A 61,494-nucleotide genomic window follows, 5' to 3' on the forward strand; every position below is an offset into this window, starting at 1 on the left:
ATAAGGACCCCCACACAACACCTACCTGTGTGGGTGTAGAATGGAATCTAGTCCCTTCCAGTCCCAGCTATGGGTGGCTGCCTCAGCTCTGGGACCCTTGCCATACCAGGCCAAGAGGGCAGGGGAAAGCAGGGCTCCAGGACTCGGTGAGAGCCAGAGAACTACGTGTGTGGCTCTTAGTGTCTGGTGTGACTTTGAGAGGTGCTGCTGCCTAGCTCCTGGAACAGCAGTAGAAAAGTCAAGACTATTCCACACACACACACACACACACACACACACACACGCAGGAGCTCACAAGTATCATCTTCACGTGTATCACCTCTGCGGGCTCAGAACAGCTCCCATCCACTAAGGCTCTGGTCAGGGGTGAGTGGGTCTGGGTCCTGGTGGAGGGTGGGAGTGGGTCAGCAGCAAGGGCTGCTTCAGGGGCTGGAGGAAAAGGGTTCCCAGGGGTATGAGGGCAGATGGGGCCAGACTATGCTTCTATGCAACTATGCTTCTTATCTGGAGGTGGAAAGAGGAGAAGGAGAGGAGGGAGGGAGCATGTGGGCGCCTGTAAATATGTACCTGTGTCTCTGACACCCCCACCCCCCAGGACGCTCCAGCCCAAGGTTGACCAGTGGGGCCCAGGAATGTCCAGCAATGCCACAGTGCCCAGATACTTTCCGAACCTAAATGTCCCCTTCTGTAAGCGAGGCAAGGAGCTGGCCGCCTTGGTGTCCGGACTCAGCAAGGCTGCCAGGGAAAGATGCCCGCATCAGAAGATGCCGCCCGGAAAATGTTCATCGGCAGCCTCCGAGTCAGGGCTGCCCCCTCCTCTCTCACTCCCCTTCCCCTCCTCCTCCCCAGCTCCGCCGCTGGGCCCCCGCCCCCGCCCCGCCTCCAGTATGCGATGGGGGGCGGGCAGCGGGCAGAGCCGTGAGCCGAGAAGCCCAGCGGACGCCGCCACCTGATCCCATCCAGGCGCGGAGCGACGGGTGCTCGGTGCGCAGGGCCCGGCGCCCTCGGACCCGCAGCGGATTTCAGGAAAAGGGTTGGGAGGCGGCGACCACCCGCCACCGGGGACGGAGGCAGAGCCCGCGCGTGAGTCCTGCGGTCGCCAACCTGGGCGGGGAGGAGGGGTGGACCAGTCCCGGACGGGGGGCGACGGATGGGCGGGAGCGTGTCCTAGGGGCGCAGTGCCTGGAGAGCATGAGGAGGGGCGCGTGTCTGGGGAGCGGGAGAGGACTGGGTGAGAGGGCGAATCTGGCCTATCCCCTAAGAGCAGATGCCGGTGACAGATCCCTGGGGGAGGTTGGGATGAAACTGAGGGAATGGAGGTGGGGGAGGTAGATGGTGATGGAGAGAGCAGGGGAGGGGAATTCGGATACACGGATGACGTTGGGGACAGGGAAAGGGGGCTGGAGGGACCTGGTGCAGGCGGAGGAAAAAGGAAGGAAAGGAGGGAGGTGGAAAGATACTTGATCTCCTGGGACACTCATTTGCAGCCTCCTTAGCCTTTGGCCCTTCTCTCTAGGGAGAAACTGTTTACCGGACTGTGCCATCCTCAAGTGAGGATGGAGTCTCCAGGTCAGCCAAAGGTCAGGTCCTCAGGTCTGGGTGGTCCAGGCCAGGGCGCCCTCCTCCTCTAAATGCACCACTGTTGGCCCTAGAGCTTGGAGGACAGAGGAGGGCTCGCTTGGGGGTGGGTGGGCACCCAGGCCAGTTTGCAGAGCTCTGGCTAGCTGTTCCATTTCTTCTTTGGCTCCCTGGAGAAGGGAAAGCAATTTGCAGCAGCCTGAGGTAGGTTGTGCTGACTAAAATTAGCCCTGATATTCTGATGAGGTTGGGCACCCTGGCCTGTCTGGGGTGGCTCAGGGAAACTCTCCATGGAGGAGACAGAAGGGAAGCCGGGAAGTAGTTTGAAGCCTATGAGGGGCCTGGCCCCAGCAGACCCTCCCCTCACCAGCCTGGAGACCACAGAAGCGGACAGCCCCTCCCGGGTGTCCGGACCCTGACTCCATCTCCAGCAGAGGCACCAAGGATTGAACTTGCCACGGGAAGGGAGGCTGCCTCCAATGTGCGAGCAGCACTCTCTTGGGACCTGGAATGTTTATCCTGGCTGAGTGCCCACCCCAAGGAGACAGGGGTACAGATTTCAAACACCTGCAGGTATCATGGTCTGTGTGGTCTAGGAGGGCAGCACTGGCCACATGCAGAGCGGAAGGTGGAAGGGGACAAGTGAGGATCCTAGCTATCCCAGAGAGAACTTCTGAACAGCCAGCGCTGCTCAGAAATGGACCAGGCTGTATCTGAAGGTGATGAGCATTCTGTCATCGATGGTGGCCAAGCAGAAACTCGTGCCTGGGGAATTCTTGTGCTCATGATGGCTGGTTCCAAGTGAGCCTCACATAGGGTCTGGCTGGCTGGCTCCCCGGGGCTAAGGGGAATGGCACGGAGGGAGCCACCAAGCAGCCCATCGCCCTCTCATCGCCTGTGTGACCTGGTTGAAGCATCTCCCAGAGAAAATTCCACCATAGCTCCCTCCAGGCTTGACATGTTTGGCTGACCCAGAGTCCTCTGAAAAATACGGTGGTTTCAAGGAGTTTAGCAAAGATGGGAATAGGCTGGGCCCTCACTTTGCCCCTTTGGGGAACTCCTGCCTGGCCCCCAAGTCCTCTAGGCAGGATAAATGACAAAGGGAAGGCCTCCATCCTGCAAGGGCCACTGGCTCTGACTTCCTCCTGAAGGTTGCCCACCGACAGAGCCAGCCCTCCTCTGCCCCAGCAGGGGTGGGGGTGGACTTGCTCCTTGGTTGTCCTCTGTGGCCGGACCCTTCACCGCCCTTGGCTCCAGGTGGATCAAGTCTGTCTGCAAGCTGATGGAGGAAACAAGGTGCTGGGGCCCGGAAGGGAAAGACATAACCAGACATCTTTCCACCCCATCAGGTTGCAGTGTAATCCAGGATTAATTGTGTGCGGGGAAGAAGAGGGACTGGAAGCCAAGCCCAGGGCCCCCAGGAAAGGTGATGGTCAAAAGAGTTTTCACATTACCTCACCCCTCCTGGGACTCAGGTGTCCTAGTTCCACACATGCACATGCCCGTAAGGTTCCAGGCTCCCCCTCCCTTTTGGAGAGGAGGGTATATGAGGCTGAAGCTGAACCAGAACCTGGAGACGAGGCCGCTGGGGCAGAGACCCCACCCTACCTGACAGGCACTGCTACTGAAGCCGACTTTCCACTGGAGTTGCCAAGGGCTGTGCTGCCCGTGAGCCAAAGCATTCATGTGTGGGTGAGTGGCCGGAAACCAGGCTCCTCTGGCTCTCACACCTGTCACTCACCTGGAATGCAGGCCCACCTCCAGATTCTCAGCAGGGCAATGAGCAGGAGCCCCTCTGCATCCCCACACCCTGCCCCACGCCCAAGCTGCCATCCACTGCCTCTCACTGTAGAGGAAGCTGATGGGGTGGCCAGGGTTTCAGGTGTCTGGGGATGGAATCCAGGTAGGGTTCCAGGATTTCAAGTCCCTCATGGATTTATTGGTCTTGAACCCTCAGAGCAAGAGCCCAGATGGGAGGGCTCAGGGCTCAGAAGCGGGCAGAAGTGCCAGAGTTCAGGGCAGGCTGGGGAAACCAGTTCTTTTTGGAAGCAGCACACCTATCGAAGGGTACGGACTCTGGAGCCAGAAAGAGCAGGTCTGATCCCGGATTCTGCTAATACCAGCTCTGTGGCCCGGCCAAGGGGCTTCATTTTTAGAGCCTCAGTTTCCTTGTCTATATAGTGGAAATAATATGTTAGGGTTGAGGTGATTAAACAGGATTAAGTATATAATAGCATAGTACAAACAGTAAGTCTCTGTGTCAGAGACTTGAGAAGGTGAAGGTTTGGTCAGTATTTCTGAGGAGCTCAGTTTCTGGGAGGTCAAGACCAACCCTTGGCCGAAGCCATCAGGGAAGGAGGGGAAACCTTGAGTTGAGACTTCTGTGACTTGAGCCAAGCCTCGGTGCCAAGGCAAGTCTACTGGGGAGACAGATACAAACGGCCACGAGACAAAGAGGAATTGGGGGCACAGAGAGAAGCAGAGACAGGGCTTAAGGGAGTGGCTATAGCCTGAAGGGCTGGCCACACCCCAGAGCCTGTAATTCCACCCAAGGCTAAGTTATCTGGAGCCGTGTGGAGATAGGGTCTTGGTGACGGGAGGCAGGAATCTGATCTTCCCTGGCCTCTCTGCTCACCCCACTCTTGGGAGCTCTCCTTTGCAGCAGTCCGCGGGGGCTGAGAGCCCATCTCCTCTGCCCACTACAAACCTGTTTGCCTTCTTCCCCTGCCAGGCCTCTCCGGAACACTGGCCCTGCTACCAGAGCCTCAGGAGCCCCCATGAGTGCCAGCAGCGGGTGTCCTGGATAGCAAGACCCTGGCTAGTCCAGGGGCGGGTACGCCATCATGCCACCCATCCTCCAGCGCCTGCAGCAGGCCACCAAGATGATGAGCCGCAGGAGAATCCTGCTGCTGGTGCTAGGGTGCAGCACCTTGAGCCTCCTCATCCACCAGGGTGCACAACTCAGCTGGTAAGGGGCGGGGCCTCGGTGAGGGGCGGGGCCCAGGGCAGTTTGGCATTCAGGGGGCCAGCTGCCTGGTTAACACCAGAACCCAGAGCCCTTCTTCCCATTCCTTGCACCTGCCAGAAGTCTGTCTTCTGCTGGGCTTCGTTCCTTCCCTCTATCCCAGTGATGGCGAACCTTTTGAGCGCGGCGTGTCAGCATTTCAAAAAACCCTAACTTAACTTTGGTGCCGTGTCACATAGAGAAATTTTTTGATATTTGCAACCATAGTAAAACAAAGATTTATATTTTTGATATTTATTTTATATATTTAAATGCCATTTAACAAAGAAAAATCAACCAAAAAAATGAGTTCGCATGTCACCTCTGACACACATGTCATAGGTTCGCCATCACTGCTCTATCCTGAAGTGCTTTCCATACATCTCTTTATTTTTTTTAAAAAATATATTTACATTGATTTCAGAGCTGAAGGGAGAGGGAGAGAGATATAGAAACATCAATGATGAGAGAGAATCATTGATCAGCTGCCTCCCACATGCCACACTGGGGATCAAGCCCACTCCTGGGCATGTGCCCTGATCAGGAATTGAACCATAACCTCCTGGTTCATAGGTCGATGCTCAATGAGCCACGCTGGCAGGGCACCATACATCTCTTTATTTTTATTTTTTTTTAAATATATTTTATTGATTTTTTTACAGAGAGGAAGGGAGAGGGATAGAGAGTTAGAAACATCAATGAGAGAGAAACATCAATCAGCTGCCTCCTGCACATCTCCTACTGGGGATGTGCCCGCAACCCAGGTACATGCCCTTGACCGGAATCGAACCTGGGACCTTTCAGTCCGCAGGCCGACGCTCTATCCACTGAGCCAAACCGGTTTCGGCACCATACATCTCTTTAGATCCACACACCCTCCCGGGGCATGGATTGATCTTCACTGAAATGGGAGTGACTTGCTCAAAGTCAGAGTGAGTCAGTGACTAAACTGGGACTCTAATCCAGTCCAAATCCAGTGCCTCCCCAAAGGACTGCAAACAACTTCTCACTACTTCTGTTGTGCTGGGCAAGTCCTCTCACTTCTCTGAGCCCGTTCCCTCATCTGTAAAATAGAAATGATGGTATGTGTGACCCAGCTAGTCACCCTGACACAGGATACCATGTGACTAATAGGAGCCCCGACCCTACTCCTGGCTCACGTGTGAACCCACCAAATACCTGCACCCCTCAGAGCCTCAACTTCCCCATTTTCTGCATGGTCTGCCCAGGAGAATGACGTGAGTGGGCCCGATCCCCGTGATTTGCTGGTCTTTAAAAGGGCGTCTGTGTAGACATTATCCTGAACCCAAATCAGCCACGGATAGGAAATCTCAATGGTGTTCTCAAAGCTGCTTAGCATTTCCTCATTCCATTATGACTAGGGTGGTAGAAAAGAAACAGGAGAGTGACTCAAAGTCTGAAAAGATCTCACCGGTTTACCTGTAAGCCCAAACATCCTTTCAGGATCAGGGAAACAAATGAAAGCTTCATGAAGGCTAGGATTGTTATCTGTTCTCTATATGATCATATTTCTTGAGCCTAGAACAGTGCCTGGCACATAGGAGATGATTAAAAAAAATATTGGCCAAATGAATGAATAAAGCTCCAGAGGTCTTAATAGAATCACATGACAAATGGTTTGCCTCAAAGCCCTTGCCTCTGATCCACAAGGTGAGGAGCCAGTAAAAAAGTAAAAGTGAAAAACAAGAGAGAGCAAGAGGACTTGGCGACTTTATCTGGGTTGCCAGACTTATGTAAATGACTTTTTTCTTCTAAACCTCCGTTTCTACATCTTTAGAGTGGAATTCTTCAAGGATCTCCAAGGGCCATTCTCCCTCTATTAGTTATCTATTTCTGTGTAACCAAATTACCTCAAAACTTAGCAGCTGAGCACATCAAACATTTATTATCTCACTTCTGTGGGTCAGGAACCCAGGTGGGGCTTAGCTGGGTACCTCGGCGTAAGCTCTCTCATGGGGCTGCAGTCTCATCTGAAGGTCTGATTGGAAGGGCTCCCCTGCCAAGCTCACTCATGTGGTTGTGGGCAGACTTCAGTTCCTCGAGCAGGGTGATGGACTGAAGGCCCAGTTCCTTGGTAACTGCTGCCATGGGATGCCTCCCCATGGGGTGGCTCACCACCTACAGGAGTTGTCCTAGATAAGACACCGAGATAGAAGCCATAGTCTTTTTAGAGTGCAATCTCACAAGTGACATCCATCATTTCTGCCCTATTCTATTCCTTAGAGACATCAATAAGTCCCGCCCACACTCAAGGGGAAGGAAATACACAACAGCATGAATACCAGGAGGCCAGCAGGGATCACGTGGGTCATCTTAGAGGCCGCCTACCATACCCCTCTACTGCTCTGTGGGTAAAGCCCAAAACGGGCTGCTCTGTAGCCCACCCCAACCATCCTCGGGCAGGGGCAGGGCTCACAGCCTCTCACACCCTCCTCCCTGCACCCCTCCCTGGACCCTGCAGGTACCCCAAGCTGTTCCCTCTGAGCTGCCCGCCTCTGCAGGACTCCCCACCGCGCCCCAAGCACATGACCGTGGCCTTCCTGAAGACGCACAAGACGGCGGGCACCACGGTGCAGAACATCCTGTTCCGCTTCGCCGAGCGCCACAACCTGACGGTGGCCTTGCCGCACCCGCGGTGCGAGCACCAGTTCTGCTACCCGCGCAACTTCTCGGCGCACTTCGTGCACCCGGCCACGCGCCCGCCGCACGTGCTGGCCAGCCACCTGCGCTTCGACCGCGCGGAGCTCGAGGGCCTCATGCCGCCGGGCACCGTCTACGTCACCATCCTGCGGGAGCCCGCGGCCATGTTCGAGTCCCTCTTCACCTACTACAACCAGTACTGCCCGGCCTTCCGGCGCGTGCCCAACGCGTCCCTCGAGGCCTTCCTGCGCGCGCCCCAGGCCTACTACCGCGCGGGCGAGCACTTCGCCATGTTCGCGCACAACACGCTGGCCTACGACCTGGGCGGCGACCACGAGCGCAGCCCGCGCGACGACCCGGCCTACCTGGCGGGCCTCATCCGCCAGGTGGAGGAGGTCTTCTCGCTCGTCATGATCGCCGAGTACTTCGACGAGTCGCTCGTGCTGCTGCGGCGCCTGCTGGCCTGGGACCTGGACGACGTGCTCTACGCCAAGCTCAACGCGCGCGCCGCCGGCTCGCGCCTGGCCGCCATCCCCGAGGCGCTGGCGCGGGCCGCGCGCGCCTGGAACGCGCTGGACGCCGGCCTCTACGACCACTTCAACGCCACCTTCTGGCGCCGCGTGGCGCGGGCCGGCCGCGCGTGCGTGGAGCGCGAGGCGCGCGAGCTGCGCGAGGCCCGGGAGCGCCTGCTGCGGCGCTGCTTCGGCGACGAGCCGGTGCTGCGGCCGGCGGCGCAGATCCGCACGAAGCAGCTGCAGCCCTGGCAGCCCAGCCGCAAGGTGGATATCATGGGCTACGACCTGCCCGGCGGGGGCGCTGGCGCGGCCACCGAGGCCTGCCTCAAGCTGGCCATGCCCGAGGTCCAGTACTCCAGCTACCTGCTGCGCAAGCAGAAGCGCCGGCTGGGCGTGCGGACCCGGCCCGAGCCCGTCCTGGACAATCCCCCGCCACCTCGGCCCATCCGGGCGCTGCCCCGCGGCCCCCAAGGCCACTGAGCTCCGGGAGTCAGGCCTTGGGGCTGGGGGCTACCTCCAGGTCCTGCCGCATCAGGACCCCCTCTTCCGAGGGGCTTAAGCCCCATGCTGTACGGGGGGGCAGGGGAGCCTGTCTGAGCCCGCCTCCCTGGGCTGGGCTGAACCCCCTCCCCCGGGAGGGAGCTGATAGGCCCGGTGGAGCCCAGGGCATCCTCTCCTCCTTCCGGGCTGGGGGTCTGAGACCTCCCCATGGCTGGGCTGAGCCCTCCGCCAGTTTCCAAGCGGGTGGGCCGGGCCTCCCGGAGCCCCTGCTTTTCCTCACAGGGGCCAGGGGTCCCCACACCATCTGTCTTCCAGGTTCCACTCTCACCACAGACCTAAGCTGCTCCCAGATTCCCAGAACCAAGAGTTCTTGGGTTGGGCTTTTTGTTTTGTTTTGTTTTGTTTTTTAATAAAAATATCTCTCAAATGTGCAGGTTAGATGGCAGTCATTGAAAGCCAGATTCCCCACATTGGCTGAGGCAGGTGCCCAAGGGTAGCTGTGGTCACCAGGAGGATCAGCACCCCGCCTCGGGCTTCCCCTGCTCTTCCCGGAGGCTCACCCTTGATTGACTGAGCCACCTCAGCCCACTCATTTCCTTTGAGAAAATGTAAATCATTTTCATTCAATTCAGCGACATTTATTGAGCATCATCTCTAACAGGGACGCAGGTGAACAAGGCAGCTAGAGCCCTTCTCCTTATGGGGCTCATGGGGAGACGCTGAAACTGGAGCAGTTACCTAAGAGGAAGGACTGTGGGGAGGAGGGGGGCGGGGGGGGGGGTCCAGGGGGTGGGGGGTAGTGCCGAACAGCAGCTCCTTGGGCAGAATGGAGGCCAGAGGAGGGTCTGTCCAGGTAGGGAGGTGCTGAACTCAGAATTTCACCTCCTCTTTTTGAGTCGCTGACTTTACCACCGGCCTTCCTTCCCACAAGGAGAGACAATCCTGACGTAAATGAGGACCATTCCCTGCCCCTGATGTCCTTTAGTAGGGCAAGGCGTTCAGCACCTTCAAATGACACCTCTCTTTTTTTTTTTAATATATTTTATTGATTTTTTACAGAGAGGAAGGGAAATAGAGAGTTAGAAACATCGATGAGAGAGAAACATCGATCAGTTGCCTCCTGCACATCTCCCACTGGGGATGTGCATGCAACCCAGGTACATGCCCTTGACCGGAATCGAACCCGGGACCTTTCAGTCTGCAGGCCGACGCTCTATCCACTGAGCCAAACCGGTTTCGGCGACACCTCTCTTAAAACTAGCAGAGAATCAGGACTTTTTCTGTTCCTTTCTTTTCTACTTTACAATGGACAGCTACATTGACGTATCTGGACAAGTAAGCATAGCTAACATGGTCTATGTGCCAGCCACTGTTTAAAGGATTTATATATATATTACTAGAGGCCCAATGCATGAAATTCGTGCACTGGCAGGGGTCCCTCAGCCTGGCCTGTGCCCTCTCACAGTCCAAGAGCCCTCAGCAGATGTCCGACTGCTGGCCTAGGCCTGCTTCCCGTGGGTAGCGGGCCTAAGCCGGCAGTCGGACATCCGTAGCACTGCTGCAGAGGCCAGAGAGAGGCTACCACCACTGCCGCTGCGCTTGCCAGCCGTGAGCCCACCGATGCATGATTGGGACTGGGGAGGGATGTGGGAGGTTGGCCAGCCAGGGAAGGACCATAGGAGGGCTCCAGGGCATGTCCAACCCATCTCACTCAGTTCAGATTGGCTGGACCCCAGTAGCAAGCTAACCTACTGGTCAGAGCATCTGCTCCCTGGTGGTCAGTGTATGTCATAGCAAGCAGTTGAGCAGCCTTAGCATATTATTAGCATATTACACTTTGATTGGTTGAATGGCCAACTGGACGAATGGACACTTAGCATATTAGGCTTTTATTATATAGGATGAGATAGGTGCCATTTCATGGGTGAGGGAACTGAGACTTGGAAAGGTTATGTGACACTCAGGGATAGAGCGTCAGCCTGTGGACCGAAGGGTCCCGGGTTCAATTCCAGTCAAGGGCACGTACCTCAGTTGCAGGCTCCTCCCTGACCCTCCGGCACGTGGGCTCCTTTATAAACCTGCCCCCTTTCAGCAGAGAGCACGACTCTGGACTCAGAAAAATCTGGATGCAGGGACTAACTGGGAACAGCAGGCACTGGGAGACGGTTTCTCCTTTGACGTAGGAGCAAGGACAGACCCTAAGTAAGCGCCGAATTGAATGTTAGCCTTCAGTGGCTGAGCAAGGGGCCCCTGGGACACGTTGGTCCAAACATCTCCAGCTTCAGCCACATCCCGGGGGAAGAGGCCCTAGCCCCTGGGACCCCAGTGCTCTGCAAAGAGGCTCCTTCCATCGACACACGTGATGCTGCTCACTCCGTGCCCACCCCACAGGGCTCCAGAGCTTTGGCAGCAGGTGAAATGCGGTCCCTGCCTGGAGGAGCTCACGCTAGCCTCTGGGCAGATGTACAAGTAGCAGCCGGGGTGAGGGTCCGATGGAGGCCGTTGCTTCCATAGGTGCTTTGGAGCTCAAACTCTGGCTCTGCCACGTACTGGTTACATGACTTTGGTCTTAGTTTTTGAGCCTCACCTTGCGCGCCTTTCAAAGGAACCATTTCCCTGGTGGGGAATGAACAGTGTTTGACGTGAGGCGCCCAGCACAGTGCCTGGCACATGGCAATGCTCCCACAGCTCTGCTGTTGTCAGGGTTCCTCCAGGACTGACACCCTCCACATTGTAGATGCTACTGGCGGGCACATCAGTTCTTCTAGTAAAAGTTTCCCAGCAGGTGGAAGAAAGCATTTTGAAGTAAGGGTGTCTTTTCTCACTTTGCCCAAAGGCATTGTGCGGGCAAGCAGCAGTCTTGATGCTGATGGTCACGGAAGGGTGTGCAGAGTGAGGTGGGAGCAGAGAGGAGGATGGGGTGTCTGGAGAGGCTCCCTGGAGGAAGGATATCCGAGCTGAGAACAGGACGGGGAGGGTACTCCAGACAGAAGCACTGACATCAGGTTGTGAACGGCCTTGAATGTCACGCTTAGAAGTTCGGGTTGTTCGGCATGGGACACTGGAGTAAACGGAATGGCCAGAGATGACCAGCAGGGACAGAGATGCCCGGCTGTCCCCAGAGCAGAGGGGGTCACCATCAGCCCATCTGTAGCCCATCCGTGACCCAGCAGCACCCGAGGTAGGGACCTCGGTTGGAGACGATGGGAAGTCCCTGAGTTTGCAGGAGAAAGGCCTTTAAATAAGTGCAAATGCTGCGGGGAGAAGGCACATGGACAAGAGCAATGGCACCAGCTAATGTTTACTGAGCACTGCTATGTGCTAGCTGCTTTTCTATGTGCTTTATATAGTTTAACTTCATTCTTACAACTGGTGAGATCAGTGTTATTCTTGTACCTCTTTCACAGAAGGGGAAACTGAGGTACAAAATAGGTGAAGTGCCCAGGCTTACCCAGCTGGGAGAAGCCGCGCTAGGACAGAGGCAGAGCAGGGCGCTGGGGCTCCCAAGCCCCAGTTTCCACCACTGGGATATACTGTCTCGCCCGCTCTCACACACCCAGCAATCCCTGCAGGCTCATTATTAAAGAGCCTTCTTAGATAAGCCCCCTGGGCTTGAGTGGGAGGAAGGGAGGCAGGGCACAGAGAGAGGAAGGTGGCAATCTGCCAGCACAGTTGGGCAGCTTCCCAGGAGAAGCTAGTGGAGTGGAAAGGGGGCTGGAGAGCAAGAGGACAGGAGCAGCCTCCTCCACCCCCATCCCAATCTCATGGGGTTTTCACAACACTGGCCGGGCACTGGAGTCACAGTCCAATACCCCATTACAAATGCGGGACTGAGTTCCAGAGAGGGGGTGTGGCTTCCAGGGGTGGCCTAGAGCCAGGCCAGAGGCAGGAGTGAGGACACTCCCATGCACTGGAGCCACAAGAGGCAAGATCCTGGGTCCTCGATCCCACCTGTGTCTCCAGCTCTGTCTCGGTACTGGCACCCCCATTCACCCCAGTTCTTGGTGTCTCTTCAGTGTCTCCCTCACCCTTTCCCCGGCGTCACCGTGTCCTGTACCTTCCGAATAACTGACATCTGCCACCTCTCTTTCCCCACAACGTCTGCCTTAGTCCAAGCCATCGGTTTCTCCTCTGGTTACATCGCAGCCTCCTAACTGACCTACTGCCTCAGGCTCCCCGCACACACCCAGTCTCCTCTCCGTGTGCAGAGCGACCCTGCTTGAAGCCACCTGATCCTCTCACCCCCTTGTTGAAACACCGCCCTCCCTTACCAGGCCCATAGGGCCCATCCTAGCCTGACCCCCGCCCTCCAGCTGTACCTCCATTGTCCCCCAGCCACACTGGGTTACCCACCATTTTCCTGAAAGCTGAATTTTATCAGCCAGTGGTCGAACACAATGAAATTACATGAAACATTAAATTAAAGCTCATGTAAATTAAATTATATACACTGACCATTAATCAATTATAGCAACAACAAAGGTAATAAATGCTCATAATTCATTACTTTCTAATTAGCCTACTAGATTTTACTATTATTTATATCTTAAGCGTATCTATATCTATTGTACGTATCTGATGCAAATCTTGTGGAATGGTGTGCTACTTACACACATCTCATACAGACAGCGCTCAGTGGCCTTCCATTGGCAACGTGCAATCAGCCATGATGGGAGTAGCTACACTACCGATCATCAAACACTGCAAATCAGAGATTGACCTATTGTTTGGTTGCTCACCTAGACCAGGGATCAACAAACTACAAGCCAAATCTGGCCCACCACCAGTTTTTAATAAAGATTTATTGGAACACAGCCACACTCATTCATTGGCTTATTGTTCTGAGGCATTTTGTACTACAATAGCAGAGCTGAGCAGTTGCAGCAAAGGCTGTCTGGCCCCCAAAGCCTAAAATGTTTACTATTTGGCCCTTCAGGGGAGACTGGCACACTCTCAGGGAGCTACGCATGCACCTGGAATAGGAGTGACAGAAACTGGAGGATCTGGTGAAAGCGGGAGGAGCGGTGGGCCCAGCTGCTGCCCCTCGCCAACAGGGTGAGCTGGCAAGTTAGGGTCTCCGTGAGTGAGCTGCAACTGCTCCTGGCGGCCCTGCGCCCACCTTCCTAGCGGAAAAGGATACAACTCCTGTTTCATGTCCACTCTCCAAATCTTGCACAAAATGTCACCTGTGGCCCACGCTAAGTCAGGACCGCAGGGAAGAGAATTCTGGGAAACATAGTTTCAGTTTAGCGAAAAGGACACTGCAAATTCCCTGCAGCTCCAGATGTTAACTTGAATATTATACCCATGGAGGCCAATTAGCATCCGAGACTGCTAGCGATTAAAGTCCACACTCCGGAGGCCCTCAGACTTGTGCTGTGGTTATTTCCCAGGATTTATTGGGAGAGGAGTACTCAGTAGCTGGCAGAATCCTCCCCAAGTGGAGATCCCTGCAATTGTCCTCCCACACCTGCCAAGTTACAAACCAAAAGCAATACCAGAACCCTGCAGAAACTGCAGAGGTGAGTGCCTCCATCCAGGATGTGAGCCATGCAAGGGTAGCGATTCCAGCCACATGCCCTTGTAACTCACCTTTTTGCAGGCGAAAAAGGAAACTTAATGATGTGCTGAGGCCAATCACAGCCACAATTCTCGGTTTGATATCTTTACAGGAGAAAATCAATATAAACCCCAGCGCCTGGTGTGCGGCTGTTGAACTCACGTTTTCTCTTACAGGCCCATGAGTATGGGAAGTTACACTCCGTTTGCATTTACATGTCTTCACTGCCTTGCCCCGGGTTTTGAAACTCTTCTGCAAACTGCAAGGTCCAGAGTCATGATCGTCTTAACAACACAGAAAAAAAAAATGGACACATATGTAATACCCTTTGTAATACTTTAAGCAATAAAAAATATATATCCAAAATTAAAAATGAATTTAATACACCTAACCCAGTGGTCGGTAAACTCATTAGTCAACAGAGCCAAATATCAATAGTACAACGACTGAAATTTCTTTTGAGAGGAAAAAAAAAACACGGAGAACATTATGCTGATACATTCCATTGATGCCATGTTGCTAACTGAACTCTGTGAGCAGGAAACAGCAAGCATCGTAGGTACCTTAGACATATGTGTGCCAAAGTCAGAGATGAACGCTGTGGAAGTTCAAGGGCCTGCCATATCAGGAAAGTTTCTAGGGGACCAGATTCTTGGGAATGTCAGATATCTTCGTGTGTGTTTTTTAAAATTGTTATTGTTTCAGAGAGGAAGGGAGAGGGAAAGAGAGAAATAGAAACATCAATGATGAGAGAGGATCATCAATCAGCTGCCTCCTGCACAGCCCACGCTGGGGATCAAACCCGCAACCCGGGGCACGTGCCCTGACTGGGAATTGAACCGTGACCTCCTGGTTCATGGGTCGATGCTCAACCACTGAGCCATGCTAGCTGGGCTGTCAGATATCTTCTAATGTGAGAGACAAGATCCTGTCCCCTATACCATACACCATAAATAGGAGCAACGCGTGGTATGTCTTTTGGGTTTTGGAGCCGACATATATCGCCCTTAGACAAGGTGCTTTGACTCATTTACTAGGTGGCATATAAACCTGACTATGTTAGCTCTGGGTCTAAAAAAAAGGCTCTTCAACAGTCCAAGCTGTGATACAAGCTGCCCTACACTTGGGCATTCTGCCTGGTAGATCCACGTGCCTGACTTAGGTGTCAGCCAAAGATGCCATGTGGTGCCTCTGGCAAGTCCCAAGAGGAGTATCACAGCTATGACCGGAGGAGTCGTGGCCTTGCTAGCCTCTGCCAACGACTCTTCTACATTCTGGAAAGCAGCTTCAGGCTTGTGACTGAACCTTGATAAGGACCGAATGCCTGATTTATGGACACCAAGTGATTATCGGACCCAAATGTTCCTCACGAACCGAGCATTCTCTGAGCCACGGAATCGTGAGCTTGGATTTGCACAGCTGCATCTCACTGGAAACTGGGGTGGGGTATGCATTGCGGGGCCCACGCACACCCAGAAGGCACAATGGACCACCAAAGCGGGTGCTGGGAGTCCCCATGGCATTCGTTTCTATGGCTTCACCTCCTCTCCCTTAGCTTACACTCAATAGCTTCCAGGGGAAGAGGCGAAAGGACGGGCCTGACTTATGGAAGGCTTCGCACAGTAAGCCAGTGCCAGCCAGAGCGGACAGCTTCTGTGTACAGCCTATTTTGAGGGGTCCCTGAAAGATGGTGGTGAAGGAAAGAAAAATCCTCCCCGTGGGCAGAATATCAGGCAGCACGTGTGTTACCCACTTGGTGCGGAAGGAAGGGTGGCCTGTGGTGCAGACTGATAGGAACTCACGAGCAATATCTAATGGGCTGGCGATTTGCAGAGACTTGGAAAGAACACAGCTGGGAGCTTGATGCCATGATAGTCTAGGAGAGAGGCCTGTGGCTTCTTAGAATGTAGCACGGAAGACATTCATGTCCCGTGTAAATGCCCATCAGGAAGCAATCGGCGGAGGAGTCCTTACTAGATGAGATGGCCCAGCCTATAGATCCGATCAGCCTCTTTCCCCAAGAAAATTGGTGCTTTCTCTGTGGACCCATGGGAAGGGCAAAACCACAAGGTTTCTGTATGTGATAGGAGGCTTCTCTGCTCTTTGTCCAGCTTTGCCATTGACCTGATGGCTCACGTTGGACCATTCCCTTCCCTTTTCTTGACCTTGGTTTCCTAATTTTACAATGAAGGGTTTAGACACAACGATCTCTGATTCTGAACTACATAGCCCAGCAGGAGGCATTTGAAAATGAGGCCTGGGAGGGGGCCTGCTGGTGACATCATAGAGGGGAGAATTCTGTGAGAAGAGTCGGGCTTTCCTGGAAACCCCATTGTCACAGGTTAGGTGAGAAAGACAAGCCAGGTAGGATCCTGCTAGGCCTATGTCTTGAGCTCTTCTTGTTTAAGGGTTCCCAGCATAGTCACTGATTAACCTTCGATGGCAGCAAAGGCTCAAAACGAGACAGACACCAGTGACTTGGATGTGCCCTCTCACCCCAGCTCATCAACCATGCACCACAGACCAGGTCATAGTGGAGCCCATCGCCATCGTAGGCCCCATGATCACCATCGCCATGGTGTGTCCCATCATCACGGTGGATCTCACCTAGACTCCCCTGACAGTACCTTCTCCCGCCACTCCCCCAACCCCTCCACAACCTTGGCCTCGACTGGGTCTCATGGCACTGTCCTCTCCCACCATACCTATGAGAAGGTACCCATTCGCGATGAGCACCACCGTGGTGGCAGGAGACATCATGGTAGACCCCCCCACTTTAGTGAGTTTCGCCATCATGGTGGGCTCCATCACGAAGGTGAGCCTTCCCATTCTAAAGACGGTGTGTCCTCCGAGCTAGGCGGGTCCCATCACTCTTATGCTTACGACCACAGCAAGCGCCATCATCGTGTAACCCACCACCACAGAAGACCTCTTCATCATGGAGAGAGCTCTTCCCACCATGGCATATCTCGCGACCCCAGTGAGCACCACCATGGCCACCGTGGCCATCCTGGTGAGCACCGCCGCAGAGAGCACCGCCACGGGGAGTACCCTAGTGTCAGCTCCAGAGACTTGCACACAGGCCTCAGCGTGGCCAGAGTCAGCTCAGTCTTTCAACCTACCACGGCACACAAGCAGAGCACGGCCACTAGCTTGGCGCGTTCCCGCAGTGCAGTTCGCTCACGTGCCTCCAAGAGAGCCGGAGTCCATCCTCTGGAATCCTTATCTAGAATCTCAGAAAGCTGGCCTGAAGATGAGCCAGTTCAGATGCAAAAAAGTGAGTCTTTGCCCACCCCACCACCACCACTCCCGTTCCAACTCCCACTGCCCGGCCCAGGTTGCAGATCTGACTCAGGCCCGGCACCCGCCTTGCACAGATCAGGAGGCTTGACTCTCGCCTGGAAGGAGGAATTTTTCATTAGCTATTCACTCAACTGACTGTTCATCAGCCAATCTTTTCTTTGTAGAAGCAGGCACCTCTTCAGGCCGTCGGCGGTTTGTTCACTCAGTCACTGCTTTCTTCACTTGCACGTTCACTTGTCCAACATTTCCTCTTCTCTAACATGGGCACCTGGACTACTTGGGCCCTGGCAGCACAAGGAAGACCAGCCCTCAAGGGGCTCAAGGCTGGGGTGGTTACAACCAACCAACCCAGATCATCCAGCGATGGAGGCCTATCCTTCATGTCAGAACATTTGTGGTTTCTATTTGTCCATATTTCCCATGCTAAGCCATGAGGGAAATGACCTCTTCTTGAGGTCAGAGTCTGGGGAGCAGTGCCTGAATGAGGGCCATTTCAGGGCAGGGGGGACCTTGGCTGTTAATGCACAACCCCCCGCTCCCCAAACTTGGCCCCTAGTAGCTCAGCAAACATGGCAACAGCCCCACAGACAAGCAGAGTGGAGTGAATGTCTAATGGAGGGGGTAAGGAAAGTAGCCCAGAGAAGATGTTTCAGCAGAATCTTAAAGGGAAAGGGAGAATTTACCAAGAGGATGGGGTGGCGTCGAGGATCGGGTTTTCCACGCCTAAGTTGCCATGTGAGTAAAGAAAGGCATGGGGGTGTGGGAACATGAGCCCTCAAAGCATGTTCCAGCAGACCCCAAATCCCCCACAGGCTGGCCCCTACCACGGGAGGAGTTGGGCCTGTGGCCCAGTATCAGTTCATAGAGGCCCCTTCGTGAGTGGAAGGCAGGCAAGCAGGCAGGCATGAAGAATCCCAGCCCGGCTGACAGGAGGCCTGGCATCCCCGAGCGCCTCCTCACAGACTTGACTTTCTGGCCCCCTTATAGCCAACAAAACCTCGCGGGGCCACAAGAAGGCGCACAGTGAGAACTTCTGCAGTAAGCTGTTCGAAAACTGTTTCTCCCTTTTTTACGGCCTCCGGAAAATGCTCAGTGTCCTGACCCAGTCCCTGTTCTTTGACGCCTTCATCTTCATCGTTGTCTGCCTCAACATCATCATGCTTGTGGCCCAGACCTTCGCTAAGGTTGAGGTCCGGGGCGGTAAGACCCGGGGAACCCCGTTCATGTGGAGAAGGGTATCGACGATGTTTCAGACCTGCTGTCCGCTTGGCCCAGTGCCCACTGATTTTATTTATTTTTTTAAACACTTTTTTAAAAATTTATTTTTATTGATTTCAGAGAAGAAGGGAGAGGGAGAGAGAGATAGAAACACCAATGATGAGAGAGAATCATTGATCGGCTGCCTCCTGCACATCCCCTACTGGGGTGGAGCCCGCATCCCAGGCACGTGCCCTTGACAGGAATCGAACCTGGGACCCTTCAGTCCACAGGCCAACGCTCTAGCCACAGAGCCAAACCAGCCAGGGCTGCCCACTGATTTTATATAAATTAGTAAAGAGGCTCAGAGAGAGAGAGAGCTGAGGTCAGCTAGGCAGCTGGGGACAGAAAGACCAGCTAAACCAGAGGATGTGCTGTTTGTGGCTATGACCACTAGAGGGCGTATTTGCTCTAAATATGCTTTGCTGGGCCGCGTGGTGGGAACCCAGGTGGGCTAGAAGGGCCAGAAGATTCTGAGGAGACCCAGGAGGGGTGAGAGTGGAAAACCTGCGAAGGCAGCCCTTAAAACCCGGGGGAGCAGGGCGAAGGAAAGCGCAGAAACGAAAGAGAGAAGTAAATGCCCGAGGTTACTGGCATGGTCACTGGGTTGGCTCCATTTTAAGCGTTTTACTGGGTTAAATGCCTTTCATGCTCATGAAAAGTATCGGGCGGGCTGTTACTCTCGCCATTTTACAGACAGGGAAACTGAGGCACAGAGCAGTTAACACACACAGCTATTGGGGCAGAGTCAGGCTCTCCCTAAACGGCTGTGTGTAAGGTTCCCGCGGGGGGGAGGAGAGAGGGGCCAGGGCTGCCGGCGATGAGCCTGAGCAAGCCCCTGGCGTCCCCACAGCGTGGTACTTCATGGCCTTTGACTCCATCTTCCTCTCCATCTACGTGGTGGAAGCTTTGCTCAAGATCATTAGTATGGGCCTCGACTATTTTTATGATTCCTGGAACATTCTGGGTGTGTAGAAATGGGGTGTGTGTGTGTGTGTGTGTGTGTGTGTGTGTGCCCGCACCACGGAACTGCCTAGGAGAGGCTGGAAACAAGAGGGCCGGGCAGGGGTGGCAGTGTGGGACGGCTGTGGGCCTGGGCTCGGGCCCTGGGCAGGAGCCTGTGGCACTCAGGCACGCTGTGCCTTCAGACTTCTTCATCGTGGCCACGGCTGTGCTGGAGTTCACGCTCGTGCAGTTCAACGCCCGCTCCTTGCAGCGCACCGTCTACAACCCCAACTTCTTCAGGATCTTCAAGGTCTTCAGGAGCCTGCGGGCCCTGAGGGCCGTCCGAGTGCTGAAGAGGCTCAGGTGAGCCGGGCCACAGCGGCCCTCCCTGGAAGAGGGGACAGAGGCCTGGACTCCGGGGGGGGGGGGGGGGGAGCAGCGACCTATTGCAGGGATGGGGGCCGGGGCTGCAGACTCCAGCCTGCTTCTGGCAAGCCGCCTGCGGGTCCGTTCTCTTTACTTTCCAGAGAGGGGCTGGGACTCTCCCAAGTCACCAGCAAGTCAGGGACTCCCGTGTTCAGTGTCCGCTCTCGCTCCCGGGCACAGAGCCCCACCTCCACCGACTCAGCCTCCCTGTCCACCTCTGCCCACAGCTTCCTGACCAGCCTCCAGGAAGTGACCGGGACCCTGGTGCGCTCCATGCCATCCATCACGGCCATCCTCGTCCTCATGTTCACCTGCCTCTGTATCCTGAGCGGTGGGGCCGGGGCGGAAGGCGGCGGTAGGGGCCCGGGCGGGGGCGGGGAAGGCGGGCCCCGCGAGCCTGGTTCGGCCCTGAGCCACCAGTCCTCTTCTCGGTGGTGCTCCGGGGACTGTTCCGCCAGTCTGACCCCAAGCGCTTCCAGAATATCTTCACCACCATCTTCACCCTCTTCACCTTGCTGACCCTGGACGACTGGTCCCAAATCTACGTGGACAGCCGGGCCAACGGTGGGGCGGCCCCAGGCTGGCTGGTGGGCAGGAGGCTGGCTGGGTGGGCCGACCCCGAGGGCTGGTCACCCCCCCTCCAAAGCGGGGCGTTCGACGCTTGCTGGGCGGTGCTGTTGAGGGCCGGCGAGAAACTCACGGTTCCAACTGCCCGCTGTCTCCCAGGCGCCTGGTACATCATCCCCATCCTCATGATTTACATCATCATCCAGTACTTCATCTTCCTCAAGTGAGGGTGCCGCCTCGGCTCCGCTCCCCGGCTTCACCCCCTCCCCCTCCCACCCCGGGGGAGCCCCTCCCCAGCCCCCTCACCCAGAGAAGGGTGCTGCCTCTCCTCCAGCCTCCTCCAGAGTACCCCACTGTCCCCCCTCCAGCCTGGTGATTGCTGTCCTGGTAGATAACTTCCAGATGGCACTGCTCAGAGGCCTGGAGAAAGTGAAGCAGGAGGTACGGAGGGGGTGGCGAGGGACCCGTCAGAGAGACGCAAGGAGAAGGCACCGAGGGAGGAGGCTGCTCCAGGGCCCTGGCAGCACCGAGCCTCCTCTTCCCAGAGGGCCGCCCAGATCCGGGAGGAGCTGCTGGCTGAATCGCTGATGAAGCTCAACGAAGCAGGTATCGGCCCTCCCCTCCCGCAGTCAGGCCCGGGATTCCAGGCTGGGCTTCGAGTTTGAGAATCTGAGACTCAGGAGAACGTTCGGAGCTGAGAACTTTGGTCGAAAGAGCACCGAGACCATCCTCCAAAAGCCAACTAAACTGAGCGTCAATTCTTGAAAGACCCGTTGGGGAAATGACTTGATCAGCCAAATGATGATTTACCAAACACTCCTTTCTGTTAATAACTTAAGTTTATAGCAGTGGTTTTACATGCATTGGGTTCAGCTGCCTGAGGGCTTTGTCAAGGGCAGATACACACTTGTCCAGGGTCACTGTGTGTAGCAATTTTGTTTAGAATCTGAGCTCCAGGACCCCACTCTGAAGGTCATTAACACCAGAGGAATAAGGGTCCTCAGGGGTCACCTGGTCCTTCACCTGCCCACTCCATCAGGGACAGACACTCAATGAAATAGAGATTAAGCAGAAAGAAAAGTTAATTGGTTCAGATTGTTTAGCAAACGGAGAGTGCAGGGGCTTTTAGGCGCGGCTGGGTCCGGGGCCTGAATGGCGGGCAGGATTCGGTCTCCCTCCATCTCTCCGCTCTTCAGCCCGCTGCACGGTTTTGTGCTTAGAGCGGCCCCTGCTTCGTGGTGGGAAAATGGCCACGCGCAACTCCGATCTCAAACCCTCAGCTTAGCCATGTCTGCACTCCCAGGGGAGCCCTCCTCTCCGGAAGCTCCAGCAACGTGCAGAAATGATCATCTTTTGCTCCAGTTGATCACCTGCATGTTTCTGATCCAATCCCTGTAGCCGGAAGGGCAGGCTGTTCCGATGGGTCAGGCCTGAGTCTAACCCACAAGCTTGCTACACACTCCACGCCTGGAGAAGTGGTTTCTGTGAGGGCATCCTGGGCAAAAACTTGTTAGCCCTGTTTAAAAACCTCCCTGACACACGGGCTCCCTCCGCTCCCTCTGCCAGGCGTCCCCGTGACCACCCCTCTCTCTCCGCATCAGAGCCTGAAGAGGTGCTGAGTGAACACACTAAACAGAAGCTCCTCATTGAGAAGAAGTTTGGGACCATGACCACGAAGTAAGGAGACCTGCAGGGAGGGGAGGCCGTGGGTCTGAGGGGCGAGTGGTGGGGCCTGAGCAGTGGGCTGGCAGGGAAAGGAGGTTGCCCACCTCTGTGAGGCCCTGTGAGTCTCCAGGACCACAAATAGGACACAGACTAGCACCTGTGCAGGAGGGCCCTACCCTTAAAGAGCTGTGCAGGGCCATGGAGGGGGGGTGGACTTCAGCCAAGTGGGGGGGGGGTGAGGAGGATGGGCCAGGAAACAGGCTGGTGGGCAATCCCTCGTTTCTGTTGATTTGCGTGGTGAGCTGGGGCAAGACAGCTGGGGGTTCGGGGCTGTGACTGTGGCTGGGAGACGTCGGCACAGACTCCTGCTGCCTGGCTCTCGGGCCTGGCTCCCAGAGAGCCTTCTCTCTGAAAACTGGGCCTCACCCCCCTCATCCGGACTGGCTCCAAAGCGGCGGACAAGGCGCCTGCCTCCGGGCACCCTCCCGGCTCTCCTCAGCCACCAGCACAGGCCAAGTCCCAAAGGCCTTCCGTGACCAAGCCTTTGCCAACCTTGTTCGCAGTCATTGCAGCCACTACCACGCCCTGGCATCCTTGCTTCGCCCACACTGTTTCCCAAGCAGAGCGCATACTTCTCCACCTCCGGGCCTTTGGCCCATCGTTCTCTCTCCCTGGAATGTTCTCTGGCTGCCAATGCCAGGCTCAGGTGACCAGGGGCTGGGAGAGCTGAGTTCCAGTCCTGCGCACTTCACCTCCTGGCCCCAGGCTACCCTCCACGCTCCAGCTCCTGGGCCCTTGGTGCCTCTGCCATACGTTGCTTGGGGGCCTCATGGCCTCCACACTCTTCCCCACCAGCCCACCTCCACCAAGAGTCCTCTGTGTTGTTTTCTGTTTGTTTAAATCATTTCCCCCTTTTTCACTTGGAGCGTGATTTCTGTTTTTAAAAGCAGTTTCGGCTTTTCTTTCTTCCTCTGATTTTGAAACCCTACGAGGGCTCCTGCCTCCCTGAAGATGAGGCCTGGGCACCTCGCTTTGACCTTTCCTGGGTGTGTCCACCTCCAGTCCATCCATTCCCTACCCCCCTCCCTGCGGCCGGCCCCCGCCCCCCAGTCTACGCTCTGCTGTTCTGGAAAAGGGAACCGGGGCCTGACTGAGCCTGGCAAACCATCACATCTTTCCAACCCAGCTCAGTGGCACTCCCTCCGTAAGCCCGTCCTCACCCCCACGGGCCGTGCCCTGTGTCAGGTGCATGGGGTACACACACCAGGTTTGCTTTTCTGGCTCCGCCACAGACTGCGCTTTTGCAGGCAGGGGCTGTTCGTGTTCGTTTCTATGTTCCTGGAGCGCCTTGTCGTGTAATTGATTTCCGTGTGATTTGGCCGGTGGGTTTGTTAGACAGGCGGGCGCTGAAGGCGTTATGAATGGGCAGTAGGGTGGGTGAATGGGTGGGGGGTTAGGTGGATGACTGACTGCACAGCATGGTGAAGGGGTGGGGTGAGTTCAGGGCAGAGCAGGTGGATGGAGGGATAGGTCAGTGAGGGAAAGGGGGGCAGTGATCGGATGGCAAGTGGATGGCTAGGCAGATGGGAGGAGGGATGGAGGGATGGAGGGTTGGAAGGGTACACAGTTAATACCCTCTGTGGTACAGGCAGACTGGGATGGGGGGCAAGGCAGAAAAGTTGTGGCCATGCTGGAAGTGGAGGTCTAGAGTTCTGTGTGTGTGTAAGGGGGTGGGCAGGCAAGAAGAGCCATCTGGCCTAGCTAGTGTGGCTCAATGGTTGGGCATCGACCTATAAACCGGGAGGTCATGATTCGATTCCCAGTCAGGCCACATGCTCAGGTTGCTGGCTCGATCTCTAGTAGGGGGTGTGCAGGAGGCAGCCAATCAATGATTCTCTCCCATCATTGATGTTCTATCTCTCTCTCTCTCCCTCTCCCTTCCTCTCTGAAATCAATAAAAGATATAAAGTAAACAAGAAGAGCCATCTGGGGGTCTCTGGGGGCCAGAGGCCCAGCCAGGCAGGTAGGCCGGGACTCACCGCTGCCCCCCACTCTCCTAGGCAACAGGAGCTCCTGTTCCATTTCCTGCAACTGGCCACGGGGGTGGAGCATTATCAGCAGAAGTTCCGTTCCCAGGCATCCGTCATTGATGAGATCGTGGACACTGCGTTTGAGGTGAATCAGGCAGGACCAGAAGGGAGGGGCCGGGGGTGAGGTGACGCTGGAAGGCCAGACGGGGGGACTGTGCCCAGAAGTAGCCTTGAGTGACAGTCCCATGGACGTTGGAAAAGGCAGAGGCTGGAGGCTCAGCCACCCTCCCATCCCACCCCGCAGGCTGGCGAAGAGGACTTCAGGAAGTGATCCCGGGACAGGGACAGCGGACACAGACTGCAGCCTCTGGCCAGCTGCCCACGGGGTGGGCGGGACAAGTCCCAGACCTGCTGCAATGAGTGTCGAGGCCTGCAGAGCTGGACCGCAACAGAGTTTTAAAACCCCAGCAGGCTCTGTGTCCTCACTGTGTCCCCATGGGCACGAGACAGCAGAACCGTGTGTTTGCACGTGAGTGTGCGCACCCAAGTGTGTGCGCGTGCGTGTTGCATGCGAAAGGTGCTGTTCGTGGTCTCCTCCAGCCCCGCCAGGGCCTGGCATCCTAGCTCAGCCCAGCGGTGTGTTGGCAGCAGCCAGAGGGGTGACCTAGAAAGCGGGCCAGGCTCCGTGCTGGAGGGAGAGTGGGTGCTCTGCCTCCGGGAGGGAGGCCTTTCTGGCCCAGGAGTCAGGAGAGAACAAGTTGGACTAGCCCTCTGCTGCCAGGGCATGGGGGACCAGCAGGCTCCGGAAATGGGGCTCCGAGCTCGGGAACTGAAGGCCACCAGCACCTTTAGCGTCCGGTAGGAGGGTCTCATGAACCCAGAGGTCCCCACACGCTTGGGCCGGCGCGGGGTGCTGGAGACCTAGCACTGAGTCGAGCCCAAGCCCCGCCCTGGCTCTTCCACTATCTACAACTCCCCCCTCCTCTCCACTGTCTTCACCCCCTCTAGCACAGTGAAGCCATCATGCAGTACAGGCGGAGGGTGTCAGGGGTGGGACTCCAGAGGCGAGGCTGAGGGTGACAGACAGCTCTGCCAACCAAACCTGTGCCTCTGAGCTGGGCGTGAGCGTGGCGAAGCTCCAGGCCTCTGGACAGAGAAAGCATGCCCCTCTCGGCCTGGCCGAGGGCACGGCTGGCTCAGGGCCCAGGAAGAGGCTGCGCAGGGGAAATGCCATCTGGGATTTGCGCACAGATTCCGGGGATGGGGAGGCCACCGGGCAGATAGCTCCAGGCCTCGCCTCACTCCACCACCTCCCACATTCATTTAACAAGCATTTCCTGCCGCCTGCCCTGGGCCAGCCCCGTGCCGGAAGCTCCTGCTTGGCGACACGTGGGAGCCCTTCCAGCAGCAGCCCCACCACATGGCCCTGGGCTGTTGGAGCTGCCGCTGTGACAGGCTGGAGCAGCTGCAGGACGGCGTTTCTCCGGCATCCCTAACGCCTGTCAAACCCAGCCCTCAGCGCCTCAGCCTTCCATGTGGGAAACACGTCTACGTACCACCTCCTCGGCCCCACCTCTGAGACAGAGGGCAGGGCCTGGGAGCTGGGACAGTTCCTCGCTGGGTCCCAGCACTGGGCAGGGGACCGGGCAGGCACCGCCGGTGTGAGCCCTGGCCTGCAGGGGGCGCGCTCCACAGCCACTGCGTTCCGTCCTGCCTGGGCCCCATGGTGCCCACACTAGTGCTCCCGAGGGACCCAGGCACTGCCCGTCCTGTCCCGGGTGTGGGTGTTGGACCGCTCTGGGTGGGAGTGTGAGGGCCTCTGAGGTTATGTGTGGGGGGGGTCCGTGTGTACATCTCGGGGTGGTTTCTGGGTGGGAGCGCTCCTGGGTCGCCCGGCGGTTCGTGGTTTTCTGGATGTGTGTGTGGTGTGTCCAGGAACATCCGAGGGTGCGTTTTGGGTTTCTCTGTCCGGTGTGCTAAGGAGTTCTGGTGTGTGTGTGTGTGTGTGTGTGTGTGTGTGTGTGTGAAGTATGACTTGTAGCTGCAAATTCAGGTGTGCATGAAATACTGCAACTCTGTTTGCTCTAAACAGTATCCGCCCCTCATCCCTCCCGGAGGCAGATTTCACCTCAGCCCCTTGGAGGTCCTTGTCCAGCCCCTTCCCGGAATCCTGCTCAGGGCAAAGCACAATGTGTACCTGAGAGTCGCTGTCCCAGCCCTCCCGGTCTCTCGGCCTGCAGGGGCTCAGCTGTCTCTGGGCCACACGTGGGTAGAGAAATCTCACAGCCTGGGAGCTCGGAGTCCTGGGGCCCTGCTGGCTGCCCCCCCCCCCCCGGCCCCCATGCCACCCAGGGGGCTGAGAGGGAGGAGTGCTCAGGTGCTCTGCAGAGTACTCACCGGCTCCCCTTTCCTCTCGGGGGCACCATCCCTCTCCTGTGACTCCGCTGCCTTAACGCTGAGGACACTGAGACCCTGGAGCTTTGCTCCCCTACGTCGGTGATGCTGGGTGTTGGGAGGACCCCGGATTTGGAGCTAACCCTGAACCCCTCGGCACTGTCTGGGCTGGGACAGCAGCTCAGCCGGGGGTGGGGGGTGCTGCCAGGAGTGGGAGTGGAAGACGGGGAGAGGGAGGAGTGAAGCACTCAGAAGAGACCGATGCCAGAAGCAGTGTTAGCGATTTATTGCAGCAGACATGGCCCATGGACCTGAAGCGCCCTCCACCGATGGCCCCGCTCCCGTGGCCGCAGGGGCCTCCTACACCGGCACGCAGTGGTGCTTGAGGAGGCTGGAGGAGTTCTCCCAGGGGACCACTAGGATCTCAAAGTCGCAGCGCAGCTTCTGCAGACAGAGTGTGGGGGGAGAGGGAGGTGAGCCTGGCCCAGGCCTGCCTCCTCCCGCAGTCAGTGCTGGCCCACCATGAGGGGCAGTCACTGGCCCAAGAGACAACAACGCTAGGTCCCAGATCTTCCCAGTCCAATCTCCAGGGGGAACCCCCATCTCCTCTGCACCCCACCCTGACCTGGCGCTGAGTCACCCAGAAGGCAGGGACGGGTTCAGCCTGACATCAGTCTGGCCGGCCAGACCAGTTCAAGCTGGACAACCTGAGGGCCCGGGTGCCGGTGGGCAGGGCCGAGTGCAGGGCTCTTACCTCCTCCTGTGCCCCTGCGGCCAGGGGGCAGGTGGTGAGGTCCATGCGGTCTCCGGTCACTGAGCTCTTGCGGCAGGCTGTGCTCCCCATCTCCACGGTCAGGTAGTACTTAATGCCCGCCACCAGCTGGGACGGAGGGCAGGGGCAGGTCAGGGTGCTGGGACACTCCCTCTCGCCTCTCTCACCGCCTCCCATCTCCCATGCCCTTCCCCTGGGCACCAGCACACTGGCCTGGGGATTCAGGCCTGGGGCAGGAGCATCCCGGAGGGGGTCCCCGGGGGAGAGGCAGAGGCCCCCGCCAGGCAGGAGGCTGCTGAAGCACACACCATCCTGAAGCCCACTGCCTCGGCTCCCCCACCTCCCTTCCCAATTAGCTGGGCAGGAAAGGGACTGGTGTGAAGCTGGTGAGGTAGCTGAGCAAGGTCAGGGGTAGATTCTATTTGAAATTTAGATATTTGGTTCATTGTGAAATTTTGGCGTTAATTCCATTTTTAAAAATATATTGGTGAACTATCCTGATTACTCTTGTGACTCCTCCTGAATCTGGCGCCCGGCTGCGCGCCCCACTCGCTCTGCCCCGCCAGCCCTGACGCACCTGACTCTGCGCCTTGAGGATGCGCGTGTCTCGGAAGTAGTAGAGGCTGTTGCTGCCCATGTTGTAGCTGGCCACGGCCGCCTGGGCCGCCTTCTGCACCTGTGGGTCGCTGGGCTTCAGGTCCGTCACTCCTCCTACCATGCGCTCCCCGGGCCGGGCGCGGGCATCGCGGGGCAGCGCCAGCAGACAGAAGGCGAGCAGGGCCAGGCCCAGCGCCAGCGAGAGGTTGGGCTGCGCCATCGTCCTCAATGCCTGACCCAGGTGGCTCCGCCGCTTTTACCGGCTCCGGTTCTCCGAGGCTCCGCCCGACCACACCCGGCCCCGCCCCTCGGCGCGGTGCGCCCCCGCTTGGGGAGGGGAGGGATCGCTGCGGCTGGGACCTCTGGCCAGGCCCCCTTCCAGCACCAGCAGGAGCGGCAGACGGGCCCCAGCGCACCTGTGTACCCCACGCTTGCCCTGCCCTGCAGGGCACACCCAGTCCTGCGAGGGAAGGGACAGTGGCAGCCCCCAGCAAGGGCCACCATCCGGACAGTTCACAGGAGGCCCACCCAGTGTGAAATACCAACAACCGCTAGAGCAAGCTCTCTCTCACATTTACTAACTGTAACCTCGGACCTCTCGCTGCGTGGGTGTCCGCCTCTGGAAAAGGGGTGCTGTGAGGGTTCCATAGGTAAAGTGCGTGGAGAGGCCTGGCACTATGTTAATGAGTAGCAGGTAAGTAGGGGCCTTGCTGGGCTGCGCTGCGTGCTGTGTGGCCCTCACAACCAACGTGAAGTGGGATCCACATGTCCACTTAACAGGAGGCAGGAGGCAGGAGGCAACTGACCTGCCCAAGGACCCCAGCGGGTGAATAACAAATGGTGATGCTGGCTTTTGAGCCCCAGCAAGCTGTCGAATCTTTGCTCTTAAGCCCAACTGAGACCAAAGGATGAGAATTGGCCAGGAGGGGTGTATGTCATTCCAGCTCTGCCAGTGACTGACTGGGTGACTTTTGACAAGTCCCTGGAGCTCTGAGAGCCTGTGTCCTCATCTTAAGAAAGGGGACAATTACCTTCTAAGGCTATTCTATTAATGGCCTCAGGCCGGGTCACCCATAGGCAAGCTGAGTGTGTGCTGGAGGTACCAGCAAAACAGGGCACTATACCTCTTGGGAGGAATAATTTGATAATGCTTAAAAAACACTGAAGCGACCATGGGAGAAGTCTGGATTTTGTCGAGATTCTTCCTCTGTATTATAGCGGTCAGTACAGTCCGTACATTGCTGGGGGAGGCAGGCCTTTTGCCCTTAGGACACTAAGATTTGGTCAGTGCTTAGGGTCCAGGATCTTAACTGAGTCTTGGAAGAGATAGTATGTGACAAACAGTTGGTGCTTAATAAGTGGTAATTAGAGTTGACCCTTGAATGACTTGGGTTTGAACTGCATGAGTCCACTTACACATGGATATTTTTCAATAAATACTATAAATGTATTTTCTCTTATGATTTTCTTAACATGTTTTCGTGAGGAAATTTCTCAAGTGTAAGAATATAGCACATAATATATATATATAAAACAAAATATGTGTTAATGGAGTGTTTATGTTAATGGCTTCTGGTCAATAGTGAGCTATTATTTGGGAAAGCCAAAGTCATATTCTTTTTTTAAAAAATCTTTATTGTTGGAAGTATTATATAGGTCCTCCTTTTCTCCCCTTTAACCTCTTCCAGCCCACCCCATCCCCCCTTCAAAGGCCTCACCACCCCACAGTCTGTGTCTCCGGGTGATGCATATGTGCATACAAGGTCTTTGGTTGATCTCTTCCCACCCACCCTCCCCTCCTTCCCTCTGAGGTTCAACAGTCTGTTCATGTTTCTATGTCTCTGGGTCTATTTTTGATCATCAGTTTATTTGGTTCATTAGATTCCACATAAGAGTGAGATCAGCCCTAACCGGTTTGGCTCAGTGGATAGAGCGTTGGTCTGCGATCTGAAAGATCCCAGGTTCGATTCCGGTCAAGGGCATGTACCTTGGTTGCGGGCACATCCCCAGTAGGGAGTGTGCAGAAGGCAGCTGATCGATGTTTCTCTCTCATCGATGTTTCTAACTCTCTATCTCTCTCCCTTCCTCTCTGTAAAAAATCAATAAAAAATATATATATTTTTAAAAAGAGTGAGAACATGTGATACATATCTTTCTCCGACTGGCATATTTCGCTCAGCATAACTCTCCAGGTCCATTCATGCTGTTGCAAATGGTAAGAGTTTTCTTTTTTATTGCCACATAGCATCCCCTGGTGTAGATGTACCACACATTTTTTATCCACTCATCTGCTAATGGGCACTTAGGCAGTTCCCAAATCTTAGCTATTGTAAATTGCGCTGCTATGAACATGGGGGTGCATATATCCTTTCTGTAGACATAGATTTTTAACGGGGGGTTGTCACTGTTCCTAATCCCAGCTTGTTCAAGGGTCAAGTGTACTGTGAGGAATGAGTCAGCACCCAGCATTCCCCAGGACCAGTGTGGTCACTGCCCAGTCCAGCTGCTACCCCACCCCCTCAGCCCAGGTGTGAAAACAATCTTGGGATTCCAAGGAGCTGTCTCAAGTTTGTTGTGGGCTCAGGTGTCTGCCTTAAAGAGACAGACCGAAGTTTGTGGGAAAGCTGGCTGGCTTGATGAGGAGGCCAAGGCCAGGCAGGAACCTGACCTGAGAGAAGCCGGGAGGGGGGAGAGTAAACACAGGACAGCAACACAGGGAGAGGGAGGAGAGGCAGCCCCAAGGGGCCAGGAGCCTTCTCAGGCTCTAGCAGGTCTGCTCTCCTGTTACACCAGGTTCAGCCATGACCACGCTTACCCCCAACAGCTCCCTGGAGCATCAGCCAAGGCCCAGTCCCCAGCTCACTTGCCCCTACCTTACCTGCCACTCACTCCTCCGATGCACCCCCAACCTAACAATGGCCAGGCCTTTCACCCACTGGGCTGTTCTCACAGCCGCAAAGCAGTAAGCATCACCCTCATTCTGCAGATGAAGACAGTTAATCCGGGGTCAGGACACCTGTTTAAGGTCAGGCAGCTACCCGCAGCGTAATCATGTTGCTGGGGGGAAGCAGGCCTTTTGCCTTAGGACACTAAGATCTGGTCAGTGCTTAGGGCCAAGGATCTTAATTGGGGCTTGGAAGAGGTAGTGGGGGAAAGGATGGGGGAAGAGAAGTTAACAACTACTGGGTCCTCGCTACGTGCCAGGGACTCATGTTCGTTCATCATAACAGTTCTGCAGAGGCAGTGAATATGTCCTCTTTTTAGAAGGAAGAAATGGGGGGTCAGGGGGGAGGGTCAGTGGTGGAGTCTGGGGTGCCACCTGTGTCAGCATCCGCGAGTGAATCCTGGACGGCTCCACCAGAATATGAGGTCTGCTGTGCCGGGGAGCACCCCTGGAGGTGGGGTACCTGGGAGAAGAGCCCGTAGCCTGGACTCCACACTGTCTGGACCACTCTGGCTTCCAGAAGGGGCCTGAGCCAGGTGTGAGCTTGGTCCGGTTGGCCATCCCCACTGGCCATAGGGCATAGCCTCCAGTTTTGCTGTGGCCCAGACATCCCAATCCCGGGTGCCCGTGGCACCACTCTCTCACCCCTAGACAGTGGGTCTCACTGCCCAGGATGGACCCTTGCCATTCCCTTCACCCTGGGACCAGGCCTTCCTTCTGTGTCCCCAAACCCTCATTGAACCCTCACCCTTTATTCTCCCCTCCCCAGGGCTCTGCTCCCCTTTCCCTGTCGGACCGCATCCTGCAGGGAGGAGGCCATGTGGAAGGGGGGCTGACAGTGGAGAACACATACTGTGAGCTTTTCACACTATCTGGGCTGCCACCGGGCAGATGTCTTGGGCTTGGGTTCATCCTGTAGCCTCCCCCTGTTTCCTTTCCAGGGCCAGCAGGATTCCTGCAGGACCCCAGCGTGCATGGTTGGGCTCAGTCTGAGTCCTCAGGACTAGACTGGCTGAGGGGGTCAAGCTCTGGCTGGGTGCAGCTGCAGCAGGGGCGGCTGGGACAACGAGTGAGTCAGCATTTGCTGACTTCCAGGCCCACCCATGCCCGCCAGCAAAGCACGTCCTGTTGGGCAATGTGGGCTGACATTTAGATAACCTGACTGCTACCCATCCCCACCTCGGCCTGTTTTCTCCGACAGCCCAGGCCTGGAGCCTCTGTCACGCTGGCTGGGTTGGGGCTGGTTTCTGCAAGGCCAGTCCCAGCGTACGTTCTAGATGCCCTGTGTCTCCTGCTGCTCCAGGACCGGCCGGGAAGCTGTGTGGGAAGGGACCCAGATAAAGAGCGTGGGCCTTTCCCGCCTGCCGCAGGTCCTGCCCAGTCCCAGGGAGAGGTGAGAGCAGGTTCCGGCCCCTCAGAGACAGCCTGTGGGCAAGGAGGGGAAGAGCCCATGAGGAAGCAGAAAGCAGCAGAGCAGCCGCACATCCCACTGATTTCTGCTGAGGCCCCAGTGCCAGAGCCACGGGCGGCAAAACCGGGCAGGCAGCGTGGGAAGGGCCCCTGGGAAGGCGGTGGCAAGGGAAGAGCCGGTCTCCATCACCTCAGAGGGCCAACGCTCTGGCAGGCTGGGCTGAGGTGGGGGAGGCCGTGGCCCTGCTGGGCGCGCCAGGCCCGTGTGGCAGCCTCACAGCACAAGGGTGGGGGTCCCTGGACGCATCAGGAAAACAGCAGAAACACAGTGTGGCCTGAAACTCCCGGGCCAGCCCGCATGACCACCTCAGTCTGGGCCTCAGACTGGCACCCTCCCGAGTGGCCTGTAACTCGAGCCGGGCCCTGCTCTGGCCACCTGGTGACTTTCCAAGGGGCCACTCGCACTTCCCAGAGCCAGCCCTGCACTGAGCCCTCACCCCTACCAACCACCATAGCTTCCAACTACTCGCAGTCGCTCTACCCCCGGGTCTGTATCTTTGTTCCCCTTTTCTCCTGCTATTCCGCGGTGCAGCTAACGCACAGACAAGTACACAGAGCATATCTGCTCCCTTTAACAGATCGTTAGCCAATGCCGGTGTTACCACCACACAGGTCTGAAGTGGAACCCGCCACTCCCACCCCCAGGCTTCCTATTCATCACACCCACCTCCTGCCCCCATAGGTGATCACTGTTGATTTTTGCAATAAGCTTTTTTCTAGTTTTACCACCGAGGCAGAGATTCCCAAGCAAGAATTTACTTAACTTTACAAGAATGGAGTCACATTACTGGATGTTTCCATTGTTTGCTTGGTTTTGAGATTCTACCCTTGGACACAGCGAGTTCATGTTCACTGGTATTGACAGCCATTAGCTGCTCCGTTGGGGGCTGTTAAACACAAAACTGCTGTCCAGGTTCCCAGAGGTGTGGGAGTCCCTGGTCATAGCCCCCGGGAGTGTTGGATCACAGGGTGGGTTTCCAGTTTTGCTAGAAAACTCCTGTCTTTCCCCAACTGTCTTTACATCCCCACCAGCTGGGTATCAGTTCCTGTTGTTCCATTCCCTCATCAGCCCTTGGTAATGTCTGACTTCAAAATTTTTGCTAATCCAGTTTAGCAAAATAGCATCTCACTTGTATTTCTGACTCCAAGTGTAAACACCTTTCCACAGGTTTATTCATCATGTGGGTATCCCTCAGGGCTGCCTTTCAATATATTTTTATTGATTTCAGAGAGGAAGGGAGAGGGAGAGATAGAACATCAATGATGAGAATCATTGATGGGCTGCCTCCAGCATGCCCCCACTGGAGATCAAGCCTGCAACCCAGGCATGTGCCCTGACCGGGAATCGAACTGTGACCTCCTGGTTCATAGGTTGGCGCGCAGCCCGAGCCACGCCGGCGGGCCATTTGCTTTTCTTCACTGCAGTTTAGTCTGTGCCCTGGGGAAAGCCCTTTCGCTTACGTGCTGCAAATATCCTTTCCCACTTGGCTTGGCTTGCCCTTCACTGTTTACAGTATTTTTAGATGAACAGTTTCTATTAATGGAGTTGACCAACTTTTTCTTCTTAAATTTTCCCTGGGATCATGAAACTCTCCTCATATTATCCATTTTAGTATTTAATATCTGTCCATCTCTCCTGACCAGACTGTAAGTCCTCTTGTGACAGCAGAGGGGGTAACATCTGGACTCCGTTTTGACAGAAAGAACTCATCTTAGAGGCCCATTACTCCTTGCTTTCAGTAAAATTCCATGGTTCAAATTAACCAAACCACACCCTTAAAGTAAAGACTGTACGATAAAATAGTGGGGTTTTCCCTCCAGTTGTGCCACTGAGTTATATAATTCAGAGTATGTCTTCACACACTGCGCTTAAAATGTTCATGGCTTGGGTCACAAGCAAAGTATCCCCAAATTCAAGAAGATTGAAATCATAAAAAGCGTCTTCGCAGACCACGATGGCATAATATTAGAAATAAACTACAATAAAAACAACCCAAAATACTCAAACACCTGGAAGCTGAATAGCATGCTATTAAATATTGATTGGGTTACCAATGAGATCAAAGAAGAAATTAAAAACATCCTGGAAACTAATGACAATGAAAACACAACAATCCAAAACCTATGGGACACATTGAAAGCAGTCCTGAGAGGGAAGTTTATAGCTCTACAGGCCTATCTCAAAAAACAAGAAAAAATGGTAGTAAATCATCTAACTCTACAACTCAAAGAATTAGAAAGAGAGCAACAAGAAAACCCCAGAGTGAGCAGAAGGAAGGAGATAATAAAGATTAGAGCAGAAATAAATGACATAGAGACCAAAAAAACAATACAGAAAATCAATGAAACCAAGAGCTGGTTCTTTGAAAGGATAAACAAGATTGATAAACCTCTAGCCAGACTCACCAAGAAGCAGAGAGAGAGGACCCAAATAAATAAAATCAGAAACGATAGAGGCGAAATAACAACAGACCCCACAGAAATACAAATGATTGTTAAAAAATACTATGAACAGCTTTACTCCAACAAACTAGACAACCTGGAGGAAATGGACAAATTCCTAGAAAAATACAGCATTCCAAAACTCAATCAGGAAGAATCTAAAAATCTCAACAGGCCAATAACTATGGAAGAAATTGAAGCAGTCATCAAAAAGCTTCCATCAAACAAAAGCCCAGGACCAGACGGCTTCACAGGGGAGTTTTACCAAACATTCAAGGAAGAACTAAAACCTATCCTCCTCAGACTACTACAAAAAATTCAAGAGGAAGGAACACTTCCAAGCTCATTCTATGAAGCCAGCATCACCCTAATACCAAAACCAGGTAAAGACAACACAATGAAAGAGAATTACAGGCCAATATCCCTCATGAACATAGATGCCAAAATCCTCAACAAAATCTTAGCAAATTGGATCCAGCAGTACATCAGAAAGATCATACACCATGACCAAGTAGGATTTATCCCAGGGATGCAAGGATGGTACAATATCCGCAAATCAATAAACGTGATACATCACATAAACAAATTGAAAGAAAAAAACCACATGGTCATATCAATTGATGCAGAAAAAGCATTTGACAAAATTCAACACCCATTTTTGATAAAAACTCTCAGCAAGGTGGGAGTAGAAGGATCATACCTCAACATAATAAAAGCCATATATGACAGGCCCACAGCCAACATCATACTCAACGGACAAAAACTAACACCATTTCCCCTAAGAACAGGAACAAGACAGGGATGCCCCCTCTCACCACTCCTGTTCAACATAGTACTGGAAGTGTTAGCCATTGCAATTCGGCAAGAAGAAGAAATAAAAGGCATCCAAATTGGAAAAGAGGAAGTAAAACTGTCCTTATTTGCAGACGACATGATATTATACATACAAAACCCTAGAGATTCCATCAAAAAGCTACTAGACTTAATACATGAATTTGGCAATGTAGCAGGATACAAAATTAACCCCAAGAAATCTGAGGCATTTCTATACACCAATAGTGAACTTTCAGAAAGAGAGATTATAAAAACAATCCCGTTTACCATTGCACCGAAAAAACTAAGCTACCTAGGAATAAACTTAACTAAAGAGGTAAAAGACCTCTACTCAGAAAACTACAGGACGTTGAAAAAAGACATAGAGGAAGACATAAACAGATGGAAGAACATACCGTGTTCATGGATTGGTAGAATCAACATCATCAAAATGTCCATACTACCCAAAACAATCTATAAATTCAACGCACTTCCCATTAAAGTACCAACAGCATACTTCAGAGATCTAGAACGAACTTTCCAAAAATTCATCTGGAATAAAAGAAGACCCCGAATAGCTGCAGCAATCCTGAAAAAGAACAAAGTAGGTGGGATCTCAATACCAGATATCAAGTTGTATTACAAAGCCACTGTTCTCAAAACTGCCTGGTACTGGCACAAGAATAGGCATATAGATCAATGGAATAGAATAGAGAGCCCAGAAATCGGCCCGAACCAATATGCTCAATTAATATTTGACAAAGGAGGCAAGAACATACAATGGAGCCAAGATAGTCTCTTCAATAAATGGTGTTGGGAAAATTGGACAGATATATGCAAGAAAATGAAACTAGACCACCAACTTACACCATACACAAAAATAAACTCAAAATGGATAAAGGACTTAAATGTACGACAGGATACCATAAAAATTCTAGAAGAATCCAAAGGCAAGAAAATCTCAGACATATGCCGAAGCAATTTCTTCACTGATACAGCTCCTAGGGCACTTGAAACTAAAGAAAAAATGAACAAATGGGACTACATCAAAATAAAAAGCTTCTGCACAGCAAAAGAAACCATCAACAAAACAACGAGAAAACCCACTGTGTGGGAAAACATATTTGCCAATGACATATCTGATAAGGGCCTAATCTCCAAAATTTATAGGGAACTCATACAACTTAACAAAAGAAAGATAAACAGTCCAATCAAAAAATGGGCAAAGGACCTAAATAGACACCTTTCAAAAGAGGACATTCAGAAAGCCAAGAGACATATGAAAACATGCTCAAAGTCACTAATCATCCGAGAGATGCAAATCAAAACAGCAATGAGGTACCATCTCACACCTGTCAGACTGGCTATCATCAACAAATCAACAAACGACAAGTGCTGGAGAGGATGTGGAGAAAAAGGAACACTTGTGCACTGCTGGTGGGAATGCAGACTGGTCCAGCCACTATGGAAGACAGTATGGAGTTTCCTTAAAAAACTGAAAATGGAACTCCCATTTGACCCTGTGATCCCACTTCTAGGAATATATCCCAAGAAACCAGAAACACCAATCAGAAAGGATATATGCACCCCTATGTTCATAGCAGCACAATTCACCATAGCTAAGATCTGGAAACAGCCTAAGTGCCCATCAGTAGATGAATGGATTAGAAAACTGTGGTACATCTACACGATGGAATACTATGCGGCTATAAAAAGGAAGGAACTCTTACCATTTGCAACGTCATGGATGGAACTGGAGAGCATTATGCTAAGTGAAATAAGCCAGTCAATAAAGGAAAAATACCACATGATCTCACTCATTCGTGGACAATAGAGACCATTATAAACTTTTGAACAATAATAGATACAGAGGCAGAGCTGCCTCAAACAGATTGTCGAGCTGCAGCGGGAAGGCCGGGGAGGGTTGGGGGGCAGGAGGTAGGGGGGTAAGAGATCAACTAAAGGACTTGTATGCATGCATATAAGCATAACCAATGGACATAAGACACTGGGTGATAGGGGAGGCTAGGGGACTGTCTAGGGCGGGGGGATAAAATGGATACATATGTAATACCCTTTGTAATACTTTAAGCAATAAAAAAAAAAAAATAAAAAAAAAAAAAAATGTTCATGGCTTACCCTAGCTGGTTTGGTTCAGTGGATAGAGTGTCGGCCTGTGGACTGAAGGGTCCCAGGTTCAATTCCGGTCTAGGGCACAAGCCCAGGTTGTAGGCTCCATCCCCAGTAGGGGGGACGTGCAGGAGGCAGCCTATCAGATTCTCTCTCATCATTGATGTTTCTCTCTCTCCCTCTCCCTTTCTCTCTGAAATCAATAAAAATATATTTTAAAAATATATACTCACGGCTTTTTTTTTTTTTTTTTAATATTGCACTTTGACCCAGCAATCACACCAATTTTTTAATATTGAACCTTTGACACAAGGCTAGGGCAGATAACTCGGTTAGTATCAAGTGCTATAACATCCTTTCTGAACATCATATCCTGCAAAATAATTGTTCTGTCAAATGGTAACTAGAATATCTGCATAAGCATTATTTTATAGGCCCTTTGAGTGGTCCACTGACCCCCGAAAATACCTTGGAATCAACCGTTGCCAGGTGACAATGGTGGGACAAGTGCCTCATCCTCATTCCCCAGCCCTGTACCCGCGCCAAGGCCCCTGCATTAGCCATCCACAAGGACCCCTCTGGGGCTCGACTCTTTTCTGCTCAACTCACTCGTGCACAAGCTCTTTTCAATAAACTCCAACTGCTTGATTGTGCACTGAGTTCAGTGCTCATTCCGACGACATGAGACTCAGGAACCTGACAGTAACGCACTGAGGAAAATTCTGGAAGCATAGTTTCTCCTGTTCTCCTGAAGGAGAAAGTCGAGCAGGGCTGGGTGCTGCACAGCTAGCATGCCTTCCGGTCATTACCACAATCTCATTTTCCAAGTGGGGAAACTGAGGCTCAGAGAGGCTGAGTGACACGGCCAAGAAACACAGGGCTCTCTGGTACATGGGGATCCAAATGGTTTTGAGAGCCAGTCTGGGTACTTCCTATCAGTAAGTCCATGAACATATTAGTCTCTCTGAGCCCTGGTTTCCCCTGATCCATGAAAAAGACAATAGCTACTTATTATTGTGGAAGAAAAAGTGGTTGGAAAAACCTTAGCTGTGGGCCCGGTTCACAGTGTTCGAGAACAGGATGGAAGTGCACCAGCGTGTAATTCACAGCCCACCCCGCTCTGCTACCCGTGGTCTTCGCCTCCCTAAGATAGCAGGGCAGAGGGCAGAGCCCGCCCACTCCTCCGGAGGCCAGGACACCATGATTAACCCGTGAACTTTTACCCGTATCGGCTCCCCCTCTTCCCAATACCTCTGACTCCCACTGACTTTTCCACCAGGTGCTGCCTAGCCCAGCTGTTGACTCAGCCGACATCTGGAACACCACAGCCCATCTGGATCCAGGAAGGGATCAGCCCACACGCTCCCACGTTACTGAGGGGTTGAAACACCCCAAGGCACCTGTCCGAGGCTTTGGTGACGAGGGTGGCTGTCCTCTGGAGGAGGAAGCTGCCAGTTTCGATCTGCACTGATAAGAAGTACGCAGACCTGATCAGTCCCTGGGAAAGTGGCGACTCCCAGCCCCCCTGCTTTCAAACCACACAGCCCAGCATTGGAAGGCCACTGACTTTATTGACTTAAAAAACTTTATATGGACAGTGACTGCTTTGCCAAAAGAGAAGCCAGACGTCATTAAACAGACCAGGGGGGAGGGGAGGGGCCAGAAATCCACTCAGCAAAGCTGATTATTGACCTGAAACTGGCAGGGGAAAGAGGAGGGAGATGCATGCAAGAGTGAGAATTCCAAAAAAGTTGAAATGGTGAGGGGAGAGAACTCCCCCCGAGACCCGGACATCGGTGGTGAGCAGACAGCAATCGCTTCCTTGGTAGAGGACAAGGGAGTAGCCCCCACTCAGCTGCAAACTCTGAAGACTCAAGGCTGGCGTTAGGGACGGGGGGCTCCCCAGAGAGCATCACAAGAAGGCGTCGCACCACTCTCGAAGGCACCCGAAGCAGTCCCGGGACTGCTTGGCATTGGCGCCACATGTGTCCTTTAGCCATTCCCGGAAGAGGTCTTCGTCTTTCTTCAGCACCAGAAACTGGCCAAGGACCACATAAGCCTGCAAAACAGGCAACGCACAGGGCAAGCTGCTCAGTGAGCTGTGAAACTCAAGACAGTGAGGCCAGTGTGTGGCCTTCAAACCCCATGAGCCTAGGACAGTGGTCGGCAAACCGCGGCTGCGAGCCACACGCGGCTCTTTGGCCCCTTGAGTGTGGCTCTTCCACAGAATACCACGTGCGGGCGCACGTACAGTGCGATTGAGACTTCGTGGCCCATGCGCAGAAGCCGGTTTTCGGCCTGGGAGAGTCCATTTTGAAGAAGTGGGGGTACGTTCGCTGAGGTCGACCCCGCAGATTGAGGACGTTTTTGGCAAAGGCCAGCTTGGGAGGACCCTAATGAAGTTAATGACAATGTACCTACCTATACAGTTCAAGTTTAAAAATTTGGCTCTCAAAAGAAATTTCAATCGCTGCACTGTTGACATTTGGCTCTGTTGACTAACGAGCTTGCCGACCGCTGGCCTAGGAGGAAGGGCAGGCCCCAGCTCCCTCCGCAGATTCTATGCCACTGCCCACCCCTGCGGGCACCTCACTGTCCTCCCTCCCGCCCCTCCCCCAGCCCGCCCCTCCCCAGGGGCACGCAGCCTCCCACACCTTGTCAAAGCCCCTTTCCTCCAGCTTCTTGCCCAGGACTTCGCCGATCCCGGCCAGGCTCCCCACTGGCTTCTCCCCCATGGGCTCTGCCACGAAGTCTCGGTGCTTTTGGGAGGTTGTCATCTTGATCAGGATTAATCTGGGAATCCCAAGGAAAGGTAGGTTAGGGCTGAAAACCCGGAGCAGCCGAGGGCCCACTGGCCCAGGTCTCCTATTAGGAGAACGTTCAGCCCTGACTGGTGTGCTCAGTGGCTAGAGCATCCGCCTGCGGACTGAAGGGTCCCGGGTTGGATTCCTGTCAAGGGCATGTACCTTGGCCGCGGGCACATGCCCAGTAAGGAGTGTGCAGGAGGCAGCTGATGGATGTTTCTAACTCTCTCTCTCCCTTCCTCTCTGTAAAAAAATCAATAAAATATATTAAAAAAAAAAAAAAAAGAGAGAGAACGTCCAGCCAGCCATACGGTGGCTCACTCGATTCCCCTCATTTCACGGGTAAGAAAACGGAGGTCCAAGAGAGTTTTCCCCCGTCTCCCACTCTTCGAGAGAGCACCCCCGCCCCTGCCTGCGGGAAGTGTTTTGGCGAATCGCCCCAGAGGAAAGGCTACCCTGCCTAGGAGGTGGCGCGCGCGGGGCAGCGGGAAAGTCCCCCTTCAGCAGCCGGCTCGCCCCGAAGGTGTCACTCCCTCTGTGACCTTGGCTGGGAAATGAGGACACTGACTGACCGGAACGGCCACAGGGCACGAAAAGCACACAAAGGGTCCCTCCGCCCCACCCGCCGCCCGGCGGCTCACAGGCGCCGGCCGCAGCGCGCACCAGCTCCCCGCCCCGCCGGGCGCACGCCTGGCCCCGGCCGCGCCCGCCAGCCCCGCCCCCGGCGCGCCGCCCCGCCCCCTCCACGCGCCGCCGCACCCACGCGCCGCGTCCTGCCGCCAAGCCCTCTCCAAGGGCGCAGGCTCCAGCCGGCTGCACCGCTTGCGTCCCCTCCCCCCTCCTCCGTGCACCTCCTCTGTCTCCCAGGCTGGGCCCTGCTCCGCGGCTGGCGCTCACCGGCAGTTCCAGCTCCCGTAACGGCTCCTCCCGCCGCCGCCGGCTGCTCCCGCCGATACCTCAACCCACTAGAACTTTCTCCCACTTCCGCTTCCGGGTCGCCTTAAGAGCCGCCTAAAAAATTAAATTTGGCACTTCTAGCAGCTTAGAGCCATAGAGTTGAGGCGCTCTGGACCTCCACTTCAACCTTAGTAGACGCTCCTTTTCGGTCCACTCGCGGGAAGCCGGGCTGCCTTGTTTGATTTCTCTTCTCGGGCAGCATTTCCGGTCTCAGAGCAGAGGCCTCGGTGAAGAAAACTTTTTTCCCCCGCTGCACGGCATCCGGAACTCAAGGACCCAACGTTGGCCCACTTGGCGGCAGGAAGAGTTAGAGGGACGGACAAGAAAGGAGGAGGGTGGCCGGAGGCCTACGGCAGAGCGCCGGAAGTACTGCTCTTGGAAGGGTCCGACTCAGGCCGAACCGTGTCGGGCTTTTAGGAGTCGGGCAGGAACCGGAGACGCTGAAGACCTGAGTACTAGCAAACTCCGCCGTCTAGCGCACCGGCAGGTTCATTTTCTGTGCTTTCATCGGCTCAGCCGCGAAGTGAGTCGTGGACCAGCCACTCCCTGCGTCCAGCCTCGAGAGCGAACGGGATCGTCCCAGCGGCGCCGTTGGGAGAAGAGGGCCAGCAGGTAGGCGTGGGTCTCTCTCGGCGTCTTTTCCTCCGGGATAGGGGAGGAAGGCAGAAAACAACCGGAAGTAGCACTTGGGAGTTTTCCTTGGTAAACCGCCGGTGTTGGCGGTGCCAGTCCTTGTCATCTCAGAACTCGTCCGAAAGCTAGCAGGTGCCCCGGACCGAGACCGCTCCCCTCGCCCTTCGATGGAGGCGTTCCTGGCTCGGACCTTGGCGGCGCTGTCCTCTCTGGCCTCTGCCTGTATTGTGTTGAGGTGGCGAGCATCTGTGTGGTGTGGCTGTGCTGCACACGCATATCGAGGACGATACCGCTTAGTTTATCTCTTCCCGAGCGATTGCCAGGATGATTTGTTTAGTTTTTATGTTATGCCAGTACTTGATACATGAGTTATTTTTATGTGCCATACGCTGTTCTGAGTCCTTTGCTTACACCCTCTCATCCTAATAAATGTTCTGGGTTAGCCGTTATTTTTCTCGGAGGCCTAGAGAATTGAACAGTAAGGATTGTCAACCTAAAAACTTCCAAACCTGTGGAGAATTTTTATAAGCATTTATTTGAGCCAAACTGACAGCAGATGCCAGGGAGCAAGATCTTAAACCCTCTGGAAGTTAATAGGTTTGCAGTTTCACTTATAAATTTGAACTTAAGGATGAAGCTAATTACAAAAGGGTGGGAGAAAGCAAGGTGGGGATTGGGTCACAGGACCGTTAATGAGATTATATGCTCTCTTGAGGGTCAGGACTTAAAAACCTTTCGTTAAAGAAGTTCCAGGCCTGGGCCTGGCCGGGTAGTTCAGTTGGTTACAGCGTCGTTCGGACACACCAAGAGAGTGGGTTTGATCTCCAGTCAGGGCACATGCAAGAGGCAACCGATGAACACACCGCTAAGTGGAGCAACAAATCGACATTTATCTCTCCCTTCTCTCTCTAAAATTAAAAAAAGTTACAGGCTTGGGGCGTGACTACCCACCATGACCTGCCCAGTTAGGAATTTATTGTCAGATCACCTTGTGAGGTCGCTTTCCATACAACCCATTTTTTTTGTTGTCCACAGGAAATAGTCAAACTAAGATTTCAATCCACGCAATTAGATTTTACAGCCACGTTCTTAACCAGGACACAGCCACTCCTCAGTAAAAGGTCCCAGCCCATCTTCAAAACAGTCCTGGGTTCTGATCCTGCCATCCGAGGAACTCAGGAGAGGGGGACCGCCGCTGCCTCTCACCGCCCTGGAGCAGGACCGGCATGTCTCAGGCCACCAAGAGGAAGCATGTGGTGCAGGAGGTGCTGGGGGAGCATATGGTGCCCTCTGACCACCAGCAGATCGTGAAGGTGAGTAGCACTGGGCATAAGCTGCTCTGCCCCGACCCCTCCACTCCTGTGGGAGCCCTGGGGTGGGGCAGGGTGCAGCCAGCTCAGTGGGTCTTTGAGGTGGCTGATGAGGCCAGCTGGTTCTCGGTCTCCCGGCCCAGGTACTCAGGACCCCAGGGAACAACCTGCATGAAGTGGAGACAGCCCAGGGGCAGCGCTTCCTGGTAAGCATGCCCTCCAAATACCGCAAGAACATCTGGATCAAGAGAGGTGAGAGGATTCTTGGGGGGAAAGGGGTGTGGGAGATGCGGGAAGAGACTGGACAAAAATCGTGCACCTATGGATGAGGACAGTGGGTGGGGAGTGAGGGCGGAGGGTGGGGCGGGAACTGGGAGGAGGGGAGTTATGGGCGGGAAAAAGAGGAACAAATGTAATAATCTGAACAATAAAGATTTAATTAAAAAAAAAAAAAAGAGAGGTGAGGGGGCAGCTCTCTAGGAGCTAGAACCATTTCCTGCGGCCTTGGCTTCTGCCCCTGCAAGCTGGACTGACTGGCCTCTCCTCTCTGCCTCCAGGGGACTTTCTCATCGTTGACCCTATTGAAGAGGGAGAAAAGGTGAAGGCTGAGATCTCCTTCGTGCTCTGCAAAGACCATGTGCGCTCTCTGCAGAAGGATGGGCTCTGGTAGGTGGTCCCCTGGGTCATCGGCTGCAAGATTTCCGGGAGGGATTGACTTAGCTGTGAAATTAGGGGCGGAAGGATCATAGCATCCCGGGCAGGGACAGCTGGAAACAGCTTTTATGCTGAGAGATTTCTCTGTTCTTTCTGACCCTGGCTTTTCTCCTGATACAGGCCTGAGGCCTTTGAGGTGGCTGAGAAACACAATAACAACAGGAACAGGTGAGGTTCAAGCCTTAGGATAGAGAAGACAGAAAAAGGGGGTTCAAGCTTTAGTGCCTTGGGGAAATAGAGCCTGTCTTTCTCCCGGGTGAGAGCTCCTCAATATGTGGTTCTACGTGTGTGGATAAATTCTGTGGGTTAAAATCCTGGCTTTGCCACATAAATTGGGGACTGTACACAGGTTGCTTCATCTCTTAAGCCTGCATTTCCTCACCTGTGAAATAGCCTTGTGAGGATTAAAGGAGCTAATGCTTATAAAATTGCTTAGTGTGGTATTTGTATGCAATGTGGGTCCATTGCATGTTGGTAAGTAGAACACTTATTATTAAAACCAGTGGCTCCAGTAAACTTTTGAGGGTGGGGCTGGGGGTTGTCTTTAACCTGTTTTCCTTGGCCAAGTTTTCCTGCTGTTTGCTCCGACTGCCTGTCTGACTTGTTGAGCCCTGACTACTGGGCCATAGGGTCCTCCTTTTTGTGGGGATTTTCGTTTGCAGATCTTGCTTTCCCAGAAGGCATTGGGCTAACTCTGTCCTTTTCCCCCATGAAGACCAACTCAGCCAGAACTCCCAGCTGAGCCGCAGTCATCGGGAGAAGAGTCCAGCTCCGAAGATGATTCTGACCTCTTTGTTAACACCAATCGTAGACAGTATCACGAGAGCGAGGAGGAGAGCGAGGAGGAGGAGACAGCCTGAGGCTGCAGGGCCCACTTTTCCTCCTCTGACCTTGGACACCTCCAGGGTGCTCTGAGATCTTCCCCCCAATGGGGACAAGGCAGGACTCCTCTCTGTACTGACCTTCTGACCCAGGAGAATTAAACCCCTGGTGGGTGGTGACTTGTGCTAGTGTCCGAGTGGCTCTCTGGCGGGGGACGGGACCTGTGGTACAGTTAAAAACTGCTCCTTGGTAGGTCTCATGGGCAGGAAATAGGGAATGGCTGGACATTTTGAATGAATTTAAATTGAGGGAGCTAAGGTTTCCTAGGCTCTCCCTCTCTCTCCTCTCTCCTCTCTCTCTCTCTCTCTCCGTCTCTCTCATTGGGCACTTAGTCAGTGGCGGGCCCTGTGCTGTCCCTCCTTGCATGTACTTGATAAGTGGGAACAGTCCCACTTTATTGCCTGCTCGCAGCCAATCCTGATTCAGGCTTTCAGGATCACAGCCATAGGACTAGTCCCCCGTTGCCTCTAAGAAACACTCAGGATGAATTTCATAGTACCTCGTGAGCTGATTTCCCTGCATTTCTAGTCACCATGCCTGCAGGAGTGCCCACCTCCATGCTGCTGTGTACATCCCCTGGTTGCCGGACCCTTGTGGCAACTTAGACCATCACTCCTCAGCCTCTTGTAAAACGCCTCATCCCACTTATCTCTCTCTTTAACCTCTGGTTGTACATTACTCCTCATTGCCGGCGTTGACCTTGTCTCTCCTCAGACTAGAAGAGTTTATCTCCTGGCTTAGAGTCTTACCTCTGCTTAGTCATTTTCCACATCCCATGGATGGGCCTGTTCAGCACTGTGGCTCTTTAGTTCCTTGATAATCCCCATCACTAATGCGGGTCTTCTATTCCAGGCCTGCTGCCTACATCTCTACTCCCTGGACCCCTGATATCAGTAGAAATTGTAGTACCTTTAGAAGTCAAATACCTGTACAATCACCGCCTTCTGGCTTACTTATTTACTTGCTCAACTACCCCTTCTGCAGAAATTCTTTATCCTCCAGCTCCACCACATTCCCACCATTCTATCTTCGCTTTCCTCCTTCTGCAACTTGGATTCCATGGCCCACACCCTCCACTCCCTCGTCTTCCTTCATTGTATTCAGCTACTAAAACCTAACCCCAGCCAATCCAATCATTCACCTCTGTGCCTGTAACTATTAGAGAAAACCACCAACTGGGCTCACTTGTTTAACTTAAATTTACAATTGTAAACCTCAAACAAACCCTCAGCACTGCCTAGCAGATCAACTCTGGGGTGCATTTTGAAACTTCTTATCTTGTCTACCTATTCCCTCTTCCCCTGCTAGTTACCACAGCTGATACTTCATTAAGAAATAGTAGGCCACCCTGACTGGTGTGGCTCAGGTGGTTGGTGTGCCATCCCATACACCAAAGGTGGTGGATTGAATTCTTGGTCAGGATACATACCCGTGGGGCAGGTTTGATCCCCAGTTGGGGATTGAGGGAGCTAAGGTTTCCTCCCTCAATCCCAACTGATCCATGTTTCTCACATGGATGTTTCTCCCCTCTCTCTAAAAATCAATAAAACTATATGTATCTATACATATAAAAGGCTAAGCTACCATTCAACCAGCCAGTAGATATGACATGCACTGACCATCAGGGGGCAGACGCTCAACATAGGAACTGCCAGCTGTGGTGACTTGGCAGCAGCGGTTCTTGGGTGAAGTACCCGAGAAATACATTAATAGCAATATTAACATATTTCTTCTAATTAATTTCCTTTCAATGTGCACAAATCTGTGCACCGGGCCACTAATACACACACACACACACACACACACACATTTATTATTTATTTACTTTTTTAAAGAAAATAAGAAATAGTAGGCCCTTGGTGAGAATTCACACCTCCCCTTTACCAACCCTACAATGTCTTCATGGATCTTCCTGTCTTTTTTACTTTCCATTGTAATCCAATGCGACTTCAACCTTTCCACATGTATCTGCTCCTCTCCTCACTTTCTATTATGTTGCTTAGTCTAGCTTTAAATATATACACTTATGTATGTATTTGTGTGTATGTGTACATACAGATGTTTAAAATATTTATAAAGAGAGAGCCCTAGATGGTTTGGCTCAGTGGATAGAGCATCAGTCTGTAGGCTGAAGGGCCCAAGGTTCGATTCAAGTCAAGGGCACATGACTGAGTTGTGGGCTCGATCCCCAGAGTGGGGCATGCAGGAGGCAGCCAATCAATGATTCTCATCATTGATGTTTCTATCTCTCCCTCTCCCTTCTCTGAAATCAATAAAAATACGTTTTAAAAAAGAATGAAAAAATGTATATATACACACAAAGAGTAAACATCAGATGAGGTAGAGACGTGTATTAATTCGTTTGAAGTTTATTTTTTATGGGAGATAGCTAACTTTTTCCCCTAAAGTTGTGGCCACTTGTCCCTCTATCATTTATTGAATGGTTCATTCTTTCCTCATTGCTTTAGGATACCTTTTAAAATAAACTATTCCTGCATATATATGGATCTCCTTGGAATTTCTAATCTGCCATGTTTATCTGTACAGAACACATTCTGTAGCGTGATTGATACAGCTCCCTCACCCCTGCCCCTGTTTCTGGAACATTTCATAGTTTCATGTCTTTTCTGACATAAGAACTTTAGAGTGGATTGTCAGTTTTCATTTCAAAGTCCTGTTGAGATTTTCATTGGCATGAATTTAAATCTCATAGTTTGATTTGGAGGAAAGTACTATCTTAAGACTTATGAATCTTCTTATCCAAAAATGAGGTTATGTTTGTCCTTTTGTAAAGTGTTATTTTCATGTGGGTCTCTAATGTTTCCGGTTCAGTTTAGTCTCAGGAATCTGAGAGTTATTTGTTGTTATGAATAGGTCTTTTAAAATTACATTTCTAACCGTCACTGGTGTGTAGGAAAGCTGCCCATCTTTGTGGGCTCACCTAATCTAAATGAATTCTGATTCTCTTGCTGACAAAAGAGTAAAAATCTGCTAGAGGTAGGTTTACCTGATCCTTTATGCTCATTTCTGTTCTTGAATTGTAGAGGCCAGGACCTCCAGTATAATGTTGAGTGGCACCCTTATTTGTTTCTCTCTTAGCAGGAGTAGTTCTCGTGTTTTCTTGCTTTAGGTTTCTCACAGATAACCTTCATTAGGCTGAAGGTATCTCCTTCCGTTCTAGCTTACTGAGGGGTTTTTCTTCACTCAACACATCATGATGAATTTCTACATCTATTGAGATAATCAAAAGATTTTGTTTTATTGTATTGATTTTCGTTAATAGATTCCCTAATATGGAACCATTCTCACATTCTGATGTAAACCCTGCTTGATTTTATAATATTTAGTTAGGATTTTTATATCTTTCAGGCAAATTTCACTTTTTTTAAATTTTATTTTTAGAGACAGGAAGGGAGAGGGAGAGAGAACATTGATATGAGAGGGAAACAGGGAAACATCGATCCACTGCCTCCTGCACGCCCCCTACTGGGGATTGAGCCAACAGGCCGGGCTTGTGCCCTGACCTGGAATAGAACCAGCGACATTTCAGGGCACAGGATGCCCAACGCACTGAGCGACACCAGCCAGGGCTCACCTTTTGTTTTAATGATCTGAGCTCCCTATCCCATTTGATAACAGTTATGCTAGCATGTAGAACTGGTTTAGAAACATTTAATCTTTTTCTTCAGGTTTGAATTTATAGAAAAGGAATTATTTGTTTCTTCAAAATTTGGTGAAATTTATTTATAAAAACATCTGCACTTAGGCATTCTATCCAAGTTTTCTATCCTGGAGTCAATTTTGATAACTTTTTTTTTAAGAATCATTTTATGTATAGTTAAGGTTTTGGGAGGCACGAAAATGGTTCCATGTGCAGTAATTGGCGTAAGTGACAAAATCTCGCTCGAGTTAGAATCAGACAAGCTCACTGGCCTGAGATCTGAGAGCAGAGCTTTAGGCAGAGCTGACCCAGGGCCAGCGTGGTCCCTCGGGGCCATTGTTTCTCGGGTTGACTCTGCTTCTCTGGCTGATGGGTCCCTTACTCCCCACAGGAGGCTCCCTTTCCACTCAGTCCTTACAAAGAGTTCTTTCCCCATGATTCATGTATTTCCAGAAAGAACAGTTGTCTTGCTCAGTCACCTGCCCTCTCTTGGGCAATCACTGTGGCCAGGGCTGAGGAGGGAGTTAGGGAGCTGAGGGGAGGCAAGATGAGCCACCCCTGATCCATATGACATGTTTCCCATGGAATAGAGGTTATCCCAGAAAAAGGGAAAGGGGTGAGAGCAAATCAGACCAGCAGGTATCCGTCCTGGTTTCTGTGTATTTTCTTTCACTAGCTTTGCAAATGCCTACTTTATTGGCCTTTTCCTGTTTCTTTGGGTTTATTTTCTGATTTCTACCTTCTGAGTTGTATGTTTTGCTAATTTAATTTTTTTCTTTTTTTAAAAATCTATTTAGAGCTATAAGTTTTCCTGTGACTGTTGCCCACGGCGTGTGATATTTTTGGCATTGTGTCTGTAAGCTTGGCCTTGCGTTTTCTCCAGTTCGCAATGATTCTGCAACTCACCTAATAGACTCTTTTTTTCCTCTGAGACCTTTTCATCTCTACTTCTCCACCTATTAGCCATTTAGCTCCTGGGGATTGTAGCTCAGAATCTTGATGGAGGTAGAGTCCTTGTCTTCTGCATGCTTCTCCCCTTTTCATTCTCTGAAGCTGAATTCTACCCCTGTTTCTCAACTCTGGTGGAATCCGACTGTGTGATAGATCTTCCAGAATGAGCTGAGTGTTGTAAGGGCCCCCTTTCCCTCCCCAGTGCCACGGACAAGCCTCCTGACTGGTCGCCTCACAGTATTGACCCCTCCTGCAGTCGGGCTTGCGATTTGTGGCCCTCAGGCTCTGTACCTCTGTCCCTTTCGGGCCAACCTTCTCAGCCAGGCTATTTCCACTGGGGCTTCTCGCCCGGCTCCCTTTCTCCCCGGTCATCCAGCCACCCATATACAAGGCGGGCAAAAGTAGATTTACAGTTATGAGTACACAGAAGTTTATTCTTGTATTATTATTTATTAATTGCATTGTTTTCCATACAAACAACTGTAAACTTACTTTTGCCCCATCTTGTATGTGTACCAAGGAGCACACTCGACAATCCAAGTTAAGCACATGGGTTTTCTCCTTTAAATCTGAAAATGTGGTGACATCTCTGTGTGTGTGTGTGTGTGTGTGTGTTGAGATACCTTGACACAGTTTCCCACATTAAAACATCCTTGCATTCCTGGAATAAGAATCATGACATTTTTTCAGTATGTTGCTGGATTTGTTTTTCTGATATTTGGGACACTTTTGCACTCAGGTTCCTAAGTGAGATGGCTTGAGCTTTTCCTTCCTGTGCTGCCCTTGTCTGGTTTTTATATTAAGGTTATGCAAACCTCCTAAGATAGACTGTTCTCTATTATTTATTTTCATTACATGTGTTCATGTTAAGATTGGAAGTTTGCATTTCTTAAATTTTTGATAAAACTTTAAAACCAAAGTGCCTGGTATTTTGTGGATGATGGGTAGATTTTTAACTCTAGGTTTTTATTAATAATAGGTTGCTCTGTTCTTGAGTCAGTTATTTTTTCAAGGAAAAATATTTTTGTAGTTTCTCATTTTTAATTTGTGGTTTCAAATTTATTGACACAAAATTGTTTATAGAATTGCTTCTGTTTATAGTCTTGACTGTACCCAGGTTATGTTTTCTTATTTACATGTAATATTATTTATTTGTTATTTCTCTCTTTTTTATCCTGTCAGCCTTGGCAGAAGTTTATTAGTCTACTAGTGCCCTGGTGCATGGATTTGTGCACATTGAAAGGAAATTCATTAGAAGGTGGCTGGCGGGGCGGGACTGGGTGAGACAGGCCGGACGCGCCCTGGAGCCAACCTCCCACAGTCCCTCCCCTGGCTGGCCACACCTGGGGCCATGGCTTGAAGGTCGTCTGCGGTGTGAGTGGGGTCCCTCGGCCTGGCCTGCAGGGATCTGGCTGAAACCGGCTCTCCTGCATCCCCTGAGGGGTCCCAAATTGTGAGAGGGTGGTTCTTGGATGACACCCCAAAATCGGGCTCCCTCCTCTCTGGTTCCAGGTGCACCTGAGAACCACAACTGCAGCTCGGCAGCTCCTGCGTTGAGCATCTGCCCCCTAGTGGTCATTGCACGTCATAGGTACCGGTTGGACTGTCACTTAGGCTTTCATATATATAGATTCCAAATACCAAATTTTTGTTGCCATTCCTCTTTACTGTTAGCTTCCTCATATTTTTAAAATTCCTGCTCTTGCCATATTTCCCCTATACTTATATTCTTTGGGTTTATTCTGTGGTTTTCTAACCTTTTTGGTAGGTTACTTAATTAGCTCATTAATTTTCAGCTTTACCTCCTTGCACACCCCAAACTAGAGGGAATTTTCAAACTTAAAGAAAAGATTAAAATTGTAAAATAAGTACCTGTAATACCCTTCATGAGGGCCCCTGTGGGGAGCCGGCACGACCATGGCATACTCAGCCCCAGGGCACCTTATGCGCCATGCCAGCTCAGCCTGGTTCAGTGACCCTGAGTGGGGGTGGTGAAAGGCTTAGAAAAGACAGACAATGCCGAAACCGGTTTGGCTCAGTGGATAGAGCGTCGGCCTGCGGACTGAAAGGTCCCAGGTTCGATTCCGGTCAAGGGCATGTACCTGGGTTGCGGGCATATCCCCAGTAGGAGATGTGCAGGAGGCAGCTGATCGATGTTTCTCTCTCATCGATGTTTCTAACTCTCTATCTCTCTCCCTTCCTCTCTGTAAAAAATCAATAAAATATATTAAAAAAAAAAAAAGAAAAAGAAAAGACAGACAAGAGAATGAAAGCTGGGTCTCGGTGGGACACTGCCCCTCTGATGGACAGTGCCCGTGCCCACAAGCCGTGTCTTTATTTTATAGCAGATGCCACGAGGCAAAGTAGGGGAGTGATCAAGATGTTTACAACATTCTTGTGGGTTTCAATCCTACTCAACTACATGCACCTGAACTCTGTCACTCAGGCACATGGGGCCATGTGTTCGGACTAGAGATTCAAGCTTACAACTCCAGCTGCTGGCTATAATTGTGCTGGGAAGGCTCTGCCCTCCAGCTGGGACTTGCACGTGGCAACGAGAGGACTGTGCCCTCTCCTCAGTCCAAGGCTTGAACCTGTCCAAACACTGTAACCGCGCCCCATAGGCCCCGATTTATAACATTTGCCATATTCATGTTTCTGTAAACACAACACACATAGCTTTTTGGGGTTTTTTGTTGTTTTTTTGGCTTAAACAGCAGCAGTTTATTTTTTTCTAATTCTGAAGGCCAAGGCCTGAAGTCCAAGATCAAGGTGTCAATAGGTTTGGTTTATTCTGAGGCACAACGCACATAGTTTTAATTTAATCATTATATCTCTTTAGTCTCTTAATTTAGAACAGAAGACACCTTAATGTTTACTGTTCTTTATAAAATGGACCCTTGGCAAGTTCAGGCCAGTTATGTTATAAAATTGTCCTGCGATTGGGTTTGTGTGATTGCTGTTGTGTGCTCAGATTTGGGTCCATTTTAGCAAACGGCCTAGAGCTGATGTGTGCTTACTGCAGCTCCCGAGGCGTGTGGTTTCCTCAGTAGGAACCACTGTCATCACTAATGTCACGGGAAGTCAGGACACCAGCAGCGGCTCACCTTGGTGCAAGACACGCCAAAGTCCCTGTGGAAGTTGTAAAGGCGCATTGCCTGCCTTGCCTGGTGACACGGGAAAAGGCATTAGCAACGGCTGGCGCTGTCTACTGAGTGCGTGCTGGCGGGCTCTTTTCAGTCACTGCATGATAGCCTGACGACGCTCAAGTACCCACTCGGTTTGTAACCCTTGCTGGTTCACAGTGAGGCGCCAAGTACCAGAAACCGTTGTTCCTAGCCTTCCGGGTTGCTGAGCATGGAACAGTGCTGGGTCTGTTCTCATTGATTCCCGGAGAAGCCCACTCTTCTCGGGGTGTGCCCTGTGGTCCCGCTGCATGACCTTGGCAGGTGTGAGGAGTAATTCCTGGCTCCATGTTCAGCAGACATTGACAGGAGCTTCCGCCAGGGGTCGCAGTAAGCACGCTCAGGCGGAACCTCAGCCACTGTCCATCCCACTTCCAGTCCAGGGCGGCAGTCTGTCCGCCCAAAGGGTCCGGCAGCAATTGTGCCTGGTCCACCGCTGGTAGCACAAGGTCCACGCCCCACCGGGCCGTCACTCACCAAGGCCCCTCAGCCCCTCCCCTCAGGCACACAGACCTGCTCCGGGACTCCGGAGACAGGTGGGAGCTGCCCTAGTCTTTCCCAGATCAGGTGCGGGGGCCTCAACGCAGTGTCCATGGCTGAGCGTATCTCACCACCGCCGCCACCGGAAACCCTGCTTCAGAAAACAGCACGGGGCTCAGAAGGCTGTGGGACACGAGTGGGCGGAGGGGCTGAGACCTCAGAACTGAATCGCTGAAGGGTCTTCTCCCCGGGGACCGCCTCACCCTCTATGTCAGTAGCTCCCCTTCTAGGAACTGCTGAAGCTTTCGGACTCATCCCTCTGCTTCATCTCTGAACTTCCAAGTGCCTTCCTCCTTCATGTAGGTCCCATAATTCAGCATTTTACTCCCATAATTTAGCACTTCGGCAATCAGGTCTCTTATCAATCCTATATATTACCTGTGGCCACAGATAGCTTTGTGAGAGGAGGCCTCTGTAGTAAGGTCCTCCCTTTTGGTCCCCCTTTCTGTCCACAGCTGACATTTTGGGGGGACCCCTCCTGTCTCTCTTCCCTACTCCCCAAGACAGTGCATATATTGGTACAAAGGGAAATTGGCCTCTCTAAGTGTCCCCTAGAGCAGGTGCACAGGACAGAAAGGCCAGGGGTCCGAGGAAGGGAAGGTAATGTGGTGTGTTAAGTCTAGAAGGTATGGGGCCTGGAATGCCAGGCTAAGGGATTTGGGGACCAGAATCCCCTGAGATGGCAGGAACTGGTGCCTCAAGAATCAGGGGAGCCGAAACCGGTTTGGCTCAGTGGATAGAGCATCAGCCTGCGGACTGAGAGGTCCCGGGTTCGATTCCGGTCAAGGGCATGTACCTGGGTTGCAGGCACATACCCGGTGGGGGATGTGCAAGAGGCAGCTGATCGATGTTTCTCTCTCATCGATGTTTCTATCTCTATCTCTCTCCCTTCCTCTCTGTGAAAAATCAATAAAATTGATTTAAAAAAAAAAAAAAAAAAGAATCAGGGGAGGGGTGTGGCCCAATTGGCTGGGACCCAGCCTGCTAGAGTGGAGGCCCTGGGTGAGGCCAACTCCATCTTCCTAGGGTGTTCGAGTCTGAGAAATGGCCAAGGGGGAGCCACTTTGAGTCTCACCACAGCCCTGTGAGCGAGGTCAGCCACCCCATCCTATACCAAGGCAAAGATATTCAGACCAGCAGCATATGGGAGTTTATCACCAACAGACACAAGGGGCTTCTGGAAGATGAACCTCAGAAAGAATGAAAATGACCCAGAGGAGAGAACTGAAAAGCAAGAAGGAACGAGGAGCAAGTTCACTAATGATGCTAATTTGGAGGTGGTCCCTAAAGTCAAGAGATGAAGATCCACCATTTATCCTGTCTACTGTTGATGGACATTTGGGTTGTTTTCCGTTTGGGACAGTTATAAATAGTTCTGTTCTGAACATTCCTGTTTGTGTCTTTGGCTGAACATATGTACATTTTTCTGTTGCTAAGCCAATATTTTTTAGCTCTCCTGAAACCAACTTTTATAATGGAAATTTTAAAACACTCATAATGAGATAATGAACCCCTGTACCCATTACCATCTTCAATAACTATCAACATCTTGCTAGTCCCTTCTCCCCATATTTCTTGATATCAACACTAATAAAAGAGAAAAATGGTAATTGGCGTACGAGCTACCCTTTTCATTGGCTAATCAGGGCTATATGCAAATTAACTGCCAACTAAGATTGGCAGTTAACTGCCAACAAGATGGCAGTTAATTTGCATATGTAGGCACAATGCAGGGAGGCGAAAGGGAAAGCAGGAAGAAGCCCCCTGCCACTGACAGTGATCAGAAACCCAGGGGGGAGCTAAGAGCTGGGGGGCAGGGCCAGCCATGATCAGAGAATCAGGTGCCTTTTCCACCCTGGCCAGTGATAGCAGGAAGTAGGGGTGGAGCCAGTGATGGGAGCTGGGCATGGTCGAAGCTGGCAGTCCCGGGAGCTAGGGGTCCCTTGCCTGGGCCTAAAGCGGAGCCCACGATCGTGGGGCCGCTGCAGCTGCAGGTCCCCGCTGCCCGGGCCGGACGCCTCAGCCAGAGGCGTCAGGCCTGGGCAAGGGGCCGATCCTGCGATTGGAGGGTGATGGGGGTCAACGCCTGAGGGCTCCCAGTATGTGAGAGGGGGCAGGCTGGGCTGAGGGACACTCCCCCCAGATCTCATCACACCCTTCTATTTGCGTATATATGGTAATACACATATATATGTATTTATTGAAGTAATGAATGTTCTTAACTATGCTATACACCAGCCCGGAAGTCTGAGATCACGCCCCCATTGTGCAGGTAAGAACACCAAGACTCCATGCTAAGTTGCTGCCCGAGGGCAGCCAGAGTAAATGGAAAAGCACCCAGCTGGCTCGCCCCCAGGCTCCGGCAGAGTTCACTGACCCTCACTCACACCAACCTCCTTGGAGGCATTGCTGCCCCAGTTCCCAAGGGTCCGGGAAATACTGCTGGTGGGACCCCACCACTGAGCAGCAGAGCTGAGTGCACCCTCTCCCTGGGGGCTCAGACCTCAAAGGATTCAGGGGTCCCTGACCCTCCTACCTCCTAGGTGCTGAGCTGACTTGTTGCTGCCTCCCTGCCAGTCGGGTGGGCAGGCCGTCTGGGGAGGTGTTAGCATGCATCAGGGCAGGGGAGGGCAAGCACCTGCCTGGGCGTCAGCAGCCACAGGACAGAAAAGGAAGCAGGCAGATGGTACCAACCAGGAGGCTTGTCTCTGAAAGACCTTCCAAGTTCCCGGTTCACCATTTACTGTCTACCCAGTCACTAAGGTCAGAACTGAGAGGACTTCGGGCCAAACCTGGTCAGGTCAGGTTGGTCCATTGTTGCTGTAGACATTTCTGGCTCCGACGAGGGGGACAGCCTCTTAACGCCATTTCCTGCAGCAGATGAAGCATGAGCTTTGACGCAAGCTTAGCCAGGGCCAGCGCCACAGTGCCGGGGACCCTGGCTGCCTGTCAACACCAGACGGGCCTCAGGCTTTGGGAGAAATAGACCGAGATCCCCAAATCCCATACCCAGTCTAGACACCCCATGGAAACCTCCCTGAGGGACCTGCGGAAGCAGCCGAAGTTACATCAGATCCAGACCTCAAAACAGGAGAAAAGAGTGACTGCTGGGTGCCATCAAACACTCTTCAAAAGCAATTGGTTAAGGCAACTGTATTTTGTTCTTTGCTTACATTTTTCTACTTCAATTACTTACAAAATTCATTTTGCTCCTATGTATTTTTTCATTAAAAAAAATCTGAAGCATCTGGAATGTATTTGGGTATCGGTGGAGGCAGGACGCAGCTTCTGTGCAACCCCCATGGGAGCCACTTGTCATCTTCCCCTTCCAGGGCTCTGGGGTGTCCACAGAGGGTGCTCCAGCCTCCTCCAGAGTTCACTGTCTTCCCTGCTGCAGCTGCTCCCGGACAAGTCTGGGAGGCGCTCTAAGGAACGCTGCCCTGAGCACTCACTCTTCTCCACAGGCCAAGGGGGTCAAGGACCATGGGGTGGCCCCTCCACCCTGCGCACAGCCCAGGACCTGCCCTGCCAGGCTGGGCAGTCCTGGGCCCTGGAGGGCAGTGACTCGTGTAGCACTGGAAGCCAGGGCAGACCAGGAGCCCGAGTCTCTAAACATCTTCCATTTCGTACCGGACCGCCAGCCTCGCAGAGGACCAGGCCTGGCCGACAATGCGTCGGGAGCTGTGCTACCTCAGCCGGGGCAGTGGGGGGCGCTGAGAGGATGAACCACTGGCTTCCCTGCGGCTGGTACCTAGGGCGGGAGCGGAGGGCCGCCTCTCCGTCCATGGTGTTATTTGTGCCATCGGAGACCAGGTCTCACCCAGGAGGCCAGACTCCAAGCCAACTCAGAGGGGCCCCGCTCATTTCTGATTCCCGGTGGATGAACGAATGAGCTCATTTCGTTTTCACAGGGCATCCTGCACAAATGGCAGCGCTACGGCTCAGAGCGGTTCCCTGACTTGCCCGAGGCCGCACCGCTGACCACTGAGCCTGCCGGCACCGCCTGCCTCTCCCCTGAGGTCTAACCCTGGAATCTGCACCGTGACGAGGGAGGAAAAAATAAGGAGGGAACTTTATTTAATATTAAAGTTGGGGAGGGGACCGGAGGGGAGGACGGCCTCACTTGGTGATGGTGTTCCTGTAGAGAGAAGAAGGGCGTGAGGCTGGATGCAGGCACCCAGGCCCTCCGCCCGCCCATCCCATGGCCCCGGCCACTCACGCGTTCATGCTCTTGCCGCTGCCGCTGAGCACGATGTACGGTGTCTTCTGGGCCTTTTGCTTTTCCTGGAGCAAAGCCACAGTGCCCAGGGGTGTGTCGCTGGAGCTCATCTTCTTCAGGAGCTGTGGGGTCACGGCCAGTCAGCACTAGGAGGGGGCACCGCAGCCCACCAGCCACCCCAGAACCAGCAGATGTAAAGTCATCCCATGGGCCACCCACCGCCTCCTCGTCCAGCTTCTTCATCCTCCGCTCTGTCTTCATCTTGCCCGAGCCTTTCCCGTGGAAGCGGTGGGACAGCTGTCGGAAAGCCTGGGGACACGGCGGGAACACGTTAGAGCCGCCTGTGTCCCACAGGGCGAGGGGGGGGGCGGGGGGGAGCCGGGGTGGTGGGCGGGGATGAGAAGGGAAAACGGGCTCAGGAGAAGGATGTAAGGGCCTCAGGATTCCAGTGGCACCTGCTGGGCCGAGGCCGGGCCAGGACACAGGATGGAGGGAGGCAGCTAGCAAACCCGGGGAGTGTGTGAGCAGAGGGCTGGGGGTGAGGATGGGACACGGGGAGGAGGCAGGAGAGTCAGGCCAGGGCTGCCAGCAGGAGCGGGTGTGAGAGCACAGGGGCAGTCCAGGGCCTGGATATGCCACCAGAATGGTGGCCCTGAGGGCACATCAAGCCACTGAGGGGGCAGGTGAGCAAAGGAACCAAAGCACCTGTCCCCCCCTCCTGCCGGGCCTGTGAGGGGGACTGCGATGCCCACCAGAGAGAGAAACAAAGGCACAGAGGTTCGGGCAGTCCTCCAGGGCCCCCAGCCAGCGGTCAACGGAGCCCAGACCCCGTGGTACCTCAAGGGCCCGTGCCAGAGGCCTCTCACCTCCTTGGGTGTGAGTTTTCGGCCCGTCTCATCCACATACTCGATCTTAACATCAGGCTTATAGCCGTCCTTCTCCTTGAAGTCCTGGGTGAAGCCCCGGTACTCCTCCCGCCGGCTATACTTGTCATCGATGGCCCTGGCGAGAGACGGGGGGCTCAGGGCCAGCCACTGCCCACCCTGCCTGGGTGCCCACGCTGCCTGGGTTCTGGCAGTCCCGAGCTGGCGCCAGCCCCTGGCCTTCTGCCCACCCCTGCTGTGCTCACATCTTGTCCTCAATGCAGTACACCGCTGACGGCAGGGACTTGTTGGGCGCCTTAACCCGGGCCACCTTCTGCACTGTCGTCTCCAGCAGTCCTGGGGAGAAGGGTGGTGAGACTCCAGGATGTCCACCCCACAACAGGGGCCCAGCCCCAGGGCAGGCCTGATGTCCCCACCTGCACAGAAGGCGCTGTGGAACCCTCACAGCCGTGCTGTGGGAGTAAAGGCCTCAGGCCTGTTTGCAGATAAAGGAAAGAGACTCAGAGAAATCAGGCCCTTGTCAAAGGCCACTAAGTGAATGGCACAGCTGGGACCCTAATGCCAGGGGCTCTGTGCCATAGCCTGGACTGCTTCAAGCCCCCCATTCTTCCTCGGGAGACACTGAGCCTTGAGGGATAAGTGGTGCTTTGTAGAGGGACATGTGAGCACAGCCATCAGAAATGGGGTGATGTAGCCCTAGCTCGTAGGGCTCAGTGGAGAGAGCATCAGCCCAGGGATAGAGGGTCCCAGGTTTGATTCTGGTCAAGGACATGTACCCCGATTGCAGGCTCAATCTCCGGCCCTGGTTCGAGCGCATGCAGGAGACAACCAATCAATGTGCCTCTCTCACATCGATGTTTCTCTCTCTCCTTCCTTTCCACTCTCTCTAAAACAATGGAAAAATATCCTCGGGTGAGGATTAACAAAAAAATAAAAATAAATGGGGTGATGTAGAGCAGGCCAGACCCTCCAACGACTGCCCCACAACAGGTGCAAAGGAGTAGCTCATGGGTCCTGGGGGCACTGAGAACAAGAGACACATCAGAGGGGACCAGGGGAGCCACGCAGGCACCTGGCTGTCACAGCACCAGGCCCCGGCAGGGCTCATGGTGCCCGGAGCCCTTACCTTTGTTCTGACACAGGAGCAGCGCGGCTGCCAGCCCTCTATTCACGATGGGCTCCTCGTCCAGGATGGTGGTGGAGGAGGCAGAGAACTGGGGGTGGCACACGGTGGTGAGTGGGCCACATGACACTTCTCACCCCTCACCCAAAGTCACCCCCACCACACCCTGAGATTTATGGACCCCATCTATGGGGGAGGAGACGAAGGCTCTGAGACACTGAGTAACTAGCCCTGGATCTCAGAGCTGGGCTAGAGCCCAGGTGGTCTGCCTCCAGCCCCAGCCCCCAACCCCACACCCCACAAGGCTGTTCCCTGCCCTTCCATCCTCCCAGCCCCCAGCTTGCTCCTCCCTCAACTCACATCCTGATGCTGCTTCTCCTCATCCAGGTTGACTGTGCTCCAGCCAATGTTCTCCTCGCCGTCAGACTCAGAGCCGCCGTTGGCTGAGCGTTCCTCGTCCCGTTCGAAGTCCTGGAGGACAGACCAGCGTCAGCCCAGGCAGCGCATCCAGACACAGCTCATCACCGAGGTCCACTGGGCCCGACAACCGCTGCCCCACACCGGCCGCCAGCCAAGAGCAGAGCAGGTCAGTGAGGGGAGCCGCCTGCAGACTCACCATGAGCTCCTCCTGCTCCTCCCGGTTGCCGGCCAGCCCGTAGGTGGGGATCTCCCCCAAGGTGCGGCAGAACTCCGACGTGGCATTGAACACGATGGTCCCCTTCCGCTCCGGATCCTCATCCTCCTCCAAGCCCCGCTGGCGGGACTCCAGCTTCTTCACAATCTCCACCACCTAGAGGAGGAGCAGCTGTGGGCAAACCCAGAAGTTCCTGGGGCGGTGCCGTTGAGACCCAGGAACCCAAGATCCTCCCTGGTGGTAGCAAGACAAGCCATTCCTACTGCCTGCAGCAACCTGTGATGGTCTCCATGTCCTCCCTGACCCCTACCACTCTCCACCTGCACCTGCATCAATCTCACTCTGCTCCAAAACCATCAATGGCTCCCTACTGCCCTGTGAATCAAGATCCAAAAGCCTACATGGCCCTGGTGACCAAACCCTGCTCCTACCTCAGGCCACGCTCCTACATGGCATGGCACCGAGGCCCCTCAAAACTCCGCCCCTGACATTATCCCCCCGACTGCACTCTCTGTCCTCTCTATTGTGTCATTGCCGTCAGCACACAAGGATTATCTGGGATCTCCCCTCCTTGAAAACATCCTCAACCCCACAGCCCCACTGCTCTGCCCAACAGCAACCTCCTCAGTGAAGTTTCTAGAAACCACATCTAATTCTGCACCCGTTCCCTTCCATTTTATTACCTTTCTTTTTTATTTGGAGAGTACGTTTATTAAAGCTAGGCACAGTGAAGCAAAGGGCTTAGGATACAAGAAGCAATAGGAGAGAGCCTAGGCCGTGTTCTGCTTCCGCTCTCTAGAAACATAGGAAAGTGAGCCACCGTGAGGGCGCATGCAGGGGGCAACCAATCAACCTGTCTCTCTCATGTTGATGTTTCTCTGAATACCCAGCCCAAGATACCAACCCGCCAAGTATTCTCTCGTGTCACCTTGTTCTGTCTGCCTGCTCTAATCACTATCAGAAACTACTGCTTGCTCACGTGTTCGCTGATGTCTCTCCCCCAACCCCCAGTTAGAAAGTCAGATCCTCAGATCCATGAACGCAGAGCCCCTTGGCTGCCTGTTCCCCAGTGCCCTCCAACCACGAGGGCAATGCCTTACTCACAGTGGGATGCAACATGTATTCACAGAAGATAGGGAAGGGTCTGACCCTAAAACATCATACAGCGAAAACACTACAGAAATCTAAAATATGCAAATAATATGTTATTAAACAAAAAAGAAAGTCAAGATTGGAATTCAGGCCCAGCCAGCTACCACCAGGGAGGATGTTCAGTGGTTGAGCATCAACCTGTGAACCAGGAGGTCACGGTTTGATTCCTGGTCAGGGCACATGCCTGGGCTGCATGCTCAATCCCCAGTGAGGGGTGTGCAGGAGGCAACAGACAATGATTCTCTTTTATCACGAGTGTTTCTCTCTCTCC

At 53.3% G+C, this 61,494-nt stretch overlaps 6 protein-coding genes and 2 non-coding genes across 8 annotated transcripts in view; 3 read left to right on the forward strand and 5 right to left on the reverse strand.

Annotated features, from left to right (window-relative positions):
* The first annotated feature begins 968 nt into the window (after positions 1-968).
* Positions 969-8,369, forward strand: GAL3ST3 (galactose-3-O-sulfotransferase 3). Its single transcript, XM_059710023.1, has 3 exons — positions 969-1,083; positions 4,310-4,546; positions 7,065-8,369. Exons 2-3 carry the CDS (start codon positions 4,422-4,424, stop codon positions 8,236-8,238), a joined length of 1,299 nt encoding a protein of 432 aa, XP_059566006.1. The 5' UTR covers positions 969-1,083; positions 4,310-4,421; the 3' UTR covers positions 8,239-8,369.
* A 7,889-nt stretch (positions 8,370-16,258) lies between these two features.
* On the forward strand, positions 16,259-24,343 carry CATSPER1 (cation channel sperm associated 1). Its single transcript, XM_059711237.1, has 12 exons — positions 16,259-17,096; positions 18,110-18,322; positions 19,233-19,346; positions 19,528-19,687; positions 19,978-20,069; positions 20,171-20,314; positions 20,477-20,540; positions 20,686-20,758; positions 20,863-20,923; positions 21,919-21,994; positions 24,043-24,157; positions 24,317-24,343. Exons 1-12 carry the CDS (start codon positions 16,259-16,261, stop codon positions 24,341-24,343), a joined length of 1,977 nt encoding a protein of 658 aa, XP_059567220.1.
* A 2,325-nt stretch (positions 24,344-26,668) lies between these two features.
* CST6 (cystatin E/M) lies at positions 26,669-28,032 on the reverse strand. Its single transcript, XM_059710025.1, has 3 exons — positions 27,756-28,032; positions 27,161-27,286; positions 26,669-26,850 (listed from the first exon to the last, which is right to left on the reverse strand). The coding sequence occupies exons 1-3, from the start codon at positions 27,993-27,995 to the stop codon at positions 26,767-26,769; spliced, it is 450 nt and encodes a 149-aa protein (XP_059566008.1). The 5' UTR covers positions 27,996-28,032; the 3' UTR covers positions 26,669-26,766.
* A 5,976-nt stretch (positions 28,033-34,008) lies between these two features.
* On the reverse strand, positions 34,009-34,106 carry LOC132242448 (small Cajal body-specific RNA 1). Its single transcript, XR_009454638.1, has one exon. It is a non-coding gene; the product is annotated as a small Cajal body-specific RNA 1 (non-coding RNA).
* A 3,687-nt stretch (positions 34,107-37,793) lies between these two features.
* LOC132242449 (small Cajal body-specific RNA 1) lies at positions 37,794-37,922 on the reverse strand. Its single transcript, XR_009454639.1, has one exon. It is a non-coding gene; the product is annotated as a small Cajal body-specific RNA 1 (non-coding RNA).
* Positions 37,923-39,331: 1,409 nt separating this feature from the next.
* Positions 39,332-41,427, reverse strand: BANF1 (BAF nuclear assembly factor 1). The gene is made up of 3 exons (XM_059710032.1): positions 41,276-41,427; positions 40,229-40,367; positions 39,332-39,633 (listed from the first exon to the last, which is right to left on the reverse strand). The coding sequence occupies exons 2-3, from the start codon at positions 40,349-40,351 to the stop codon at positions 39,487-39,489; spliced, it is 270 nt and encodes an 89-aa protein (XP_059566015.1). The 5' UTR covers positions 40,352-40,367; positions 41,276-41,427; the 3' UTR covers positions 39,332-39,486.
* A 243-nt stretch (positions 41,428-41,670) lies between these two features.
* On the forward strand, positions 41,671-50,474 carry EIF1AD (eukaryotic translation initiation factor 1A domain containing). The gene is made up of 6 exons (XM_059710031.1): positions 41,671-41,947; positions 43,004-43,281; positions 43,422-43,530; positions 43,836-43,944; positions 44,113-44,160; positions 44,708-50,474. The coding sequence occupies exons 2-6, from the start codon at positions 43,195-43,197 to the stop codon at positions 44,850-44,852; spliced, it is 498 nt and encodes a 165-aa protein (XP_059566014.1). The 5' UTR covers positions 41,671-41,947; positions 43,004-43,194; the 3' UTR covers positions 44,853-50,474.
* Positions 50,475-57,264: 6,790 nt separating this feature from the next.
* SART1 (spliceosome associated factor 1, recruiter of U4/U6.U5 tri-snRNP) overlaps positions 57,265-61,494 on the reverse strand; it is a 12,029-nt gene continuing 7,799 nt past the window's right edge. Inside the window, exons 10-17 of the mRNA XM_059710912.1 lie at positions 60,054-60,227; positions 59,798-59,908; positions 59,441-59,528; positions 58,560-58,650; positions 58,297-58,432; positions 57,650-57,739; positions 57,431-57,552; positions 57,265-57,349 (exon numbers count right to left, since the gene is read on the reverse strand). Coding sequence (XP_059566895.1) covers positions 57,331-57,349; positions 57,431-57,552; positions 57,650-57,739; positions 58,297-58,432; positions 58,560-58,650; positions 59,441-59,528; positions 59,798-59,908; positions 60,054-60,227 — 831 coding nt within the window. The 3' untranslated portion in view covers positions 57,265-57,330. The remainder of the gene's footprint in view (positions 57,350-57,430; positions 57,553-57,649; positions 57,740-58,296; positions 58,433-58,559; positions 58,651-59,440; positions 59,529-59,797; positions 59,909-60,053; positions 60,228-61,494) is intronic.

The sequence above is a fragment of the Myotis daubentonii genome, chromosome 9, assembly GCF_963259705.1.
Source record: "Myotis daubentonii chromosome 9, mMyoDau2.1, whole genome shotgun sequence".
NCBI classification, from domain to species: Eukaryota; Metazoa; Chordata; class Mammalia; order Chiroptera; family Vespertilionidae; genus Myotis; species Myotis daubentonii.

Excerpts from the sequence above, each read along its gene's own strand:
- EIF1AD (XM_059710031.1), top strand. The coding sequence starts at position 43,195 with ATGTCTCAGGCCACCAAGAGGAAGCATGTGGTGCAGGAGGTGCTGGGG. Across the intron at positions 43,282-43,421 it reads ACCACCAGCAGATCGTGAAG|GTACTCAGGACCCCAGGGAA; the intron begins GTGAGTAGCACT and ends CTCCCGGCCCAG. Across the intron at positions 43,531-43,835 it reads GAACATCTGGATCAAGAGAG|GGGACTTTCTCATCGTTGAC; the intron begins GTGAGAGGATTC and ends CTCTGCCTCCAG.
- CATSPER1 (XM_059711237.1), top strand. The coding sequence starts at position 16,259 with ATGGCAGCAAAGGCTCAAAACGAGACAGACACCAGTGACTTGGATGTG. Across the intron at positions 20,924-21,918 it reads GATGAAGCTCAACGAAGCAG|AGCCTGAAGAGGTGCTGAGT; the intron begins GTATCGGCCCTC and ends TCTCCGCATCAG. Across the intron at positions 21,995-24,042 it reads TTTGGGACCATGACCACGAA|GCAACAGGAGCTCCTGTTCC; the intron begins GTAAGGAGACCT and ends CCACTCTCCTAG.
- GAL3ST3 (XM_059710023.1), top strand. The coding sequence starts at position 4,422 with ATGCCACCCATCCTCCAGCGCCTGCAGCAGGCCACCAAGATGATGAGC. Across the intron at positions 4,547-7,064 it reads CAGGGTGCACAACTCAGCTG|GTACCCCAAGCTGTTCCCTC; the intron begins GTAAGGGGCGGG and ends TGGACCCTGCAG.
- CST6 (XM_059710025.1), bottom strand. The coding sequence starts at position 27,995 with ATGGCGCAGCCCAACCTCTCGCTGGCGCTGGGCCTGGCCCTGCTCGCC. Across the intron at positions 27,287-27,755 it reads TCCTCAAGGCGCAGAGTCAG|CTGGTGGCGGGCATTAAGTA; the intron begins GTGCGTCAGGGC and ends CCTCCGTCCCAG. Across the intron at positions 26,851-27,160 it reads CCGCAGGGGCACAGGAGGAG|AAGCTGCGCTGCGACTTTGA; the intron begins GTAAGAGCCCTG and ends CTCTGTCTGCAG.
- BANF1 (XM_059710032.1), bottom strand. The coding sequence starts at position 40,351 with ATGACAACCTCCCAAAAGCACCGAGACTTCGTGGCAGAGCCCATGGGG. Across the intron at positions 39,634-40,228 it reads AGGAAAGGGGCTTTGACAAG|GCTTATGTGGTCCTTGGCCA; the intron begins GTGTGGGAGGCT and ends CCTGTTTTGCAG.